Source organism: Nansenia antarctica, assembly GCF_963989245.1.
Source record: "Nansenia antarctica genome assembly, chromosome: 17".
Classification (NCBI taxonomy): domain Eukaryota; kingdom Metazoa; phylum Chordata; class Actinopteri; order Argentiniformes; family Microstomatidae; genus Nansenia; species Nansenia antarctica.
In genome coordinates, this window is record NC_137687.1 from 13,299,744 (window position 1) to 13,371,832 (window position 72,089).

At 42.4% G+C, this 72,089-nt stretch overlaps 3 protein-coding genes across 4 annotated transcripts; all 3 read left to right on the forward strand.

Annotated features, from left to right (window-relative positions):
* Positions 1 to 15,807: 15,807 nt before the first annotated feature.
* On the forward strand, positions 15,808 to 24,512 carry anxa13 (annexin A13; the record flags this gene model as incomplete). 2 transcript variants are annotated; one of them, XM_080547210.1, is made up of 11 exons in its annotated part: positions 15,808 to 15,904; positions 17,549 to 17,624; positions 17,816 to 17,910; positions 18,524 to 18,694; positions 20,125 to 20,158; positions 20,837 to 20,916; positions 21,486 to 21,554; positions 21,912 to 22,013; positions 22,900 to 22,975; positions 23,357 to 23,469; positions 24,393 to 24,512. In XM_080547210.1, the coding sequence occupies exons 1-11, from the start codon at positions 15,890 to 15,892 to the stop codon at positions 24,510 to 24,512; spliced, it is 951 nt and encodes a 316-aa protein (XP_080403336.1). In that variant the 5' UTR covers positions 15,808 to 15,889. The 2 variants fall into 2 exon arrangements, with proteins under 2 accessions (XP_080403336.1, XP_080403337.1); XM_080547211.1 differs by having other exon boundaries at positions 18,527 to 18,694.
* A 5,470-nt stretch (positions 24,513 to 29,982) lies between these two features.
* On the forward strand, positions 29,983 to 33,568 carry LOC308172864 (coiled-coil domain-containing protein 106; the record flags this gene model as incomplete). Its single annotated transcript, XM_080547810.1, has 4 exons — positions 29,983 to 30,193; positions 31,222 to 31,431; positions 31,888 to 32,103; positions 33,189 to 33,568. 4 exons carry the CDS (start codon positions 29,983 to 29,985, stop codon positions 33,566 to 33,568), a joined length of 1,017 nt encoding a protein of 338 aa, XP_080403936.1.
* Positions 33,569 to 41,936: 8,368 nt separating this feature from the next.
* Positions 41,937 to 52,490, forward strand: LOC308172390 (mycolipanoate synthase-like; the record flags this gene model as incomplete). Its single annotated transcript, XM_080547302.1, has 6 exons — positions 41,937 to 41,994; positions 45,425 to 45,578; positions 45,750 to 45,910; positions 46,170 to 46,376; positions 46,565 to 46,746; positions 46,920 to 52,490. 6 exons carry the CDS (start codon positions 41,937 to 41,939, stop codon positions 52,488 to 52,490), a joined length of 6,333 nt encoding a protein of 2,110 aa, XP_080403428.1.
* Between the last annotated feature and the right edge of the window lie 19,599 nt (positions 52,491 to 72,089).

Sequence of the window (72,089 nt, forward strand, 5' to 3'; positions counted from 1 at the left end):
TGTGCCCACATGCATGCGCAAACCGCGGAGGCGCGCTCGTGTTTCAAAACTTGCATGAAGTCTAAACTTAAGAACTTTTCAAACCACTTCTTAGCGCTAGGAGCAAAGTCAGATCGCATAATAGCAGGGGCGCCTAGTGCACTTCATTAACATATGAACACTCCCACAATGAGCAATATATGCACGGGAGTTTTACGTCTTATGTGTGGGCGCCTATCGACACCTGCATAATAGCAGTAGCGCGTATGAAGCGCATAATAAGGGTGGCGGTAGGTCTTAACCTGGCGGTGCGTCTTAATTAAGACTTAAGACGGCAAGTTAAGAAGTGCATAATAGGGCCCACAGTCTTCCTGTCCTACAATGCAATCATTGATTTGTTTGAATCAATCCTGTTCTGCTTTTTGTATGTATTCTCCTGAGACACCTGCTTTCCTCTACAGTATACTGTGTCTCCTAAGATTTCTACTTCCCCCTTGTTCTGTTTCTCCCCCCCCAAAGAAGAAAAAAAATAGCACTATGACTGCCAATGGCCCCTGGCCTGAGCTAGATTACTCTTCCTGCTACGACTGGTGAATTGATGATTCACTTAATTAGTCAAATGTATTGATTGTAAGTTGCTTTGGAATAAGGCGTCTGCTAAATGCCAAAAAGTAAATGTAAATGTTAATTGAGATCATGTTGGCACTGAAGTTCCTCAAATGAACTTGTTGAACTCACTAAGTGTGTGTTATGTGTGTTATCTAGTATGAATGTGTGTTATGCAGTATGATGTATGTTGTATGATATGTCATACAATACAAAATCATACGATATGATATGACATATGACATGCAAACCAGTTTCAACTGAAACCACTTGTGTTTGAAGCCTAATAGCCCTCAATTTGCCCTTTCTTTCTTCTATTATCACAACGACTGCCAATGGCCCCGGGCCTGAGCTAGATTACTCTTCCTGCTAGACTGGTGAATTGATGATTCACTTGTTTAGTGAAATGTATTGATTGGAATAAGGCTGCTAAATGCCCAAAAAAATGTACATGTAATGTAAATGTAATGCTCAGGCAAGCCAAATAATCATACAGTATAGCACCAAGATAGTATTTGTTCCAGAGTAGTATGAGAACTATAAAATAAAATAAAAACTATCAGTACAGCATATGAGGCAATTAGCTCAACATGCTTTCTCCAATTAGATTGTGAATAGTGTCGGGTCATGCATTTCCTCAGGCGGACCTGAAAGGCCTTCCTTCACATTGAATGGTTCTATTTCCCAGATGAGCTTCCCCTCTCTATGAATAGCTGCTGGCCCCGGTGACACTTTCCCCCCAATTAAAACAGCCCTCCTGCCCCGCGGAGAGGAGACCGTTAGGAGACATTCCTCTGCGTGCGCCTGTCAGAAAATACTCATGGTGTCATAAAGTGTGTGTGTGTGTGTGTGTGTGTGTGTGTGTGTGTGTGTGTGTGTGTGTGTGTGTGTGTGTGTGTGTGTGTGTGTGTGCGTGCGTGTGTGTGTGTGCGTGCGCGTGTGTGTGTGTGTGTGCGTGCGTGCGTGCGAGAGAGATGACTGTTGCCCTCTCTACAACCACTCTATATCAACACATTAAATTCACAATCAGATTTGTTGCTCTTAATTGTTCCCAGTGATTAACGACAAATGAATGTCTTGTCTTCTGGCTCTATTTCCATCCGATATGAATAAACGGCTATGGTAACATTTCTTCGCTTTGTTTTTCCACACAGCTCAAACTCGCATAAACTCGTGGCAAACGATGTTGTTGTTATCGTTTCAACCCCTAATTCCGTTTAACGGGTTTGCTTGAACAGGGTTGCCAAATGGGATTGACCATTTCCAGCCTAACCACAGTCTAAAAACCGTTAAATCCACCCAAAACCAGCCCATCTGGCAACCCTGCAGAAGAACCCGGTGGTGGCGCACTGCCTCCTGGTGGATTGATTGATTGATTGAAAACTTTATTAGAAGATTTGCAGAAGTAGGTACATGAAAGTACATATTACATACAAGGTCAACTAACAGGATAAAAACCCAAGAAAGCCACTGGCTTATTTCAATTGGGGTCCTTGGACAGACCTGGCAACTGTAGTAGTGGCGGGAGCATGAATGAAAAGCACTGTTCGTTCGTTGCCATGACATCCCGTGAGCTTAGAATGATACGGTTCTATCTCCGTTTAGAATGATAAGGTTCTATCTCCGTTTAGGGCAGTTCAGAGATATTGAGCGTCAAAGTTTTTACATTCCATTATGTTCTGTGAGATGGAACCTTTGTATTTGTATTAATTACTAACTCAAACATTTCAACATTAAAAAAAATAACACCACACAGGCATTAATAAACACCTAATGGATCAGATTATGTAAAAAGCTAAATTTTGACCAAAAATGGAGATAGAACCTTATAATTCTAACGTCACGGACTGTAGCGGCGGAAGCATGAATGAAAAGCACCGCTGTTCGTTCGTTGCCATGACATCCGTCGTTTATGACATCCGTCGTTTATGACACCACATATTGATGCCGTTGATTAATTTTAATCGCGCTGAAGTCGTGACGGCGCTCACCTCCCTCTCTGATCTGTTCTCCTGAATCCCTCCTCTTCCTCTTGGTTGGTTTGTAATATTCTGCGTAGGTAAGTGGATATTGAGACGCAGAAATCAATGTCAACAATCCGATCTTCATTACGAAGAATTCATACAAATTGTATCGATTATTATGATGATTGTAGGAAGCCTGAACGCCGGATTAGATCAGACCAAACCATCCTCTACCCCGTTGATGACCAACACACCGTTTATTTATCTATGCAGTTAGCCACGCCCACATAGAACAATTAATTTGTCCATCCATCCATCACCCAAATATAATAGTGTACACAGGCTGCCTCTTTTCCTGTTCAAGCAAAACCTTTAGACGGAGTTTAGAGATGTGTCTTTAGAATAAGCCACCTTGAGTTTAAAATAACTACAATCAGAATCATTCCTCACTCAGCACAGAGTAGGTTGCCAGGTGGGCTGGTCTCACTCAGGACAGAGTAGGTTGCCAGGTGGGCTGGTTTTTGGTGGATTTAGCTGTTTCTCGACTGTGGTTAGGCTGGAAATTGTCTAACAACACAGACATCTTCTTTCAGGGGAAATTGTGGAGAGTCCTGACAGTGCCCAGTCATCTTTAAATGAATGTGCAATAAGACTATGTGCAATATGACAACCCTTGTGTACATAAGGTTCAGAGATAGGAAATGTTAGGATATTTATAGCATAGCATAGAGTACAGCACATTGTTTTATTTGTATAGTATAGTAGTATAGTATAGTGGATAGTGTATATAGCCTTTATTTATGTAAACCAGCTCTTTTCCCTCCTTGTTTTTAGTATTATTATTTTTTTCCTAGCACCAGGGGAGCCCCCCCTCCTAAATGTCGTTGTTTGGTACCTGTACTGTATTAATGACAATAAAGACCATTCATTCATTCATTCATCTTTCAGCCCTCCACAAGAGATGCAGCGCCTGTCTGGATCAGCAGTGGTGTGTACCTGAGATGTGTTCAACTTCAACCTACTGGAGGGCCTAAGTCTGTTTATGTTGCAGAAACTTGCTTGTCGATAGGAAACGATCGGAGCCAGTCATTCTGCCCAGCCGCTTGCCCTCAGATGGATTGTAGTAGTGCCGACCGCTGGGGAAACATGTTAAGCCCCACTGACAGACTGTATAAAAAGGCTTTTCCTGGTCAAGTCAGCAGGTCAAACTCCCTAGACATAACCTGCCACTTTCAGTCACGCTGCAGTGCTGCATGCTCCTGGAACAAACTCCCTGAAGAAACCCGGGCCCAAACCCGGCTGCAAATATTTAAATCTAAAGCTAAAAACGTTCATGTTTTTGCAGCAGTTATGATTAAACACAAACACTTCTATCAATGTCTTTTATTCATGACCTATTGTCTTATTACATGTTTTATCTATTTACTTCTTATATTTGCTTTTATTCATTGTAAAAAAAAAAAAAAATCTTCTTACTATTCTCCTCTTGCTGTATTTTTAAATAATGTATGTAAAGCACTTTGAATTGCCCCTGTTGTATGAAATGTGCAAAACAAATAAACCTGCCTTGCCACTGTCCGGTACCTATAGGGCAGGCGGAGCGTGGAGGTCAGGAGGGTCGTAGAGGAGGTGTTTTGTCCTGATGATGAAAGAGTGAACGGCAGGGTGACTCGCATCCCCAACAGGAGCTCTCCTCACCACCTCAGGTGCAGGTGAGTGACATCACCTCATTTATTTTTTATTTTTTTAAACAAAATTGTATTGATTACGGTTCAACATAGACAATAATTAGACATTTTCCCCATCATATCAGTAACACAGAAAGAAAGAGAAAAATCGTAATATTGGCCCTTCAGCAATAGCCGAGTTAATTCTCCAGACATGACCTCCTATTGATTTGTGTGTTATCACGTTCGTTAGCATGGTTAGCATTGTAACCAACCAAGCTCACTGTTTCAGTACTGTGACCTTCGATGAAGATTACGATGATGAGGATGGAGAGGGGAGGCCTGAAAACACAGAAGGTGAACAGTTGTTTCAGGAAATACTAGACCTTACAGGACAGAACATACACTTATGACAACTGGTTTGACACACTCCACAAACCCTGACAGGACGGTGATTAATATGATGTTTCATTAGAGTTAACATGATAATATTAAGTACATAGAATGTACATGGAATAAGGCGTAGACCTGCTAAATGCCAAAAATGTATCTGCATGGTTTGCATGGCATTTGTCAAAGCGTGAGTGTGTCTTTCATAAGGGGTGAGTGTACCACAGACGCCGGCTGACAGACGGAAGGACAAGGCCCAGAGACTGGTGAGTCACCGACCGACCGAAGCTCCAAGTCTGAATCAAGGCCAAACACACATTCAGTATCTCTAAATACAACAGACTTTTTGGTCTTTACACAATATTCCCTCATCCCGTTGTGGAATTTGAGAATTGTATAGCTAAGCCTCGAAGCATCAACTGTTAGCTTCCACAATTTCCACAACATTCGTGGTTTGTTTCAATGACAACAATGTTGTTTCTTGTTGGTGAAGTTAGGGTTGATTGATTGATTGAAAACTTTATTTGAAGATTTGCAGAAGTAGGTACATGAAAGTACATATTACATACAAGGTCAACTAACAGGATAAAAACCCAAGAAAGCCACTGGCTTATTTCAATTGGGGTCCTTGATTCTCAATTCATCGTTACATGTAAGACAGACAAAAAAAACTAGTACTATCTACAAGATAATACAGACAAATAACTAGTACTATCTACAAGATAAACATACATCCATCATGGGAAGAACAATACAACAAAGCATAAGGTATGTACAGCGGGTAGGACAGGTGGGGACATACACCACAGGTGGGGGCGGGGGACAAAACACAAAGTATGTTTAGTGGGTAGTTCGGGTCTTTTAATCTGATTTTTGATTTAGAGGGTCCAGTTGCGGATTGCAGCCTCCTGTAAATGTTTTTTGAGAGTGGTTTTGAAGGTGGGCAGTGTTTTGCACTCCTTTAAGATTATAGGAAGGGCGTTCCACATTTTTACTGCATAGTTTGCAAACGAGTTTAACCCCTTGTTTGTGGTGCAAAGCAGTTGAACGTGGTTCGTGGAGCTTCCTCTGGTATTGTATGTGTGGACGTTGTTCACTTTTTGGAAGTATGTTGACAGGTACTTGGGTGTCTTTGTGGTGTAGCGTATCTTGAAGACCAGGCCCAGTGCAAGCTGCTGCACTCTGTCAACTACTCTTAGCCAATCAAGGCTCAAAAAATGAGCAGCGGTTAGATGTGTCCTAGGGTTGAGGCCTAGCAGAAGCCTAACCAGTTTATTTTGGGCTGTCTGGAGTCTTGTTTTTTGGGCCTTTGTGGTTCTATAGTACCATGATGTTACGGCATAGTCGAAGTGACATTGAATGAGAGCTCCTGATAGGGTCCTCAGTGTGTTTTTACTGACAAGTGAGGATATCCTGTACAAGAATCTAGTTCTATGGTTCACTTTTTTGATTACTTTTGCTGCCATTTTATCTCCGGAAAGATTTGCCTCTAAGATGGAGCCCAGGTATGTAATATCCTCGTTACCCACTTTTATTTTGAAATGTACAGCCTTTCTGAGTTTAGATGGGGATCTGTATAGGATGGTTTCAGTTTTACCTAGGTGTATTGATAGTTTATTGTCAGCTAGCCAGATGCAGATTCTACTCAGTTCAGTGCTTAGCGCTTTTTCCACCTGCAATATGTCCCTGTCAGAGACCAGCAGAGCCGAGTCATCCGCGAACAGGAACAAATTGCAATCACATGCTGATGACATGTCATTCACATATATTAGGAACAGTAAAGGTCCCAATATGCTTCCTTGTGGAACGCCGCAGGTCACTGGGAGGGGGGGGGGACAGTGTTCCGTTCACACTAACCACCTGTTCCCTCCCCTCTAAGTAGGATTGCATCCAGCTCACCGATGTTCTATCGAACCCAATTGCTTTCAGTTTATCTAACAATATGTGGTGATCTACTGTGTCGAAGGCCTTCTGGAGGTCCAGCATGACCATGCCGCAGTACTTGCCCGAGTCCACCTCATGGTTGATGTGGTCGTTCAAATAGAGAAGGCATGTGTCAGTGGAATGGGATGTTCTGAATCCTGATTGAAATTCATACATCAGATTTTTTTCGGTAAGGTACCTATCAACCTGTTCATAAACTATTTTTTCCATAAGTTTCGAGATGGAATTAAGAATAGAAACAGGTCGGTAGTTGCCTGGGTCTAATTTGCTTCCTTTTTTATACAGTGGGGTTACCCTTGTTATTTTAAAGTCAAGGGGGACGTGTCCCTGTTTGATGGAGAGGTTTATTATGTGGGTGATGATTGGGGTAATGGAGGCAGCTGAGTCTTTTAGAAATCTGGCTGGAATATTGTCATGGCCCGTGGCCTTTTCTGAGTGTAGAGCGCCCAGTTTTTTAAACACCTCATCGTTTGACACCATGGAGAGTTTAAAATCATCTTTGCGTACACCCAGTTTATTGTAGAACGCACGGATGTGCTCTACACCATAACGCCCTGAGTGGGGTGGTAGATTGTTAACTAATTTAGTGGCTATGGTTGTAAAGAAAGTGTTTAAGCACTTAGCCACATCCAGCTTGTCTGTAAAGAGAGAATCTCCAGATTTTATGCTGATGTTTGTAGACCTGGTTTTGAGTTTTTGACTGCAACCTAGTTGGCTATTAAGTAGCTTCCAAAGGTCACGTGGTTTGTTTAAGTTTTCTTCGATTTTGTTATCGAGGTATTTTTTCTTAGCAGATTTTGGCATGGTAATTACCTGATTGCATAGTTTGTTGCATTGTTTTTTAATTTTCTCAAAGTGGGTTTTGAGATCTTCGTTTAAGTGTTTCACTCATTTTGATTTGCATTTTTGAACTTCAGAGCATTTTAGGTCTCTGACTTTCATAGCATTTAGAATGTCCGAATTCATCCATGGTTCCGATCGGGCTTTAACCCTGGTGGTTCTCATGGGGGCTATACTGTCAATAATATTTAGGAATTTGGTTTTGAAACCTAGCCATGCCTCCTCAACCTGTGTGCTTTTTAGTTCATCTAACCAGTCTTGATTCTCCAGTTTATGGTTTAAGGCCTCACTAGAATAGGATTTAAGGGATCTAGTGGTTACAGTTTTATGACCGCCAGGCTTGGGTTTATGCTTTTTACGAGTGCAAAAGATCATGTAATGATCACTTAGCCCACATACAATAACCCCACTCTTGGAGATTTTGGACTCATCCAATGTTAGAATGAGATCTATGGTGGTTTGAGTAGAAATACACACCCTAGTGGGTTTGGTAATTTGTTGGCGGAGACCGTGTAATTCAGAAAACCTAGTGAAGGATTTGAAGCCGGATGCTTCATTTCTGAGCATGTCCGTGTTCCAATCCCCAATAAGAACCTTTCCACACAGTCAACGTCATCCAAGCACCCCTCAAGAATATCATAGAAATCATTCTGATCAGGAGGTCTGTAGATAGTACCAACCAGCACCGGTTTTGCTTTGTTAAAGATAATTTCAACCCAAACAGATTCTAATTTGTCACGATTCAGGTCATGCCGGGTGTTAAAGATAATATCGTTGTGAATGTACATGCAGACACCACCCCCATACCTGTTCCTGTCGTTTCTGATGACTGAATAGTTTACTATTTCAATCTCTGGGTCTTTGATTGATTCATCAAACTTGGTCTCAGAGAAGCTCAAAATGTGAACCTTGCTGTCATGGAACATTTCTCTGATTTGGTCCAGTTTAGGCACAAGACTGTTCACATTAAGGTGAACAATATGCAGGCCCTTACTGCTGTGTCCAAAAAGAGTGTTCATGTCCTTGACTTGGAAATAGTCTCCATTCAGGTCATCGTCAAGTTGAGGATTGGGGGATGGGGGGGGTCGCCCATTGTTCAGTTATGCTAACTGTTTTTGTAACTGAGTCATTTTGGAGTGTGTTATACAGTAACAATGAGCAATGATGTTCATCTATCTCTCTCTGCCTCCAGCCTCCATCTCTGCCACTGAGAGACGGATACGAGGCAGCTTTCCTCAGGGACAGGGACAGAAGTGAGATCATTCAGGAATTACTATACTCCTTTATTACATTTACATTACATTTGCATTTTGGGCATTTAGCAGACGCCTTATTCCAAAGCGTCTTACAATCGCTACATTTGACTAAGCAAGTGAATCATCAATCCACCAGTCGTAGCAGGAAGAGTAATCCAGCTCAGGCCAGGGGCCATTGGCAGTTGTCTTTTTATTTATTTTTTACACTGGGGAGACAGTACAAGGGGGGCAGTAGAAGTCTTAGGAGGCATAGTATAGGGGAAAAGCAGGTGTCTCAGGAGACGCAGTGCTGGGGGGTAGTAGATATCACAAAATATTATAAAATATTACAAATGGAGGTATTCACTATCATGCATCACATTGATGATATCGCCTTTTATAAGGTCTGTATTTAAAACGTACATAATGACCTCAGGGATTATAAAGATGGATTCCTGACTCCTGGCTTGTGTCATTTAATCAGTCTCATCAACAGTGACACCGTTATTATACACAGTATCATAGCTCATGATACAATATTCTAACCATGTCTGCATACTACCTGTCCTTTTGTACAGTGATAAATGCTGATGCGTCAAGATGGAGATATCCTATATGATGTCCTATATGAACCTCCTGGTTTGTGTCATGGTTTAATCCTCCTCCTGTGTTCGCAGTGCGAGGGCTCTGCAGGCTATCAGGAGCCCCCTCGCTGTCCTCCTCCCCTACGGAAAGCCTGGGGGACATACTTTACCGGAAGACCAAGCATGTGCTGGATCACGCCGTCACAGACATGAAAGGGAGAGCCCCTGGTGAGTCTGTTTGATTAGCAGAGATGTAAATGAACCAGGCTTGGATATCACAGGAAACATAATGGATAGTATACTATTCTATATAGCAAATTTACTATAAGCTAGGCCTAGAGCCCTGTTTTATTATCAATTTACACGGTAAAGACATAGAAACTTTTTTTTTCCTTTCCATGATTTTTGCTCTTATTTCTGTTTTTCTTTTCTTGATGTTTTCTGAGTGTCTTTTTTCAGTTTTTGTAAAACATGTTGTGCTATCCCACCATTTTGCCCCATGGATATGATTCTGTTTGTGGTTTCTTTTATCGTTCCCTCCGTGCACCGTTTCATGTCTAAATAAACTAAACTAAACTAAACTAACCTAAAAAACGTGTTCCTGGAGTGAAAAGGTATGCACTGTTGTACAATGTTGTTATTTTCTCACAGTGACTGACTAACATCTAATTATCTCATATCTGATTAGTTTAAGAATGTTATATTCCTGTTTAGTCTGATTCTAGAGTCTTTGTTGTGTTTTAGTCTGATTCTAGAGTCTTTGTTTAGTCTGACTCTAGAGTCTTTGTTGTGTTTTAGTCTGATTCTAGAGTCTTTGTTTAGTCTGACTCTAGAGTCTTTGTTGTGACGTTTTCAGGCCGGAGTGATTCCAACGCTAGCTTCAGACCCTGGCCTCCTGTGTGGAAGGTGTCAGATCGATCCACATCCAGGAACATCCAGGTGAGTAAGGGATGACTGCACAAGCAACACAGAGCCGCACACACACACACACACACACACACACACACACACACACAGTAATAAAGTAATTCTGAACACTAGATGGCAGTGTTGATCTATATTTGACTCCAACCAACATGACAAGCTCATGTATGAAAGGGATTGGACCTGTTCCGCTCTTAAGACAGTGATGAAAATGTCGTTGTTGAAGTCATCAACCTCTACTTCTCAACAGGACGCTGCCATGAATACCCCACCAGTAAGCAGGAAGTCATCTGACATCATCAGAGAGGTAGTAACTATAAAGATATTTCATGATAATCAGTACATATAGTTTCAATTCTTTGACATTCCCAAACAGGATATATAGGCCTTTGCTCACACTGGATGAGCACTGATGAGAAACCGTTCAGCTGCATCACAGTGTAATATACATACAACAAGAATAGAACTGTCTGTTAAAGGAAGCCTGGTAAGACATGTAAGGCCTTAATACTCGCGCCTCCTCACCTCTCTGATCGTCTTCATTTTGATCAATATTTTGGGTACGGTCTTCTCTGCTGTCCTCCTCGTTTAAGTTGCGCTCGGGTTCAAATCGAAAAGGCTGGACAAAAAGAAAACATAGCTAGCTAATTGCGACCTGCGACCGGTCCGGTAGGCTAAAAGCAACCAGCAACCCTATGACGTCACTACTGCGACTGCAGTAATATTGGGACATATGGGTGAAAATACGGATTAAGGATTTTTAACATAATGAACATATTTCACGTCTTTCTACCAACATATTTTAGTAGGAGATGGCAGTTAGAGCCTATTAAGGCCTACATGTCTTAATAGCCAGGGTTCCCTTTAAAGCAAACCACATATAGGCTACATCAATCCACTACTCATCTTCTGTCGTAGACTGAATACCCATCTCTTCAGGTCACCTTAACTGCTCCTCCTGAGACATCTACTACCCCCCAGCACTGCGTCTCCTGAGACACCTGCTTCTCCCCTATACTGTGTCTCCTAAGACTTCTACTGCCCCCCCTTGTACTGTTTCTCTGTTTCTCCAATGTCTATATAATGTATTTCTTTTTTAAAACAAATGTATTTTAATTGTATTTCCTTCTATCACGGAGACTGCCAATGGCCCCTGGCCTGAGCTAGATTACTCTTTCTGCTGCAACTGGTGAACCGATGATTCACTTGCTTAGTCAAATGTATAGATTGTAAGTCGGCTTTGGAATAAGGCGTCTGCTAAATGCCCAAAATGTTCATGTAAATCAATCCACGCTCTCTGTCCGTGTCTGTCTGTGTCTGTGTTTCCTAGGAGAAGAAGAGGCTCTATCACCAGGACCTGAGCCAGCAGGTGGAGGAGAGGAGGTGTCAGAAGGAGAGGGAGAGGAGGTGGAACGCCACGGCCGAGCAAACAGTGAATGATTGCAGCACACTGGAATAATGGCTAACTATTACACGACTAACCTCCTCATAATGCTGACCCACAAGAACTCGCCACCACCAGTTCCATTTCAGAAACAATGCGCTTTAAAAAAAAAATCAGAATAACCCTGGCGGCAACCCTATGAATCTAAAACCCAATCTGTCAAAACACTAAACACAGCATGGTCCTCTGTCGCTTAGTCAGTAGAGCAGGGCGCTAACAGCGCTTAGGTTGTGGCTTCGATTCCCGTTGGGACCATATATACTGGATATACCCGTTTGGACGTATATACCCGGACATTGCTACTGTTAATTGTTCCCTGTGCCTGTTCGTTAACTCTGTGTTCTATGTGCTCATGTTATCTGTTGCTTGTTGTTTCTGTGTTTTTCTGTTTTTCCCATATTGTCAAGCGTCTTTGAGCCCCGGAAAAGCGCTATATAAATACAATGAATTATTATTATTATTATTATTATTATTATTATTAGTAGTAGTAGTAGTAATAGTATTATTATTAGTAGTAGCAGTAGTAGTAGTAGTAGTAGTAGTAGTATTATTATTATTATTATTATTATTATTATTATTATTATTATTATTATTATTATTATTATTATGATTATTATTATTATTATTATTATTATACTGACTGTCATGTTGTCATGGTAACGTTGCAGCACACCGAGACCATGAGGTTCCGTACCTGGGGGAAGCCGGGGGGCGGGGCTCCAAACTACCACCTGGACTCTGTGAGGAGGTCAAAGTTCAGCTCCAATGGGATCACACCTCAGGAGCAGGTAGAACCGTGCACTATGTTTACATTCTTGTGTTTAGGTTTACAAACACTGTATATAAGTTACTAGTTCATATGTTTATAAAAGTACATAGTTACATGCTAACACCCCCCTGTGAATAGGCCATATAGTGTATATATGTATATACGTTTACATAATTCTCAGATTCCTACCGATTACTTATCCCCCTATTTCTATCCCCCCTATTTATGTCTATTTATGTCTCATTCTTGTGTTTTATTATCTTAGGACAGTGTTTTGATTGTTAGAACCTAGGGTTTGCATTTCAATTTTGTTGTACCCGTACAATGACAATAAAGATCATTCATTCATTCATTCATTCATATGATACATTAATCGATAACTCGTCTACAAACAGCAAGGCATCCACAATGATTATGTCATGGGCTCCAAAGTCGACAGGATATGGTACAACATTTCAACCCACATAGATTACTATATTAGTTTATGATACTGATAATGCTCACCTGATACATAATACAGGCTATCGGGCTACATGGGCTGCCAGACTATAATAATAATAATAATAATAATAATAACTTACATTTATATAGCACCTTTCACATAGCTATCAGGAGGCAGACTTCCCTTTTAGCTCCTGTATGACCACCTTAATGAGCTCCTTTTAGATCCTGAGTTAAAATGCCACTGACACTAACATTCCTCCTCTACCGCCTACCGCCCTATAGTGTGTATGCATAACTGTGTGTTGTACAGGATTCTAGCTCATTTTAGTAACCTAACACTTTGATAATACTTGGCCGCCCCAGCGTGGTTGCCTTTAGTCCAAACAAACTCTTGTTTGAGATCACAACAATACGTCTGGATCCCTGGATCATAATTCACGTTAGTTCACGTTAGAGCCAGTCGCCCCATTGAAGGCCTGTGGATGAATGGTGTCTTTGTCTCTCCTCCCCCAGCTCCGCTGCACAGGGTTCAACGGGACCCCGTTTCATCTGCGTGTGAAGTGAAGGCCCGTCAGACGACCCCCCCCCCCGGCCCGGAACACGGATCAGTGCATTAAACTAGAGTGGGGTGCAGCTAAGGCTAAACAGTAAACTCTCTCTCTCTGCTGACTTTGTCCTTAGATAAGTTGTAGATTAAGTATTCTTTTAGCCGGATGGGAGCGCTCTCTCTTTTGGCACTCTTGTGCCTTAGTTGATAACAGTCATTTACTGTGTCACACAACGCCAGACACAGACTCAGACACAGACAGATCCAGACAGAAATAGAAACACAGACACTGACACACACACACACACACACACACACACCCACACACACGAGAGCATTGCGTATTGTTGAAAATGAATCACGGCATTCATAAGGAATCACAACAATGGCTCATTAAGGATACAACAAAGTCAAAAGTCACTTTATTGTCCCATCACTGGGAGATTTGTATTGGGCCTTACACCCCACAGCAGCCAACAAAGAACAACAGACAATACAGCATGTTAAAACACAGACAGAAGGCACAGACAGAACAACACAGCCTCAGGACACAGAAATAGCTCCTGGCTGTGAAAGATTTGAACAATATTTTGTATCACAATATATTATATCCACTGTGTTTAGATTAGATTCATTACAGAAGGTACAAATTAGATCACAGGTGAACATGAGATAAGAGTCTCACAAATAGAGGGGCTGTTTCCAAGACTGATCCAGAGACAATCAATCAATCATCAATCAAAATATCAATGTGTTCAGATACCAGCGGCAGGATGGTCTGATAGGGAATGTTAACAGCTGTGAGATGGGTGCTGATATGCTTCTGTCTGGTTGGATTTGAGGGGCTATTTTACATTGAATGGTTGGAATGACACAACACAGACAAAAGACATCTTTACCTGAACTATTCTCAGAGATCAATATCCTCCACCATAATCAATATCAATCTATCAGCTGGTTGTTGAGTGATCAAGGGATCCAAGCCCCAAAGCCTGTCAGGTCATCTTGTTATCTTTTTGAACTAGCTAGGTGTCAGCTAATTGAATTATTCCAACTGAATAAGTTCCAGTTGAATAAAAACACACTCCTAGAGACAGACTCTTAGATAAAAAGAACTCCTATACAGGTAACTTTAGTTAATGTCTAACATACTGACTACAGTACCTTGTTGGAAGAGTTTAACGTCATTACGACACCATAGAGAATGAGTGACCCTGTCTAATTGCACTTCTTTGTTGAGGCGTTTATTCTAATGGAGACTGTTTGGTCTGTTATGCGTGTACGTTTGGTTTTGTCAGCCATATGGGGATCATTTCAGCGGGCAACAGCGTTATTATCCTCCAGTGCATGGGTAATTACCACGAGGACAATTAGAAAGTACAGTGAAAGAGCTGTGATTAAAGTGCAGCCTGCCAGATGTTGGTAATTGCCACTTTGAAGCACCCTGCCTCATCTACATGAAAGCTGCCTTTGACATATCCAATCTTCTCTTTGTGAAGTGTCACATACAGTCTGAACTGATCTTAATGTTGTTTGTGTAGGCAGCAGTAATCAGCAGTGTCAGTATTAACTAGTATGTACTTTTTTGTTTTGCAAGTTTGACTTAAAACTTTGTGCATACTTTACTGTGACTGCTTTACTTGGACTTGTTACAGTGATAATGAAGGGTCTGTTACTCCATTTGTATTGAACTATAGATGTATCTATATATACTATCAATACATACAACATTATACATAATTCCCTATGTCATGCTTTATTAACAACCTGATTATTAAGAATATAACCCTTTGTCAAATTACTGTAACATGGATTGATAAACCAACTATTAATATGCAGGCAGGTATATTCATATATACCTAGTATGGTGGATCTATAATGATATAAAATAATAATTGCTCTATACTTGTTTTACTATGTGTATGCACACACTATGCATATTTTCCCAAATGCAACTGTACACAAGTGGTCACACTAAAACATTTAGCAGACGCCTTTGTCAAAGCGACTTACACGCGCATTTGTCTAAAGTAAGTGAATCATCTATACGCCAGTCATCAGAAGAAAAACAAATCTATTCTGGGATGTGAATCTGCTGAGAGGTGATTCCTTCATCAGGAACCTCTGAAGAGTGCGAAAGAGGAAGGGGGGTGGGGTTATATATGGGAGAATATGGAGAGATTGAACAATTATGAAACACAGAACAATTATGAAACAGTGAGACACCAATCATTTCCCCCCTGCTAAGACCATGGTGGTTTTATCGATGAACACCAATATAATGTTATGTCATAATGACATTGTCATTTCTGTTAATTTCTCTATACCTCCCCCCTCCTCTCTCTCTCCCTCCCCCCTCCTCTCTCTCTCCCTCCCCCGTGTGTGTAATGGTTCACTCGACTCAATCCCGTTAACTTCTATGCGCACTCGCAGTGACGTCACCCTGGTGTCTCTAGCAGGGCCTTGTCTTATTAAAGCACCAAGTCAAAGGACCGGAGTCTCTCCAGCAATCCCAGGGCTTTACAACACAGCGGAACACAAACATCTGAAAAATGGGCAACTTCCAAGTGGGTAACGATCTATCATTTTACGCACACAAAGTTTACGCTGTTTTTTATTTTGATTATTTTTTACCCTTTAAAAAAAAAAAAAGATAACTAGCTGGGCTGTGAATTCCACGTTGAGGCGCATCCGTCTAGATTCTAGAAACTTCAATGACGTTTTTTTAGGAGGATGTGATTTAAGCCACAGAACCGAATCAGAGTAATTTTAAAACGACTGATGACGTTACTATGATCAAACATACGTTTTACACGCTGATGCCAATCGATCAATGTAAACGAATGCGTAGTTGTCAGAATGCAAACATCGTCAAAATGGATCTTTTTAGGCAATCTTGAATTCTGTTTTGGCCTATATTTATTTCGGACTTTTAACCTTTTGATGTTTGATGTTTACAGTGCATTATTGATAAATCTTTCTCGCAAACAACGTCACGTAAAGGGAAATGGCCACTCCCTCTCCTCTCCTCTGCGGAATTCGTCACAATCCGTTAGATGAATGAATGTACACAATGAATGAACGGGTGAGGTGGCACGGATGGGTGGAGGCTGTCCCAACACATGTCTCATCATGGGCCCCCCCCTCTGGCCCCCCCCCCCTCTGCCCCCCCCCCCCCCCTCTGCCCCCCCTCCTCTGGCCCCCCCCCCCCTCTGGGCCCCCCCCTCTGCGCCCCCACTTTGTTTGGTTAAAACAGCAGCTGCTGAATTCCAGTGTGTTCACTTCGGTGTCATATAGTTACGTTCTCCTCACGTCATTACGTAGGCCTGATCATTGTGACTATTTGATATAGGCTACCAAGCTATCCAGATATCCAATAACGTTTGCCTCATAGTATACTTGCTTAAGACATATTTTGTCCAAATGGAGATCTGCCTAACTCTACTCTCCTAACACTGCTGAGTCACTGGGCATTATTGCCTGCTATGCCATCAGCCTGTCAGAATGCTTGTTACATTCCAAAATCACTATCTGCCCAAGTCATCTCTGACATAGGCATGTTTGACATTACATACAAAGATGGCTCGACTGACCACAATTATTATATGTTTTATAAGAATCCAATGACTTCGATAGGAAGAGATGGCTAATGTAAAGCCATCTCTTCCTATCGGTTATGAATATATAGGAGTCGTGTTGTAGAGAATCAATGCAACATTATCTTTACATCCTGAAAGGCTTACTGTTTCCCTCCTGAGCCTACTGTACTTAGTAGTGTAAGTACTACCTAGTAACAATGAGTGGTTTCTGGTACTTACCGTACTTGGTACTAATAATTAAACAACAACACAACCAAGTTATTCATAGATTATTACTAGTACACATTAGCATTCAACCTTGTCATTTTGAAGTATATACAGTATATATTCATTTATTGACAGATAAACAACAACTACACTTTTTTTACACATGTATTTTACTTCTCAGCACTAAACTATGAAGATAGATATGGGTCAAAAAGCGTGAGGTTGTAGATTCATTTTGTGAACGTGTAAAATCAATATTTACACTTGTGTCTTGAAAGTTGCACTTGCAGATTTGATTAGAGAACTTGTACAATAAATATTTGCACTTGTATCTTGAAAGTTGATGTACCTGTTACTGTTAGCTCTTGAGAGCATGCCATAACAACCGCTTTCCTGTCCGTCCAGCCCACCATCGTACCCTACGAGGAGTTCGATGTCATGGCTGATATCAAGGCCATACGCAAAGCCTGCAAAGGGCTGGGTGAGTTATTTATAGTTACAATCATTGATCATTGTTGCATTCCAGGAATACTTCAGCTCAAACAATTCGATATTGTTTAGAAGTGTGTCGGGTTACCAAACAACTGTGCACATGCTAGGCTATTTAAAGGTACAGAATTGCGCCTGATACTATAAGGTTGTTTGTTGTTGTTGTTGTTTTTTGAATCACAGGCACGGATGAACAAGCGATCATTGACATACTGGCTAACCGTTGTGCATACCAGAGGATGGAAATCAAGCAAGCCTATGAGGATAAGTATGACGATGTGAGTGTCTGTCACATTATGCTGTCACTCAACTGAACCCGAATATCTGCCTGCTATGGTATTGAGATTTTGGTGATTGTGTAGTTTTTTGCTTTTTGATGTCATTGTATTTGTACATTTCGTGACGTTAGAATTATAAGGTTCTATCTCCATTTTTGTCAAAATGTTGTTTTTTACATAATCTGATCCATTAGGTGTTTATTAATGCCTGTGTGGTGTTATTCTTAAAATGTTGACATTTTTGAGTTAGTAATTCTTAAAATACAAAGGTTCCATCTCACAAAACATAATGGAATGTAAACACTTTGAAGCTCAATATCTCTGAACTACCCTAAACGGAGATAGAACCTTATAATTCTAAGCTCACGATTTGTTAGTCAATAGTCCCCATGATAACAGGTAGTAGTCTCACATATTTACGCTACCAGCTAATTTGAAGCAACCACACTCATAATGAATCAGCTGTCTCTCTCTCTCTCTCTCTCTCTCTCTCTCTCTCTCTCTCTCTCTCTCTCTCTCTCTCTCTCTCTCTCTCTCTCTCTCTCTCTCTCTCTCTCCCCCCCCTCTCTCTCTCTCTCCCTTCCTCCCTCCCATTTCTCCGTTCTCCCATTAGCAGTTGGTGGATGTGCTGAAGAGTGAGCTAGCAGGGTCGTTTGAGAACGGCATCCTGGCTCTGCTGGACCCTCCTCACATCTACGCCGTTAAGGAGCTGAGGAGAGCCATGAAGGGGGCCGGCACTGACGAGGACGTTCTGGTGGAGATCCTGTGCACTGCCAGTAACGCCGTGAGTCTCAGTCTGATCAGAAACAAGACACGGGAGGATGTGGATTTGTTTGAAATAGTTGCAGTACCTGACCAAAGATGTGGAGGATAGTCGTGATCTTAAGTGCGTTGTCATCTGTGGATAGATCAGGTGTGCAGCAAACACAAAGCGACAAGGATATTCAAAACGCGGGTCGTAATCATCACACAGGTTTATTAAACAGAAGGGAACTGCATACGGAATGTCTGGCAAGTCTTCTGGCATCTGAGATCAGCATTAGACAATCACACAACGGCCAAGGATGGTTTAAACACTCATTGTATCACGGTTGTTCCATCGTACAGTGTGATATACATGTAACAGAGGTGGTTCAGTGAACCACACCCGACCTGGAGACCCAGACCAGTGGCCGGTTGCATAAACGTAGATTAAGACTGGTCTTAACCAGTTTAACCAGATTAAGACTGACTGGTCTTAATCAAGCCTTATTAAGACTGACTTATTTTGAGGTTAGAAAGTTAGCCACCTTCCCCCCCGGCTAAGCTTGATTTAAGAACAGTGTTGCTATGGGAACGAGTCAGCCGTAAGTGTCAGTTGGAAAAGAGCTTTTTTAACTTTTAAGTAACTTTAACTTTTTTCCCCCCAACTGCTAAGCAGTTGGCCTATACTTTTCTCCACATTATATTCCTCCAATGTACATGAATTTTCAGCAGAAGCAAATCGAGCTGATCTCTCAAATCTTCCGCTGCTGGGTGGAGCTAGGTGTAGCTAGGTGTAGCTGGGTGTAGCTGGGTGTAGCTAGGTGTAGCTAGGTGTAGCTGGGTGTAGCTAGTTGTAGCTGGGTGTAGCTGGGTGTAGCTAGGTGTAGCTAGGTAACCTTAACACAGTGTGGCGCAGGGATGACCCGGGGTTTTAACCAGTTGGACACATGTGGGTTAGGGTGATGAAGTGAAGATATAATACTAATAATACTAATAATACTAATAATACTAATAATACTACTACTAATACTAATACTAATACTACTACTACTACTACTACTACTACTACTACTACTACTACTACTACTACTACTACTACTACTACTACTACTACTACTACTACTACTACTACTACTACTACTACTACTACTACTAATAATAATAATAATAATAATAATAATAAAAATACATTTTATTTTATTTTATTACTTTACAAACTGAAAAGATCCAGTAGTAAGAATGAAAAGAAAGTATAGGGGTCAAATACATTTTAGATGACTAAATCTAAATCTAAGTGTTTTTGTAGGACAATCTACTCTGTATACTGCAAGTATATCTATATTTCGGGCGGAGAAGCGGCGATCAAGCAAAGCCAGCGTCCTCTCTCAACCGGCATTTTAGATATCATGCTTTGAGAAAATGTGTTATTACTGTAATCAAAAACATTTTTTCTCCATTATTTTCCAACAGGACATTCAGATGTACAAAGAATGCTACTTTGGAGGTAAGCACCCATGCATCCTCTCCCTGTAATTAAACCCTCTCCCAACCAATGATGTATAATAACAGAGCTGTGTAGCTCTGTTACATGATCATTTATTACTGAGTATTTCCGTTGGTTGTAAGACCAAGAGGAACCCTTTAGCACATATGACCTGCATTGACCAGTAGGGCAAGAGTTCATAGTTCATATTCATGCCAATGTCCATATAGCCTTCAGTGTGGCAGCGCCCACCCCCTGGAACTCTCTCCCCACAGTGATCCGCAAAGCCCCCACCCTGGACACCTTCAAATCAGTGTGTTTTGATAGTTAATCATCGATCTGTTGCGGTGATTTTCAAAGGGAGATTCCAAGCCAACGCCGACCTTCCGCTACTTGCCTTAGTGTCTCTCTATCAGGCGGCTGTGTCTCAGGAGGTAGAGCCGCCGTCTAATGATCACAAGGTCGGCAGATCGGCGGTTCGAACCTCGACTGGCCATGTGTCGAGGTGTCCTTGGGCAAGACACTGTACCCCAAATTGCTCCCAATGAGCGGGCCGGCGCCTTGCATGGTAGCTTGCCTACCTCGCCATTGGTGTGTGAATGTGTGTGTGAATGGGTGAACGATAGGCCGTTGTGAAGTCAGTCCATTTACTATTTGACCATTTTATTTACCATCTCTGTCCCTCTGTCACTTCTTCAGTGCACGACCGGGACCTGGAGTCAGATATTGAAGGGGACACGAGTGGGGATGTGAGGAGGCTGCTCACGGCTCTTCTGCAGGTAAGTGGCCTCAACGTTTTTTTTTCCTCCTGACGTCCTCAGTTGGACTCTGTAACACAATACTCCTGTCTTCTGTCTTTGGTCTGAAACTAAGCTCACTCTGGCTGGCCTCACTCTCACTTCAAGTAGTCACACACATACACACACACACACACACACACACACACACACACACACACAGACACACACACACACACACACACACACTCACTGAGTGGCTGGCTGCCAGGCTGCCTTTCATTAGTAAAATGGAGGCCAGATACAGTTGCCTGGACCAGACAGAAAGGCTACACTATCAGAGCAAAAGTCACTAGAAGCTAATTTTTTTCCCTCTCTCTCTCTCTCTCTCTCTCTCTCTCTCTCTCTCTCTCTCTCTCTCTCTCTCTCTCTCTCTCTCTCTCTCTCTCTCTCTCTCTGTCTCTCTCTCTCTCTCTCTCTCTGTCTCTCTCTCTCTCCCTCTCTCCCTCTCTCTCTCTCTCACTCTCTCTCTCTCTCTCTCACTCTCTCTCTCTGTCTCACTCTCTCTCACTCTCTCTCACTCTCTCTCTCTTTCTCTCTCTCTCTTCCAGGGCATCAGAGATGAGACTTATATTGTGGACGAGGAACTCGCCGAAGTCGATGCCACCGAACTGTTTGAAGTAATAATAATAATAATAATAAGTATGCTATTGAAAGTACATTATGCATGGACTATAATAGTATCAAGAAGTGCATTATAAATAACCTGATCCATCTACAGGTGCATCTCAAAAAATGTGAATATCGTGGAAAAGTTCATTAATTATTAAACGTAATTGAATACAAATTTAAGTGACACTTTTATATATTCTAGATTCATTACACATGAAGTGAATATATGAAAGTTTCACTTTTTGAATTACATTTCGGAAAATAATGAACTTTTCCAAGACATAATTTTTTTGAGAGGCACCTGTAAATGGTTATGAACATACATGGTTAAACATACATGGTTAAACATACATGGTTGAACGCAGGCTGGAGCGGGATGTTTTGGAACAGACGAGTCGACCTTCAGCTTCATCCTGGCCAACAGGAACTACCTGCAGCTCCAGGCCACCTTCAAGATCTACGAGCAGGTGAGTCTGATCATATAACTGTGTGTACTGGCTGAAATCGCTCATCACGTCGTTATAGATGTGATATGTGAGAAAAATGTCTTTAATGCAATAATCATGATGCAATGTTTACTCAAGACTGTATGAACGACAAGAATGGTATGTGATTAAAGCTGGAAGCAGATGTTTTTAATGAGGAAGGGCGGCTCTACTCCCTTCTGTGCAAGGTCAAAGTGAACCCACTCTGTTAATATGCTACATAATCCATGTAAACAGGGTGATTATGCTGTATATTAAAGACCTATATTTAGCGCCTGTCTATTGCGTTTGTGTAGTGAGCTGATAACATTGGATCCACAGGTAAGCCAGAGGTCTGATACCTGATATCTTCTACCTCATACCTCAGGACCTTATGTTTAGTGATGAGCTTCCCCTCTCTTCCTGCCCCTGCCTCCCTCTCTCCCTCTCTCCCTGTCCCTCTCCCCCTCTCTCTCTCTCCCTCTCTCCCTCTCTCCCTGCCCCTCCCTCCCTCTCTCCCTGTCCCTCTCTCCCTCTCTCCCTGCCCCTCCCTCCCTCTCTCCCTGTCCCTCTCTCTCTCTCTCTCCCTGCCTCTCCCTGTCCCTCTCTCCCTCTCTCTCTCTCTCTCCCTCTCTCCCTGTCCCTCTCTCCCTCTCTCCCTGCCCCTCTCTCCCTGCCCCTCCCTCCCTCTCTCCCTGCCCCTCCCTCCCTCTCTCCCTGTCCCTCTCTCCCTCTCTCTCTCTCTCTCTCCCTCTCTCCCTGTCCCTCTCTCCCTCTCTCCCTGTCCCTCTCTCCCTCTCTCCCTGTCCCTCTCTCCCTCTCTCCCTGCCCCTCTCTCCCTGTCCCTCTCTCCCTCTCTCCCTCTCTCCCTCCCTCACTCCCTCCTCAGCTCTCTGGGACTGAGATCCTGGATGCCATTGAGAACGAGGTATCTGGGACACTGAAGGACTGCTACGTTGCTCTGGGTGTGTATGACCACAGACAGACGGACAGACACGCACGCACAGACGCACACACACCACACACATGTTTTTTTTTCAACAATATGTTTATTGAGTTTTTGAAAAAGATAAAACAAATCTTGAAAATAATTATTATTTAACATTAACATATTAGATATATTCTATATATTATTTAATTATTAACATATTATATACACATACAAAATAAAACAGAGAAAAAACAAAAAGAAAAGGGTACATTGCAACAGATACAGTACGTTAAATATATCCAACTCCTACACTACTCCTGGTCAATTCACGACAACTGCTCAAATGGCTTATTACAGAGTCTATAATTGTTAACGTTGGACTTTTTACTTACTTTCCACTTCTTTGTGTTCACAGTGCGGGTGGCTAAGAACCCCCAGCTGTACTTCGCCAGGGCCCTGAACAAGGCCATGAAGGGCGCAGGCACAGACGAGGGCACCCTCATCCGCATCCTCGTGTGCCGCTCCGAGGTAGGCTAACATCAGGACCCGCACTCACACACAGAGCTCTGGCTCAATTCATCATATTAAAAGAAGTAGAAGCCGCACACTCAAGTTCCAGACGCAACAAAATGTGGTTTAATAGGACAACGGTTTCGGCCGTAGCCTTTGTCGAGTCTTAAATACTAAGGCTACGGCTGAAACCGTTACTTGTTGCGCCTGGAATTTGAGAGTGCGGCTTCTAAGTTCTTTTAATAGTGTTTGTTCCGTTGCCAGCATCTTGCTAACATTTTCTGTGGTGTGCGCTCTCTTCTTTTTCTATCAATTCATCATAAACACAAAACTAGTTTGTAACGTAAACATACACTCTTACATATTCTGTAACTAATAGTTTGTGAATGCAGCCTAGTGTCTGTACTTGATTATTACACAGTCGTAACATCTTTATAGACCACACAAGATGACAGGAAATACATAAAGACATGTCGTTAGCCTCATAGCATAATTGCCTACGTCATGTTTTGGCCAAATTGAGATATCTGCCTAACTCTACTCTCCTAACACTGCTGATTCACTGTGCATTATGTGCCTATGCCATCGGCCTATCAGAATGCTTGTTACATTCCAAAATCACTATCTGCCCAAGTCATCTCTTTGACATAGGCATTTTTGACACTACATACGGCTACATACGGCTCGGCTGACCACAAGTGAAGCATGACTTAGGCAGTTATGCTATGAGGCTGATGATTTACTTATTTAAATGACATTTAGCGGACGCTTTTATCCTAAGCGACTTACAAGAACAAGTACATTTTGTCTGAAGTAAGTGAACCATCTATACATCAGTCATCATTAGCAACAATCTATGCTAGGGACCAGGTGCCATTGGCAGTCACGATGGTAGAAGCAGGATGGATTACAGCGTACAAAAGACTCGTTTGTTTCCACAGATCGACCTGGAGACGATTAAAGACATGTACCTGGAAAAGTACGACGTTTCCCTGAAGGAGGCTCTGAAGTCTGAGTGTGGTGGAGACTTCAAACGTCTCCTTCTCGCTATCTGCCATTGAGAGAGGGAGGGAGGGAGGGAGAGAGAGAGAGAGAGAACAAGAGAGAGATAGATAGATGAGAGGGAAAGAGAGAGAGAGGGACAGCATAGTACCTAGAGTAAAGTGGACCGAGGGTGCTGCAGCTTACTCCCTCTGACAAACTAACACGGCTTACAATCGGTCCCACTGTCCTCAAACATGTGACGTTCACTGATGGAAGGCAGCGGGGGGGGGGGACTGGAGAGATGTCAAATCCAACGGCTTCTGTTTTTCTGACTTGGCAATTTATCCATGACTTAGCTTATTCTAGCTACTTGAACCACTGCCATCATCTATGCGCTCTCTGTAATCGACTGTCTAAAAGGCACTTTGTAGGCTGTTATCAATCATAAGGTAATTACTAGGCTATTGCTTGTATCTTCGCCAGCTAAGTTGTCAACAGAAACAACACACCTTGTGTTTCTGATGGGTTATTGATCTGTTGTTTTGGGGGGCTTGGACCAGTCACATACCAGTACCTAACCAGCGACCCACGTTACCAGTGGAACATTACAATACGGTGGCTCTGGTCCTTGGAGTTTCTCTGCAGCTTTACTCAGTAAAAATAGACTTCGGTATGAATTTCGCAACATTCTCTGACTGTCCTGGGACTGGCTAAATCAGTTTAGTGTGAGATCAGGTGGTTTAGGGCTTGGCAGGCAGGGAGGTTAGCCAGCGTACAAAGGGGCATTTGTAGGGCACTGAGGAAGAATGTACTGGTAGTTAGAGTACAGCACTGTACGGACGTATACAATTATGTGTTTCCATACACGGATAAGACGTTCTATGTAACATGATGTTTGCTCTCGTACTGCGTGATGGCAGCGATGTAGTGATGCACATCAGTTACTTTCGGCCAGCCATTTAGAATACAGTAAGATGGTGAATACAGTAAAAATGCTGAAATCATTTGTGTCATTTGAAATGGATTTGATGATCTCTCCAGAGCCAGTTTCTTCCCACTCCAAGCTCCGGTCTAGGCATTGCTATTTATATGAGTGAGTGTTAGTTATTATGCAATCTGTCCATCTTGCTTAAAGTTACATTTTTTAAGAGGAGGAGAACGGTGAAGGTGAATGAAAAGTTTGTTTTTGAAGAGAGTTGTTTGTGTTTGTTTTTGAAGGGAGATGAAGAAAAAAAAAGGTATTCCGCTAATATATAACATTGTCATCTTGTCATATAAATAGTATTACAAACAAAAAGAGCGAATCCTGCTATAGTATCTGAACAAAGTTGTTCGCTATGTTTCATGTTTCTCTCCTATAGTCGCTATAGTGAAACCTAACCCAGTAATCCTAACCCTAATTCTGCTAGCGTCTCTTCCAAGTGATATGGTATGTTTTGTATTGCTAGCTAGACTAACACAGATTATATATTGCAAAATATTAACTTTACCTAGTATTATCTGTCCCTACGTGTGATTACAGCATGTGCAGAGACAGACATGTCAGAAGACATCTGAGAGAATTCTTCAGAGGTTTAGAGTAAAGTCCTGAAGTGTAAAAGTATGATCTGATATTGTTATACTAACAACAGACAGCAGACTGCTGTATGTCCCCATAATGGCAGCTGTGTTTTTAACATCTTAACATGTAAAAGTGTTATTTTAGAAAGTCCTGTAATCCTCTCCTAACTTGATGTAGTTCACCCTTGTATGGCTACTGACGTGACCTCCGTGCAGGTGTGACCTGTGAGACCATCCTGCCTTGTGTGTCACATCACCTGTGGACCAATGTTCGCCTCAGTAAAGCCAAAGAATTTGTCCTTTGTCACAAATTTAAATGAATGAAAATAACTAAATAAATAAATGGAATGTTCAACAATATTGTTTTGTATTGGTATCCCTTTGTCATCATAGGCTCTGACTAGACAACTCTCACATGTCAGCACTGAATATTATTACCATAAGAGTAATGGAAATACAGTGAATTATTGTAATACTGCAATTACCTGGGGAAAAGGTAAGCGTCAAGCCCTGCAGTAAGGTGTTTTTTAACAACCCCGTCCCGCCCCTTCTGCTGCCAACTACAAAGAGAGAGCGACCTCATGCGCTGTGTGAGAGGTACCTTCTAATTCCTTGTAATAGACTTGATATAGACGCATGTTGCGTTGCCGACCACTATATTAAATGACATAGGACGTGCGTCTCTCTGTGCCAAGACTACAAGCAAGCGGTTAAAGGGTGTGAACGTGGAGAAAACCTGCAGGTTGGTGTCAAGCTTCTTCCACGCGTTTATTTATTGAGATCATGGGACTCCTTTTATTCTGGTGTGTAGTTAGGTTAGCAGCCATTTGCATCCATCTTGAAACGGCTAATTATTTATGGGAAAGAATTGCAACATGCTATTTGGCATAGCGGAATTAATATTCCCTCTAAATATCAAACATGCTGCCGCGTTTTATACCGTTGCCCGTTTGCACTTAGCGGTTCTATTCTTGTATTAATTATTAAAGGAGATATAAATGTGTCATAATAATATCTGGGTGCGTTTATTTAATTGTCCGTCTGTTGCATATTCATTTGGAATGTTGACTTGTGGTTTTATTTCTCAGTGGTGGAATCTAGTGGACCTAGTAGTGTGTCAGCCACAAGTGTACGGGTTGACCAGACATCCCATCATATCTCCATGAAGTCAAGTGATGCGTTATGTGTAAGGGTGGAGGGGGGGGGGGGGGGGGGGGGGCTCACAACATAGGGGGGGGGGGGGGGCGCCCCCGTTAAAGTTTCAGTAGGCGACATTTCAACTTTTTACAAGCTTTCTAATGGTTGTAGCCTAATAACTATGTTTAATCAGTAGCGATCAGACAATTAGATCATTAGATCCCTTTAATTCACATTTCATTTATGAACCCTAGAAGCGCTTTCTTTCTTTTTCCTACCCGACACTTCGTCAAATAAACATGTTGTTGTATCTTTGATCGCCAGTGACGTCGTTGTAATAAATAATAATAATAATAATAATAATAATAATAATAATAATAATAAAACGCGAGACGCGCAGCGGGGACATGACAAACAGGTCCCAATTCCCAGGGTTGCCAGATGGGTTGACATTACAGCCTAACCATAGTCTAAAAACCGCTAAATCCACCAAAAAACCAGCCCATCTGGCAACCCTGCCCAGACGTGGAAGTGTGGCCTTCTGTGGACCGATAGGGAAGGTTCCCATTCGGGTGGCGGGACATCACATTAGGGACTTATAAGGTCACCATTAGGGAATGTCACAAACACGTCCCCTATTGGTCGGCTGGAGGACGTGACAGATTGGGTAACCATTTGTGACAGGTGACGTCACAAATCACAACATGAATCGCACTTTTGATTTGGTCAACTTTAAAACCGAATTACAAATATTTTAATTGAAAAGATGTATCAATATGTCAGGAGTGGTACCTAGAAGACAAGTTAATCAAGCTGGGCAGAGACAGTAGATTACTGCCCTTTGAGCATCTGCCCGGCCCTGACATCTTGCAAAGGTCTGTTATAATATATTGTAAGTGATACATTAAAAAAAACAATCTTATGACAAAATGACACCCTCACGACTACATTTGGGGAAGACCACCAACTGCACTTTCCTATAAACTGGCCTGAGTACTGGTATCTAGTGTTTTAGTTCACACTGTAACAATTGGTTTGATTGACTTTAATTAACAAGTTTCAGTGCTTTCTGCATAGTTGTGTAATATCAGTGTGGTATACTTTTGTTCTATTAGGCCTACATACATACTGAGGGTTTCTTAATCCTCACAGTGTGATAAACATTTTTATTATTGAACCTCGTTCATGTTAATCGCCCTGTATACAAATATATTTATATATATTCTTATATAATAAGAAAAACTTTTATTTGTATAGCACTTTTTTCACTCTCTATTACTGTACAATATGTGCGTCCAGAAACATAGAGTATTCACCTCCATTAGGCTCATCATGTATGTAGTGAAGTTTTAAAATAATGTACATGATACATCGCCTACAGTATATCAATAATGGGATAATGTAACAATATACTATAGACACACGTGAGGTTAAATTGAGTGAGGACATCAGTGCCAACACACCCCATCCCGGGACCTGTGGTCCTCAGACATCGGTCTGCTCTCCACCCCCCGCACCAACCTACGGACCTTCGGGGACAGAGCCTTCAGTGTAGCAGCACCCACCCTCTGGAACTCTCTCCCCATAGTGATCCGCAACACCCCTACCCTGGACACCTTTAAATGGTCTTTGGCCCCTAGTTTAGTTTAGTCGCTGTCACTGTCTCTTTGTTTTATTGTATTATTATTGTCATTATTATTATTATTATAATTATTATAAATTGTATTATTATTATTATTATCATTATTATTATTATTATTATTATTATTATTATTATTATTATTATTATTATTATTATTATTATTATGAATGCAGTCTCAGGACATCCCAATGTGGACGAGGAGGGGACCAAAGTCCACAAACCGGTCCTAGGGTTGTCATAGGGACGTCATCTTACCACCCTCCTGAGGACCGTGGCTAACCAGCAGAGAATGTCCTCAGGACATCACTTTGTTTGAGTTACTGGCTAAGCCATGCATGCACAGCACTGCTACATAAACATACCAACACATTGTGCAACGGTGCAGAATATCGTTAACCTAAACTCTCCCTTACTCCCCCACTGTCACAAGTTGAGATGAAACATGGGGAAATGAGATTGAGAAATGAGATTTCCCCATGTGGCAAGAAGAATCGTTCTAATAGTCATATCTAGTCATCCCATTGTGCAGATGACAGTTATGCAGCATTGTGATACTGAACACGCCCTTTGCTATAATTTAATTTTTAATAATTTTGCCATTTAGCAGACGCTTTTAATCCAAAGCGATTTACAATTACGAATTACAGGGACATTCCCCCTGGAGTAACTGAGGGCTAAGTGCCTTACTCAAGGGCACACTAGTAGTGGTGTGGTTTCAGGCGGGATTTGAACTCACAACCTTCCGATCACAAGTCCAACTCACTATCCACTAGACCACCACTACCCACTTTGCTCTCCCCCCCATGACCTCCCCCCTCCAGTTAACACTAGCAGGCCTTTTTTACCTACTAAAAGAGCCGCCTCGGGCTAACCCTAACCCTGACCCTAACCCTTTTTCCAATGCTAAGCGGCTATTTACACACAACGGCCACTAGTTGTAAATTAGCCTATTTCCTACACAGAAAAACGGCAAAATAGCTTTATACTAGCTTGCTTGATTATATTATCCTGATGTGATTTAGAAAATGTAAGGATACTGGGTGGTAGAACACACATATCTAGGAAAAGTCATGAAAGGAGGGTCCTGAAATGTGGTCGAGTGCAAAGATATAAAAACGTTTTTACTCACAGGCTGATTCCTCACAGCTGATGAAGTGTTAATTCTACGACCTTTGACCTCCCGACCCCAGGTGTAGTACAGTAGAGAGATGACCTCGCTGTGGCAGCAGGAGTCCTCAGCGTACTCGCCCTGCGTGGAGATCGACTCCAGCAGCATGCGGAGGAAGCCCCGGGTCGGCTCCCAGCAGCACTGGCTCAAGCAGGAGCACGACGACCCGGAAGTCATTAAGTGGGAGACCATCACCTCCGGAGCCGCCAGTGACGTGGAGCAGGACAACACCCCCAGCAGTGCTGTGTCCAGTAAGAACCACTTAGTCAATAAGTTATAAGTCAATGGTAAATGGACTGACTCAACAAATGGTAAATGGTAACAGACTGACTTATGTAACGCCTTATTCCAAGGCGCTTTACGACGGCCTCTCATTCACCCATTCACACACACACATTCACACACCGATGGCGGCAAGCTACCATGCCAATTTGGGGTTCAGTGTCTTGCTCAAGGACACTTCGACCTATGGCCTGCCTGGGTTCGAACCACAGATCTGCCGACCTTGCGATCATTAGACGCCGGCTCTACCTCCTGAGACACAGCCGCCCATAAGTCAATGTTCAGGTCTATAACTGATTTGATGGGACTTTGTGGTGGCTTGTGTGAGCATTACATGTATACGTAGGTGCCCTAATTGTATTACATTATAGTCATTGTAGAATGTCCTGTATCAGGTGCAAATATGAAAACATATTTTCAGATATGAATTTGAGACGGATTTGTAACTGCAAGAACATCACAGTAGTAGTGTCCTCTATGTTACTGCTATGTCAAGTCAAGTCATGTTTATTTACATAGCACATTTCCAATGACAAAACAGCCGACCAAAGTGCTTAACAAGTGATAAAACACTAGTCAAAGAAAACAACCAATAAAAAGACACTGAAACCAAAACAAGGTGTAATACAGAACAGAACAGGTGCAGAAATAGAAGTGCAGTTGTCGGGAGGCAGGCTCACCTCTGGTCAAAGGCCAGGGAGAAGAGAATATGTCCTATCATGAGCTTAGAATTATACGGCTCTATCTCTGTTTAGGGCAGTTCAGAGATATTGAGCGTCAAAGTTTTCACATTCCATTATGTTTTGTGAGATGGAACCTTTGTATTTTATGAATTACTAACTAAAAAATGTCACACAGGCATTAATAAACACCTAATGGATCAGATTATGTAAAAAACTAAATTTTGACAAAAATAGGACCTTATAATTCTAACATCACGCTATGTGTATCCCCAGGAGCACGTCCACTAACGTCCAGTGTGTTCTCCTCCCTCCAGCGGCCTCCCAGCAGGAGGGCCTGCCGCCCAGGGTTCTGCTGACCATCACCAAGCTGCAGTGCATGCTGGACAGTAAGCAGGAGCGCATCGCCGCCCTGGAGAGGCAGGTGGAGGACCTGCAGCAGGACCGCAAGTTCCTCCGGTCGCAGATCGAGAACCTGACCAGCGCACGCTCCCTCCCCACTTTCACGGCCAACGCAGCGGCAGACAGTAAGTGTTGGCGATAGCACTTTGATAGTTTTGGAGTGGCACCGTGCACTAGTGTCCAGTAGGGGGCAATGAGCAGGAACAACAGGTCATAGTTGACTGTTGTTCCTGCTGATTGCCCCCCCCCCCCCCCCCACACACACACACACACACATACACACACACGCGCACTCACAGACATACAACCCCCCCCCCCTCCCCCGTTCTATGTTGACCCTGAGTATTTCTGTTTATATGTTTGTTTTTATTCTTGCTGGGGCCTCTTGGCCAGATCATCATTGTAAATGAGAATTTGTTCTCAATTGATTTTATCTGGTTAAATAAAAGTAAAATAAATAAAAAAGTAGTTGTCCAAAAATTTGAAACTCACCTGTTTGTTCCTGTTCCCACACAGCTCCTAAACCTGTTTGTTCCTGTTTCCACACAGCTCCTAAACCTGTTTGTTACTGTTCCACACAGCTCCTAAAGCAGCCAAGGTCGCCCACTCAGCCCACTCAGAGCCCAAACCCAGGAAGAGAGAGCGGGCGTCCTCCTGCTCCTCCTACAGCAGCAACAGCGGGTCGGAGGTGTCCGTCTCCACGGTGATGTCCGGAGCCTCCAGCGACCACAAGAAGAGGAGACACCACAAGGAGCGGAGGAGAGGGAAGAAGGGGAAAGACTACAGTAGGAAGAGAGGTATGTAACGCTGTTGTCTAACGACTGCTGTTATCAATACTGATGCACTGCAATAGCACACATCTAATCAAATACAGTTTTATTTGTATAGCGCATTTCTCACAAAATGTGAGCAATAGCACAAGGCGTTGATGCACAGCAAAACCAACTCTGATTTTAACAATTGAACTAACTAGTTCATTATGGACATGAAATTTGTCCTTTGTGTTTTCAAAGTTTGATTTTAAAAGGTTATGAGTACTTGGAGTATCAAGAACGTGTCAAAGTTTAGCCTTTCTAATCAATAATTCTCTATGACAGAATCTAGTTTTATGAGAAGATATTTCACTCATAATTTTGGCCCAAAGGAAACCCCAAATAAGGCCGAAAACAAGCCAGAATATTTTGGTTGAATTCAGTACAGCTTCCCCTTAATTGATGCAATTTTCTTGCTGGAAAATCGTTTTCTGGATGGATTTTTCTGGGTCCATACTGACTACATGCAAGACTTGAATTTCCCCAAAGCAAAACAAATTGCAAGTGATTTCTTTACTTTCTTGACACTTCATCCACCCTCTCCTCCCCTCTCATCCACCCTCTCATCCCCTCTCACCCCCTCTCATCCCCCTCTCCTCCCCTCTCATCCACCCTCTCATTCCCCTCTCCTCCCCTCTCCTCCAATCTCATCCTCCTCTCCTCCCCTCTCCTCCAATCTCATCCCCCTCCCTCTCCCTCCTTCCCTCTCATCCCCCTCTCATCCCCCTCTCCTCCCTCTCATCCCCTCTCATCCCCCTCTCCTCCCCTCTCCTCTCCCCTCTCACCCCCCTCTCCTCCCCTCTCATCCACCCTCTCATCCCCTCTCCTCCCCTCTCATCCCCTCTCCTCCCCTCTCATCCACCCTCTCATCCCCCTCCTCCCCTCTCATCCCCTCTCCTCACCTCTCTCTCCCCCTCTCCTCCCCTCTCCTCTCCTCCCATCTCCTCCCCTCTCCACCCCTCTCATCCCATCCCCTCTCCTCCCCTCTCATCCCCCTCCTCCTCCCCTCTCCTCTCCTCTCCTCCCCCCCTCTCATCTCCTCCCCTCTCCTCTCCCTCCCCTCCCCCCAGCCACGGGGGTGCAGTATGTGATCCACCGCTACAAGCAGGTCCTCTCCGCCTTCAACAAGAAGAAGAGCATGAGTGGCGCCTTCCGCCACTACGGCATCGACCGCAACACCATCGCCAACACGGCCTCCATCGCCGAGCTCCACCTGGCGGCCAAGGAGACCCTCCCGCTGGTGGGGGTGTTCCGACCGCGAGAGGAGACGCTGGTCAGCTACGCCCAGAAGTGCGCCCTGGTCATCGAGAGCGACGTGGCGCTGAGCAGGAAGATAGAACAGATGAAGGCCACGGGGGAGCTCCTGCCCATCACGGTTAAGAAGGCCCGGGTGCTGCACTCTGCCCACCAGCAGCTAGGGGACGCCACTGAGACTCTGTTACTGGGCTGAGGTAACTGGAGGGGTTGGATTTGAGGACAATTGTTGTTTAGTCACGTTTTTTTTGGGCTCGGGCGAGTTTGTTTTATGGTTGATTGTGCCCAGTTGAACTGATGTGATATCCAAATATGTATTCAATTTACTCAACATACAGTGGGGGAAATAAGTATTGAACACATCAACATTTTGTCCAGTAAATGTGTTTCCAATGAGCCTATTCAAGTGAAGTTTGCACCAGACTTTGGTATTAACTCAAACAATCCAGACTACTTAAATAATTCTGAAAATATAGTATATATACTACATTTCTCACATACTCAAATATCGCATACTATACAGTGTGAACGCTCTCGCATACTCAAATCTAGGTCATATCTAGTATGAGTAGTATGCTAGTATGCTATTCCGAACACAGCCATAGTGTGAAGTAAAGGCTAGATCCAAACAGGTTCTTCTATGACTTTGAGTCGAGTTCCCGGCAGATATGGGTCACCCATTGAATGAATGAATGAATGAATGAATGAAAGTCACACACTTACAGTAGTCATTGCAATTCACTATGAATGTGTTGGAATGTCTTCAGGGCATTCATTGTTGGTAATAATTGTAAAATCTCTCTCTGAATATGTTGTTACACAGGAATGAAAGGGCATGCTGCCTACGGGTGGTCACAATTCCTTGAAAGCTGTGATTGTCTGGGTTTGTATGTTTGCTTGGGTTTGTTAATCTCATAACGGGCTGATTTATTGATCAGATCAAAACTAGCCTGAACAGACACTGTAGCAGCAGACATAGCCTACTGTAGCATTGTACAGTAGATTTTTTTCTTCCCTGCCAATGGTTTTACCTTGTTTAGAATTGAACTGATGATTGTATGAGTGAATAGCTACACGTTTTCACGAGGACCACGGTGTAAAATAGTTGTTTCAAGTGGTACACACTCGCTGCCACATCACAGGGTGGACATGAGGGATGTAGTGATACAACATGGCCACTAGATGGTGGTGCTCACACCTGATAGGATATTGACTATAATGTAAATGATCTTGAATCTGAAGTCAGATTTAGTTTTGCTTTGTTTGTTCTTTACAGTTCTTTGTTATTTAATCAAGACATCATTCACTGTCCAACCCACGTGTTTATGTATGGTTGGAAAACCAGACGTACGCAATTTGAATAATATGCAGTTATAACTGTCAATGACATTTCTAGGGTATGTTTTTTATGCTGTGTTTGGTTAATGTTCAGGAATTGTACTATGTTTAGTGTTAAACTGTCATGGTTTTGAGGTGGTTGAAAATCTTCCCGTATGAAATAAGATGACCCTTCAAGACCCCCATAAGCATGGACGCCCCCGATTCGTTCACAACTTGAGTTTCACGCTATCAAGCGATCAAACAAGTCATCAAATAAAAAAGCCAGTTCATGACAGAATAGCGCTGCTCTGTAGGCTAGCAACCCTGCTCCTACCCTGCCAGTCTGATAGAGGAACGGTAACAACTTCACAGCTTTATTTAGTTACATTTCGGATGTCATATGCCATCAAATCAGCCCTAAATGTGGGGAAATGCGACATGGAAATATGTCAAAATGCACATGCACAAATCAGCCCTAAAACATTGTTGTAACGTTAGATAGATAGCTAGCTAGAGGCATCTGCATAATAGCGATTATTTTTGCAATGCTTGTTATAAAGAAAAGGTCTATAATACATTGAAATTACATTAAACTAAGATAATATGATGGTTATCATAATTTAAAAAATCTTTATTAACAAAGAAAATAATTACATTTGTGGTTTTCTCTTCCTGCTTGTAATACCTGTTTCCACTATCGATGATTATCGATGATGAGTTTGGTCCTTAAAACTGGCCCTACCCCTACATGAAAACAAGGGACACCTCTACCCCCTACACGTGAATGCGCAAAATGGAGGAGTAGGGCTCAAATGGAGGGCCAAGGGGTGAAATGGGATTGGGCCTTAGTGATTCATGGCTTGTAAACAAACGTACGTTTTGGACGTGTTCAAAAGCAAGGACTGTGTGATCATCTAGTTATGTGTAGTTATGTGTTTTTAGCATGTTGATGTTCTATCAGCATGTTGTGATATGCTAAACATGCATCGTTAGCTGCTAGCTAGCGACCAACGCGATGGTTGCAAACGCGTGTTTCTCCAATTCTCAGTTTGAGGTGTACCAACATTCAAATAAGCATATCTTCTTCAACTATGTTCAATTGTTTTCAATGTGTGACGCATACTTTGAAAGCTTACAATCTGCACTTTTATAATCTGTAAAAAAAATAAAAAATGACCTTGCCCTACTTGGGGACTTTTTCACCAGACGCCGTCACATTAGCTACATACTAGCTAGCCCTGTATAAGCTACTATTGCTTTTGAACTTCTATATTGTAGTTCCACCTTTTGGGTATAGCCAATGCACTATGGTGAATTCTTATATATAAACCTGTTTATATGAGGGTTTGGGGTTATTACATTTTGTGCACTTTTCTCACTAACTTAAGATTCTTCAAAAAAAAAAAATTAAAGCAAATTGTTTCAATAAAGCATTTTGCAGAACTACCAAGCTCTTATGCCAGTATTATTATTATTATTATTATTATTATTATTATTATTATTATTATTATTATTATTATTATTATTATTATATTTCTCCTGAATGTTGTAGCAGCCATTTGGATTGCTGTCTGTTTTATATCTTCAAATACTACACTTCATATTTTGGTTTATGTGATTTAAATGCTTTTAAATCATTCTACCATCCTACCATCCTGTATGTACAACCTGTGTTCTATTTAGTGTTTTTTCTTTATAGATTATTATAGATTTTGCTGATATGATAATGATAAAGTATGTGGCTTCAAGCCTTTCTCAAGCTTCTCGGACGCAATTCTCAGTCTGGAAAGCCATATTTTGTGTCCTCTGTCCTCTGACCAGGAGAATCAGCAGTTGCCTAGACAGATGGGATTGTTTGGTAAGACATCCTTGGGCGATGGTTAGTGGCAGTGCAGAGTGTTGCCATTGCCTCCCCTGCTGTTTGGTTTTCATGTGGAGTGACAAATGACCAGTGCAGAGCCATTACAGGGCCCTACGAGGGCTGTTTGTCTCTGCTCTGCCTCTCACTGTCTGTCACTCTCTTATTCACACTCCGCCTTGCCCTATCCTTCACTCTCACGTCCCTCTCTGTTTCTCTGTTTCTCTGTCTCTCTCTCTCTCTCTCTCTCTCTCTCTCTCTCTCTCTCTCTCTCTCTCTCTCTCTCTCTCTCTCTATCCTTCACTCTCACGTCCGTATCTCTCTCTCTGTCTCCCTGTCCTGTGCTTGAGTGTTCGCCTCAGCCTCGGTCTCTCAGTGGTTTTGTCTTTGTTTGTATTTAGGCTCCTGTGTCCCTTGTTCTCTCATGCCCCCCCCCCCTTTCTCTAATTTCTATCTTTCTCTAGCTCCCATATTCTCTCTTGTGCCTCCCCCTCCTCTATCGCTCTCTCTCTCTCGCTCTGTCTCTCTCTCTCTCTCTCTCTCTCTCTGTCTCTCTCTCTCTTTCCCTCCCCCTCTCTCTCTCTCCCTCCCCCTCTCCCTCTCCCTCTCCCTCTCTCTCTTTCCCTCCCCCTCTCCCTCTCTCTCTCCCTCTCTCTCTCTCCCTCCCCCTCTCCCTCCCCCCCTCACTCTCTCCCTCTCTCCCCCCTCTCTCTCTCTCCCCCTCTCTCTCTCTTTCCCTCCCCCTTTCCCTCTCCCCCCTCTCTCTGTCTCCCTCTCTCTCTCTCCCTCTCTCTCTAGGAGACATGTGGCAGCTGGAAGGCCAGTAGGAGGTAGTGTTGCGTTGCCGTTGTCAGCAAGGCGTCTCAGTCATGCCGATGGAGATGAGAGAAGGAGAGCGTGAGAGGAGGAGAGAAGGAGAGAAGGAGAGCGTGAGCTCCCCCACACAGTGACCTGAGGGGACAGGTGCACGTTGCTCATCTCAGGGGCCCGGGGGTAAGAGGAAAGAGGGTGGGCATACCACTCTGTCGCCAGCTCTCATCTCTCCTTACCTCCTCAGGGACGCAAATGTCACACTCGACTCTCCCTCTCTCCTTCTGACAAATATGGGCTGTTTTCTCGACGGTGCTTTGTGCTACGTAATATGAGTCTATTCAGGACGGAAAACCATTTTCCATCATCTTATTTTCAAGACTGATATATATGTAACTGTCCACTACGCCACTGTATTATTAGATTTCTTAGTATTTCCAATTGCCGCTCAATTGACCAGAAAAAGACAACAAACAACCTCGTCCACCTGCCGGTCCTTTAGTGTGGCAGCTGTGTGTGTCAGGCGGTAGTAATGGAGTGAGGGGGCAATGGAGGGGATCGGCGCTGAAGATGGAGATAGGATGTGGTCCTAATCGAGCCTGAAGCCCCCCCCCCCCCATCCTCCTCTCTCTGGCTCACTGGTCTGGGTGCAGCTGGGGCTGTTCTGAGGATCCAAATTGTGTGGCAGGCAGCAGGTGTAATGGCTCTCTCTAGTGGCTAATGGGTGTGCGTCATTTATATCCCTCCCCCTCCTCCTCCTCCTCTTGGAGTACAGTTGTGTTACAGACGCCCTATGGGGTGCCGGAATAACGGTACTGGGCTCGAGGAGCCAGTCAGCCTAGTCTGCCTGGCGCCCTCCTCTGGGACTGCCGGCCACGGGGTCGGGCGGCGGATCCAATGCAATAGGCAGGGGATAATTGGATGCTAAGTTGGGTTAAATTGGCTACCAAATTGGGTGAAAAAGGGATAAAATCTGAAAAACAAATGTATAAAAAAAAAATAAAAATAGTTAAATAGACAGTTATCCATGTCTGAATTTTCAAAATCGGTTAAAACATAGGGTTTGATTCATTTTCACTGCATATCCCAGAGAATGTCAGAAACACAATGTGTGTGTCCAATGAAACACTACCACCGTAAATAATGTAAATAGGTATCTGCACCATGCTGATCTCTGTACATAATGTTTACACAGTTCTCATTTATTTGAAAACTGCTTATTTTTGAAAACTGCAATGTCCACGAGTTATCTTTATTTACCTGTATACTATACACACAGCTCTGTTTAATAACGTCTTTATTCTAGTCGTAAATTACACTCTTTTTTGTTTGTTTTTATCTTCACACTCGCTTTGCCGATGTAAACGTGTGTTTGTACATTGTGTGTGTGTGTGTGTGTGTGTGTGTGTGTGTGTGTGTGTGTGTGTGTGTGTGTGTGTGTGTGTGTGTGTGTGTGTATCGGGGGGGTTATCAGAGTGACAGCTCTGTGAAAGAAGCTGTTCTGTAGCCTGCTGGTACAGGACCTGAGGATCCTGTACTTCCTGAGTCTCTTAGACGGTAGGGGATCAACACAATTGGAGTGTAGTTTTCATGCAATTATTTAGCATGTAAGATGTTTGAACAGAGAAGGTAGTTAGAATGAAAAAAGGTGGTGGTGAACATGCTATATTACCTGTTAAACTTTGTTCTAGCCTTGTAGACCATTATTGTTTAAACCACACAGGTTTTTCAGTGCACTGGTGTGTAGATAAAGAAGATCATCATTAATAAACAATGCCTGTCTATATTCACATTAAGTTGTGAAAAAGAACTTTGAAGATCTTGCAATGTGCAAAACTGCTCTCAGTGAAATCACTCCCCAATGCCTTTTCTGTGTTTCGTGGGAACTTTATTATAAACATAAAATGAACTATTCATGCTGTCAGGTTCCAGGAACTAAATTACATTTAATACCCACAAGATAAGAGTAGAGTGCCATAAACGATGTCCTTGCTTTGATATGATCCCCATAAGGAAATAGTGTACATCAAAGTGTATTTCTATGGTACCAAAAAGAGCAACGTGTTAATATAACAAACTCTCAGACATACCTTTACAGTATATTCTCTTCTCTTGTTATTGGTCTCAGCTGATATCAGCTGATATCTGACTACTAATCTATCACAATGGTGGTTTGTGTCGCCCCTTGTGATGTTTATGACATACACTGTCGGCACACAAAGATCATGAGAAATAAACTCGTTCACTTTTCACACTATAAGAAAGGAAACTTTATTATAAACAGTCATAAAAGGTGTCATGCTGTCACATTCCAGGAACTAAATTACATTTCATACCCACAAGATAAGAGAGTGCCATAATCGATGTGCTTGCTTTGATATGTTCCCCATAAGGAAATAGTGTATTTCAAAGACAGTGTATTTCTATGGAATCAAAAATAGCAACAACATGTGAATGAGTTCATAGAACAAACCCTAAAGTCACAAAACTCATAAATGGGTATATAAAGTAGCCTAATATCACAAATTAACTTCTGTTGATCACAAGGTACTCTCCTAAAAAGTTGATGAAAATAATATATATATAATATACACTACCGTTCAAAAGTTTTGGGGTCACCCAAAGACATTTCGTGTTTTCCCTTAAAAACTCACACTTTTATTTATCAAATGAGTTGCAAAATGAATAGAAATTATAGTCAAGACATTGACAAGGTTAGAAATAATAATTTTGATTTGAAATAATAATTTTGATTTGAAATAATAATTTTGTCTTTCAAACTTTGCTTTCATCAAAGAATGCTCCCTTTGCAGCAATTACAGCATTGCAGACCTTTGGCATTCTAGCTGTTAATTTGTTGAGGTAATCTGAAGAAATGTCACCCCACGCTTCCTGAAGCACCTCCCACAAGTTGGATTGGCTTGATGGGCACTTCTTGCGTACCATACGGTCAAGCTGCTCCCACAACAGCTCAATGAGGTTGAGATCTGGTGACTCCGCTGGGCACTCCATTACAGACAGAATACCAGCTGCCTGCTTCTTCCCTAAATAGTTCTTGCATAATTTGGAGGTGTGCTTTGGGTCATTGTCCTGTTGTAGGAGGAAATTGGCTCCAATCAAGCGCTGTCTACAGGGTATGGCATGGCTTTACAAAATTGAGTGATAGCCTTCCTTATTCAAAATCTCTTTTACCTTGTACACATCTCCCACTTTACCAGCACCAAAGCAGCCCCAGACCATCACATTACCTCCACCATGCTTGACAGATGGCGTCAGGCACTCTTCCAGCATCCTTTCACTTGTTCTGCGTTTCAGAAATGTTCTTCAGTGTGATCCAAACACCTCAAACTTCGATTCGTAAATTCCATAACACTTTTTTCCAATTTTCCTCTGTCCAATGTCTGTGTTCTTTTGCCCATATTAATCTTTTCCTTTTATTGGCCAGTCTCGGATATGGCTTTTTCTTTGCCACTCTGCCTAGAAGGCCAGCATCCCGGAATCGCCTCTTCACTGTAGACGTTGACACTGGCGTTTTGAGGGTACCATTTAATGAAGCTGCCAGATCAGACCTGTGAAGCGTCTGTTTCTCAAACTAGAGACTCTAATGTACTTGTCTTCTTGCTCAGTTGTGCACCGGGGCCTCCCACTTCTCTTTCTACTCTGGTTAGAGCCTGTTGGTGCTGTTCTCTGAAGGGAGTAGTACACACCGTTGTAGGAAATGTTCAGTTTCTTGGCAATTTCTCACATGGAATAACCTTCATTTCTAAGAACAAGAATAGACTGTCGAGTTTCATATGAAAGTTTTCTTTTTCTGGCCATTTTGAGAGTATAATCGAACCCACAAATGTGATGCTCCAGATACTCAACTAGCTCAAAGGAAGGCCAGTTTTATAGCTTCTCTAACCAGCAAAACCGTTTTCAGCTGTGCTAACGTAATTGCACAAGGGTTTTCAAGGTTTTTCTAATCATCCATTAGCTTTATAACGCGATTAACAAACACAATGTACCATTAGAACACTGGAGTGATGGTTGCTGGAAATGGGCCTCTATACACCTTATGTAGATATTCCATTAAAAACCAGAAGTTTGCAGCTAAAATAGTCATTTACCACATTGACAATGTATAGAGTGTATTTCTAATTAATTTAATGTTATCTTCATTGAAAAAAACTGTGCTTTTCTTTCAAAAATAAGGAAATTTCTAAGTGACCCGAAACTTTTGAACGGTAGTGTATATATAATAAAATAAACCTGACCTTGGTTTGGAACATTTATTGGTCTTGCATCACTTTCTGTACCACCACTTTCACGTATCAGAAAATCTAATCAATCTAATCCAATCTGCCGGCAAAAAAGTTCAATGTTCAAAGTGAAGTGAAGTGAAGTGACACTTTATTTTATTTATATAGCGCCTTTCGTACACGGATGCAACTCAAAGCGCTCACGGATGCAAGTCAAAGGGGCTATAGACAAGTTTAGCATCCAGCCTGGTACTGTACTTCAATCTACGTTCACTTAAGACTTTTACTTGAAGTGAAGATATTTCAGTGTGCATCTGGTGTGACAAACAGCCAGGATGGAGGATGAGGAGGGAGACATTGCAGTTGTTGGCATTGGCTGCAGTTTTCCTGGAGGTTTGACAGTTTACGTTCTTTGTGATCATGTTTGCTCAAATGATACATTTGTAGTCTGTGTTTTAAATTCTAAAACGTCATTTGAGACACATGTAATGCCAAGAAGACCTACTCTAAAGATGTCTGAGAACAAAAAGGGTTGCATCACTAGAAAATGTGAGGCTGCTCAGTTCATGTTTATTGGTAATGAGCATACATTTTATTGTTATAGAATGTAGCCTATTAACTTAAAAGACAATTACATACAGTATGCATGTTTATGATGCATGAAATGTACAGTTGTAACCCTCTCCTGGGGTACTATTTAATTAAGATATAACAGGATTCTGAGTCTCAGCTGTTGATGGTGACCTGACTCTTCTTGTTTACAATCATATCAGATACGTGTAGAATTGTAATTGTGTGTCCCCATAAACCAAGTAAGCATATAAACCCATATACAAACAAAATACAAAGGACAGCAATTTAGAAGGAATAGCAAAAATATGTTTCTTTTATATATATATATACTGTATATATATTGTGTGCTATACTATGTGTATGGATTTGTTGTATGTGTGCTATGTGTATGTGTTTATATGTAAGTTTGTATGTGTGTGTGTGTGTGTGTGTGTGTGTGTGTGTGTGTGTGTGTGTGTGTGTAACAATCAGGTGGAAACAGGTTGTATCAAAAATAACAATCAGGTTGAAAAAAACACAAACCTTACTTAAACATTCAATGAAAAATACTTTTTAAAAAGTTCAAAGTTCAAGTCCAGAGTTCTAGGTTAGGTCGCTGATACGGTAAATCCCAGTGACTCACCATACCAGGCAGGATGGAGGTGGAGCAGAGGCGGTAGCGACGATGTGATGGTCCTGTTGGGTTGACTCAGTCCTTCTGGCGGCAATGTGGATAACAACCCTCGGAGTTCAGACTTAGGGTACAAATAATAATATAATAATAATAATAATAATAATAATAATAATAATAATAATAATAATAAATAACTTTATTTGTATAGCACTTTACATCAAAGTGCTTTACAATAGGTAAGCAACAGTTTAAAACAATTTAAAACAACTATTTCAATTTAAAAACACACATAATTTCACAGCACAAATACACAGGCTATGACATATAGACAACAGAAAACAGGTGGGTCTTTAACTTAGTTTTGAACACTTTCACTGAGCATGCCTGTCTGATGTCCAATGGAAGACGGTTCCAGAGAGTTGGTGCACGGAAGGAAAACGCACGCTCACTGATTGTCTTTTTCCTGACTCTAGGAACAATCAACAGGGCAGAGCCTTGTGAGCGCAGAGCCCTTGAGGGCACATATGGGTCAAGAAGGTCCTTTAAATAGGAAGGCACAGTGCCATTTATAGCTTTATATGCTAGTAGCAACAACTTGAAGTCTTCTCTAACATGGACAGGGTGCCAATGAAGGGAAGCCAGTACTCGTGAGATATGGTCGTATTTCTTTGACCCAGTCAAAATGCGAGCTGCAGCATTTTGGACCATCTGTATGCCATGGAAACTCTTTTTTGGCAATCCCGATAAAAGGACATTGCAATAATCTAGTCTGGATGTCACAAAAGAATGGATCAGAACCTCAGCATCTTCAAAAGAAAGGATTGATCTAATCCTTCTTCTGAGGTGAAAGAATGCTATTTTTATCACCCCCTTTATGTGGGAATCAAATGTGAGGTTCTGATCAAAAATGACATCGAGATTTTTAACCCTGTCCCTGCACTGGATGACACAATCATCTAAGGTCAAGACAAGACTATCACTTGGATGATTTAGTCTAGCTGGACCGAATTTTATAATTTCAGTCTTGTCTGAATTTAATAGCAGAACGTTTGCTGATAACCAGCCCTTCACAGCAGCCAGACAGGTCTTTAACGTAACTAAATCTGAGACATTTCCTGCTGTTATAGGCATATATAGTTGTAAATCTTCAGCATAACAATGAAAAGCAAGACCAAAAGAACGCAAGATCTGACCCAGTGGTGCCAAGTACAGTGAGAACAACAGAGGGCCCAGAACGGACCCCTGTGGGACTCCATACTTGACTGCCCGGGATGCAGACAATACATTATTGTGTAGAACACATTGGGATCTATTTAACAGGTATGACTCTAGCCACTGGAATACTTGGCCTGAGATGCCAAACAGGTTCCTGAGCCTATCCAGTAATATGTGATGATCTACTGTGTCAAAAGCAGCGCTCAGGTCCAACAATAAAAGAACAGATGTTGAGCCTGAGTCGACCGTCAATAGCAAGTCATTTACCACCTTAGTGAGTGCTGTTTCAGTAGAGTGGTTGGTGCGGAATGCCGACTGTAGTGGCTCAAACAGATTATTAGAAGACAGAAAATCTACACGCTGTTTTGAGACCACTTTGTCAAAAACTTTAGACAAAAAAGCAAAATTTGAGACAGGTCTATAACTTGCCAGTGAGAGTGGATCCAGACCCAGTTTCTTTAATAGGGGTTTAACCACTGCAGATTTAAAACAGGCTGGGAAAATTCCATTTAAGAGAGATAGATTGAGGATAGATAAGACATAGGCTCCTAGAGTTGACCAAAGATCCTTAATAACCCAGTCACTGCTTGCTGACCATCCTATCCGGTAGCTTAAGCAGAACACCCCCGGTTTGATTGTACACTGTACACTCTTATCATAAATGAAAAATAACAAACCGGCTAACCCTGAATTTAAACTGAACCCAAAACCAGAGTTGCTAAAACGTCAACCAATAATCCCAATAATGTGTATACGTCGTCGTTTAAAATTAGATTTGTCCGCATGTTCTCCAAACACAGCCCCTCTGCCACAGGTGTGTGTGTTTACCTGTCATTCATTCATTCACCTGTCACTCCCCCCTGCACTTCCTCAAACTCTCAACATATGACTTCTAAAGTGATCTGATTGGCTTAGAGCACATCACTCAAACAAAACAAGACCAGTTCCACAGTATTTTCTCAAAAATACAAAATAATGAAGTCACTAACAAAAGAAAATACACTCTTTTGATTTCTGTTTACATACACATTTTTTTTCAGATCTCTACACAGTGTACTGGCTGGAATAGAAATGCTTGCCAATAGAATGTTACAGAGAATATATCATTCTATATTGGAAATTAATACCTGAACTCAGTGATTATCACATCTTGCCAACTATGAAACCTGAGCTAACTTGCATTTAAAACCATTAACATCTCTGATCTCTGACCTGCTATAGGGAGGCTTCCTAAACAAGCTGCACATACCTAATTTCTTAGCTGTAAATAGCTATGATTCACAGAAAATATATATTTTGGTTAGAATATTCAGTACATTGGTCTTGGTTTTACGGTTCTATGTTGGCTAACTGTTCATGTAAAAACAGATAATTCAGATTGGTATTCTATGCTGATAAATGCTGAAATTATTGAATTTTCAGGTGAGGGGCTTGACAATTTCTGGGATGTTCTTCTGGAAGGGAAGAACTGCACAGTGCCAATTCCAGATGAGAGGTTCAACAGTGCATACTGGTTTGACGCTGACAACAGCAAACCTGGGAAAACTCACACTATCAAAGCTGCTCTCATGGATGGGTCAGTGGGAAGTTACCTACAATGTCATACTGTGTGGCCATCATTGTTAATATTGATGTTGATGTAAAATAGTGAATATATTGAAAGGATTGTCACTAAGAAATACCATGCTTACCCTATTTGTTGTTATATCAAATAAAAAAAATTCTTCTTATTTATTTTCATTATTAGCTTCAATGAACTGGACCACAGACTGTTTGGTATTACGGAGGCTGAGGCAGACCAGATGGACCCCCAGCAGAAGGTGTTGCTGCATTGCACCTACAGGGCACTAGAGGATTCTGGGATGCCAATGGAGAAGGCCAGCGGCACGAGGACTGGAGTATTCTTGGGTAATTTTACTTATCATTGTTTTCTTTTATGTTTACAAGCAAAACTGTCATGACACTGTATGTATGTTTCACTATTAATCCTCTTTGTAACGTTACGTTTGTCTTATTATGTTGTTAAATTCTTATTTTTATTTCTATTTTTATTTGATTACTATCCTTCTTTTTCTGTATTTCTTTTAATGCTGTATGTAAAGCACTTTGAATTGCCCCTATTGTATGAAATGTGCTACAGATAAACTTGCCTTGCCTTGCCTTACAGGACTGATGAACAGGGACTACGAGTTAACAACAGTTCAGAAAAACCCAGGCTATGTCAACCATTGGACAGGCACTGGTAAAGCCATGAGTATTGCAGCCAACCGCATATCCTACACCTTCAACCTCACCGGGCCCTCACTTGCCATCGACAGTGCCTGTTCCTCATCGCTTGTGGCTCTGCACTTTGCCTGTCAAGCCATAAAACAAGGTGAGACTGCAATATCAATATTGGGTAGAATTGGCATCAGGAAATGGTTGTCTCACAAATCCTATTACATCTTCCTATGTTATTAAAGTATATTCCTGAAATTGCATGCATAAACTGTGCAGGCATATTTCATGCCAAAATGAAATCATGGAATTCAATTATGTGTGCTAACTTGTTCTTTTTATTAGGTGACTGTGAGATGGCTCTTTGTGGGGGTGTGAGTTGTATCATAGAGCCACGAGTCTTTGTTGCTCTCAGCAAAGCAAAGATGGTCTCGCCTGAAGGCACCAGCAAACCTTTCTCCAGCAGAGCAGATGGCTACGGCAGAGGAGAGGGCTGTGGGGTTGTCCTGCTGAAGCCACTGAAACAAGTAAGATCTCAAATGTTAGCAGGCCTTGTATATTATTGATCTATCAGTTGTCAAAGAACATCTAGACATCTGAACATTACATGTAGGCTATATGACAAATTGTCAGTGTAGCCAAAGAGAGCAGCAACTCTCAAAACGACAGGCTACTGAAGTGTTACTTATATATTTTACAGGCCTTGAGAGACCGTGACCATGTATGGGGCACAATAAGTAGAACTGCAGTCAACCAAGATGGCCGCACAGTCACTCCAATCACCAAGCCATCCATGGTCCAACAGGAGGAGCTGCTGCGCAGAACCTATTCCAAGTCTGACATAGCCAATGTCCAGTACATAGAGGCCCATGGGACTGGAACTCCAGTCGGGGATCCAATAGAAGCAGGGAGCATCTCCAAAGTCATTGCCAAAGTTAGACCTCCTGGTTCAGAAACACTCCGCATCGGTTCTGTGAAAGGCAACATCGGACACACAGAGTCTGCAGCTGGAGTGGCAGGGCTAATCAAGGTACTCTTAATGATGAAGCATCAAACTATTGTACCCTCACTGTTCTACTCTGAGGACAGTGCCAGTATAGATGCTAAAGCTCTAAATGTGAAAGTTCCCACTAAATCAGAAAAGTGGAGAAATGAGGGCTTTGTCAAACGGGTTGCAGGAATCAATAACTTTGGTTTTGGAGGAACAAACGCCCACACCATTATTAAAGAGTATGACCAGTCACATGCCAAAACAGCTAGTGTTGATAGGGCATATGAGTACTTTCTCCTTTCAGCAGCTTCTGAAAAATCCCTTACAATGATGGTAGAAGACACTGCTAAACAGATAAATGCAGACAAAACAATGCACCTCCAAAGTCTGGCATATACGTCAGCATGCAGGAGAAGCCACTTAAAACACAAATACAAGAAGGCTTTCTTTACTTCATCTCTTGCTGATCTGCAAAATCAGCTAAAATCTGCTCTGAACAAAAAGATTACACCCTCCAAGTTAGATCAAAGGTTAGTGTTTGCTTTCTGTGGGAATGGAGTGACCTACCAAGGCATGTGCAAGCAGCTTCTGAAACATGAACCTGTGTTCAGAGAGAAGATTAGGGAGATTGAGGTTGTTTTCCAGATGTACCAAAAAATGGGCATCATAGAGAGACTGGAAAATGAGAGTGGCGACTTTTCAAAACCAGATGTTGTCCAGCCCCTCCTCTTTGCCATTCAGGTTGGCATTGCCAGTCTCTTGAAGCACTGGGGCATCAAACCTGATGCTATCATTGGTCACTCTGTTGGAGAGGTTGCAGCCGCCCACTGCTCTGGCCTTCTATCCCTTGAGGACGCAGTGAAGGTGATCTACTTCCGTAGTTCTCTGCAGACTAAGGTCACAGGAGGGAAAATGCTTGTGGTCAGTAACATGGCCGTGTCAGACGTTTTGAAAGTCCTCCCTGTGTATTCTGGGAAGGTTTGCTTGGCTGCCTACAACAGCCCGCAGTCCTGCACCCTCTCGGGTGACGCAGATGCTATTGACAGTCTCCATCAAAGGTTAAGCAGCTCAGGCGAGAGTAAGAATCTGTTCCTCCATGTGCTGGAGGTCCCTGCTGCTTACCACAGCCATATGATGGACCCCATCCTCTCTCAACTAGAGGACAGTATTGGCTCTTTAATGGTGAACGATGTTGAGACAGAATTATTCTCAACAGTGACAGGGAGGGAGGTAGAACACCCTGATTTTACCAGTGGGATGTACTGGGCAAGGAACATTCGTGAGCCAGTTGCATTTGAGCAGGCAGTGAGATCAGCTGCCAAAGAGAAGAAGAATATGGTCTTTGTTGAGATTGGCCCTAGAAGGGCTCTACAAAGGAACATCCTAGAGACTCTAGGAAATGACACCACGGTTCTATCCTCAGTGCTGCCAGATAAAGATCATGAGACAATGCAGACAGTTGTGTCCAAATTGTTTGAGTTGGGGTTTCAGGTAGACTGGGACCAGTTCTACAGAGGGTGTGAGACTTCACCAACATCTTTTCCAAAGTATCAGTTTGATTGTGTGAAGAAAGAAGTCATCTTTGAGGCAGCCCAGAAAGGTACATTGAGCAGTCATCCTGTGCTAGCTCAGACAAGCAATGATGGAAAGACCTTCAGCTGTGACCTGTCCTCAGACTCAGTGTCATACTTGCGTGACCATAAAAACAATGATGTTGCCATCGTCCCCGGTGCCCTTTATGCTGAGTTGGGGTTGGCTGCCTTTATGGCAAGTGCCAAACCAAAAGTTCCACTCAGCACACTGCAACTCAGTGTCAAATTTCAGAGTCCATTTGTCATCACTCCAAATGCTCCTGAGATGAGTGTCAAACTTGACCCAGCTGAAAATGAGACAAAGTTTACGATACGATCCCCAACATCAACGTATGCATCAGGAAACATAACATGCCAGCAAGGGAGGTTGGCTGAGGAAAAGTTAATCTCCTTAGACTCCGTTTACAAGCGATGCACATCAACAATGAGTACTGAGGAATTATATAATTACCTCAGTAAAAGAGGTTTTCAGTATGGTTCTGTTTTCAGAAATGAGGGAGATGTGCATTATGGGGAGGAGTTAATGGAAGCCATTTCTGTTGTCACGGTCCCTGAGGAACTTCTGTCTCAGTTGCATGATTTCTGCATTCACCCTGTAGTGCTAGATTACTTACTGCAACTGACCCCTGTCACTATTATAAATGCATTCATGGCCAGGCCTGGCTTTCCTGTAGAAATTGGCAGTTTGATTGTCCACGAACCCTTGCAGTCGGACATGGTTCTTTACTTGAGAGCTACCAATGTTGTAGCTGACCATTGTGAAGTGTCTGGCTGCTTCACAGACAAAGCAGGTCGGGTCTTGGTTGAGCTAAAGCATGTGATAGTCAAATACCTTGGGAGCCAATCTAGTGTTGTTGAAGAATATTTCTTCCACAATGACTTCAATGTTGTCTCTGATGACTCCCAGTCCACTTATACTCCCAAAGCCTTGGTCTTTGCTGACCAGCTGGGAGTATCCAAAGCCCTACAAAAACATTTGAGCTCCAAATCTAAATACATCTCTCACACACATGCCAAGGATCTCTTGAGCAGTGGATTTAAATCATTGCTGTCCAAATGTAACATCTCAAAACTCTACAAGTTTGAAGAGATCTTATTTTTGTGGAGTTTCGAAAATGTTACCTCCTACAAAACAGAGGACATCCTAGAGAACATGGCAAGCTGCTGTGAGATGTTCCGGCAAATAGTCCTGGAACTAAAGGCCATGAAATTTCTAAATTCAATCAGAGCAATAACCTACCGGTCAGCAGAGACCACAGTGGATCAAATCAGCCCAGGCTTTGTCCTGTCAGGCATGACAAGAGCATGTGCTGCAGAGATGGCAGATCTCTCCTTTCAGCTGATTGATATCAGCTCTGTCTCTGCAGAGGACATCGGGGCACTCTCTCAGGTCCTCACCTCATTCCCCTGCAGAAAACACCCAGAGTTGGTGGTGAAAGATGGGCAGATTTTGAAGCCTTATATAGCGCATACTCACACTGACAGCATTGACAGCTCAAAGGGAAGGAAGGGGACTTCTTTGAAGTCTGAGCAGTTCATCCTTCAAACCGCTGACCCCTACAGAATCACAAGTCTGTCTGCCATTCCCTGTGATATTGAAGAAAAGTACATCCGGGAGAAATCAGTTGAGATTCAACTGAGTAAGATCTGTGTTCATTCCCCAGATTTCTGTCCTGTCAGTGTCTCTGGTCTGAACTTTGGTCAGACAATGTACTGGAACAAGCACACATCTCAGAACCACAAACTTCTGGCTCTTGACTTCAGTGGCATTGTTTCAGCTGTAGGAAAGGATGTAAGCAAACTGAAAGTGGGAGATGAAGTTGTGTCTTGTTATCCCGTAGCTGCCACTTCTATGGTGGTGATTCCAGAGGCAGCATGCTACAATACAAAGAGGATCCCGTATCTGAAAGAGGCACCCTGTGTTTCCTACTATGTACTGGCATGGGAGATCTTGCATCGTGTATTACCCAAAGTCAAACAACAGAGAAGGATGGGTATCATCTCTTCTGTTCCTGACTCGTGCTTGATGAAAGTCTTAACCCAAACTTCAAACAAGACTGGATGGAATACCATTGTTCTGCCACAGTTGAGTGATCAGTTTCAGAATGTGAATAAATGTGATGCCTTTGTCCTTTTGCCACCATTTGACAAATCTCAGCTTGCAAAAGCTTGCAGTGTTTCAGGTGTGGAACACATTGTTGCTGTATGTGAAAACCAATGCCAATCCTCTATCTCACAAAATGTTTTCAGGGGTGGCAATGACAATGTTCGCATTCAGATTGTGCAGATGTCAAGCATATTGGAAAAAGGATCAATTAGAGCAGAGAGGCCACACATTTACAGGTGGCTCAAGTCAATGCGTTTGGACAAGAAGTCTTTAGATTTCGAAACTACCACCTTTCAGAGAGTGACATCCGGAAGCATTGACTTCCTGCCTGTAGAGGAGCCTGAATCTTACTTCAGCTCAAAGACCCTGCCTGTAGTGGTGCTGGGTAATAATGCCGCCAAAGGCACATTGTCAGACATTCCATTGCTGACTAAACGAAACCAGCTTTTCCAAAAGAACTCTGTGTACATTGTCACAGGTGGCCTAACTGGGCTGGGCTTTGAAACAGTGAAGTTCATTGCACAGCGAGGGGGGGGACACATTGTCATTCTTTCCAGAAGTAGCCCCTCACCAGACTTACAGCAGGAGATGAACAACATCAAGAGTCAGTCTGGCTGCACCGTTGTGAGCTTGCAGTGTGATGTTTCAGTCTCAGCACAGGTGGTGAAGACCATTGCTGCAATTGGGGAATGTTTCCCCTCTTGTCCAATCAAAGGCGTGTTCCACAGTGCAGTGGTCCTACATGATGGGCTGATTGAAACCCTTGATAAATCTCTCTATGAGAAAGTCCTGAAACCCAAAGTCAATGGGGCTGTAAATCTGCACCATGCCACAAAGCACTGCGAGCTGGATTACTTTGTGTGCTACTCTTCTATTGCTGCCTTCATCGGCAATGCATCACAAACAAACTATGGTGCAGCCAACTCATTCTTGGATTCATTCTGTCAGTATCGACAAAACATTGGACTTGCAGGGCAGTCCATCAACTGGGGAGCTTTGAATCTTGGTCTCCTGATGAATAAAGACCATTTACAAAGATTTCTGGCAGCCCAGGGCATGATGGTCATGGAGGTCGAAGAAATCCATGAGAGCTTAGAACAATGCCTTCTGCTCAACAGGTCACAGCAGGTTGTTTGCAAGTTTAGCTTAAAAAATCTCAAGCATCATGTCCTCAAACAAAATGCCTCCCTGAAAATGCGTCTAGGTGCACTGGTAGAGGAGGGGCTAAAGGAGACAAAACTGACTGATGCCAGAGACGACCAGACTACTTTGGCCAAATCACCAAATGAATATGTCAGGACAGTGCTCAGGGAGACAGTTGGTGTTGAGAATGATGAGTTGAATGACAGTTCTTCTCTCTCTGCATTAGGCATTGACTCAATGCTAGCCATGACTTTGCAGAATGTCATCTTTCAAGACATGAGTGTGAATATTCCCCTGGTTAAATTGCTGGACCCCAACAGTACACTGGCTACCTTAGTGGCAATGCTGAAAGAGGGTGCAGACCAGAGGTTTGAGCATGCTGATGACTTCGCTTTGGATGAGAACAAAGAAGTAGATGGCTATTTAACAGTATTTTAGAGATTTAGATTCAGTCTAAATGATTAAATTATTGATTGCTCATAATTACAGTTAGCTCAGTATATTTTCATAATAGGGTTGATGTGGATTTAATTGATTCTTAGTAGATTTTGTAGTAATAATAAAAGCACAAAGATTTTAAATCAATTGGCTCAAATGAGGCCTTTTATTAAGCAAAGTTACATGGGCTCAGAGAGAGAAGCCTCCTGTGAGAGGGACACACATGTATAGAAGGCTGAGGTCACTACTCTTGGTTTACCAATCATATGAATCTGCGCAACAAGTTATTGGCACTGTCCACAGGAACAACGAATTGTTAGCTACGCCACTGTTATTGGCACATCTCTTACAGGAAGGGAAAGGCCTTCCTTTACTGCTCAATTCCCCAGAATGTAGAGAGACGTCGAAATGGACACAAGTTATACACTCATTATTCTCAACCATGTCAACGACCTCAGGTCTCTTAATGGACCATACAGCAAATGATTTTCTCCTACAGGGTGTTAACCAATACAGAAGGCTATTATTTGTTTGAAATATAAGAAATACATATTACTTCAAGACAATTATTTGAGAAAAACAATGCAATGTAATATGATCTTGACAAGATTGTTAACTAAGTGGTTAATGAAAAGTGTTATTACGATATTTGTATGATAATATTACTTATGAAATGCCTTATGTCACAGAGCAGAAACACATATAGACCACTCATCAATGTTCCTTATTTTCATTTATTAAGGCACAAATTAGATCATTATGGGCCGGTTTCACAGACAAGGCTTAAGCCTAGTCCTGGACTAAATCACACTTTCAATGTAAAATCTCCATTGAAGATGTTTTTTAGTCTAGGACTAGGCTTAAGCCTTGTCTGTGAAACCGGCCCTATATCAATTAAGTCATTTTCATGAAACACATGTTCAATTATATTGACAATTCTTATTGGTATGTCTTGATTATACATTGGTTTAAACTCTCGTCCATCCTGAGGTAGATGCTCAATGTTAGATCATGTTGATATGGTTCATGATGCTCCTTTCATCTCATGTTATACCTGTTTATAATATTGTTGTGTTCAGTAATATTTGTATTGTGCACATAATCATTGTAGTGTGCCTAGAGTAAGACATATGACAATGAAAGGTATGGCAGTACTTGTGACAAAATATTGATTATTAGATTATTATGGAATGCTAAAGGTGCTTAGAGTGCTTAAAATTAAGAGAGATCGTTCACATCTTAAATAAACTGAAAGATTGCTTACAAAGTCTTGGCCATCAAGCAACCATTATGTATATATGTTGTCTGTACTTTTAACTGTTCAAGTCATTGTTCTATAATGTGCATTATTTAACTGTTTTAATAGGTTACCATGTATGTATTTACTACCACTCTATACCATTTGTATTTGAAAAATCACAAGCTTTAATAATGCATTAAAATGTAATTGTGTGTACAATTTAACCATGCATATTGTATACATGAACATATTTGGATACCATTAAATTGTTGAAAATACAGTGATTGAGTTGCATTTGTATAAGCTATTCTGATTTACAATTGATAATTTATATTTTAATTGATTAATTACAATACATGCTATACAGGCAAGATCCCAAGATGGCCGCGCGCTTAGACGCTGCAGCTGGGGGGGCTACCACACTGGTGTTTCATTGTGTTTTTAAGTACATTTGTATGTTCACTTTTTCTTTTTTTTTTTACTTATAGGGAACAGTTTTGTATGTAAACCAGCTCCTTACCTTCTTGTGATTTTATTCTTTTTCTAAAAGTGTTTTTTTTCCCCCTTTCCTAACACCAGGGGAGTCACCCCTCCTAAATTTCGTTGTTTGGTACCTGTACTGTAGCAATGACAATAAAGTCCATTCATTCATTCATTCATATATACTTTGGAAAATGTGAGTCTTTGCAAGCATTGAGTCAATACTCTCTACACAGACACATATATATGTACACATCTAGCTCTATTTTGAAGTTAAAATCTACATATTCTCAGTAACAGACTGTGATGATGATGTTATTACTTATAATGCAGTGTAATACTGCACAGTTCACACAAAAACTGTTCAGACTTGATAGTTACTCTGTAATTTAGTGTATTAAAGTATTTCTGCACATAAGACGATAAGCCACTCAACACAGTTGGAACTCTCTACTTTATGTCACAGCATGTTAACATAGCACCACAACACATTAACATAGCACCACAACATGTTAACATAGCACCACCACAACATGTTAACAACATGTTAACATAGCACCACAACATGTTAACATAGCACCACAACATGTTAACAACATGTTAACATAGCACCACAACACATTAACAACATGTTAACATAGCACCACAACACATTAACAACATGTTAACATAGCACCACAAGAAGAAGCATAACAAAATTGAAGAAAAAAGTATATTACACTTTGCAGTAAAAATCTTACAAAAAAACAAATGTATGTATAGTACTGTAGTTACTATACTAAATGTAATTACAGGTACACACATCTGTTATATCTAAACTGTGTCGTTTGCAGCATGAAAATATTTCATCAACTAGTCACATTATTATGTACAACAATAATTCCACGGTAAGGGGAGGTTCAGCCCGATTATTATGGGTGTATTAAAGGGATCATTAAGGGTAAGCCGATAAGCTCAGTTTACACTCTCTGGAACAGATCATATTTCAGTTAGGAAGTATCTGTGTGGTTAGTATGTTCACGTCACATCAATGTTAGACTTTTGCTTTTTTGTTTAGTTTTTTTGTCTTTTAGCGTTTTTTACGTAAATAGGTAACATTTTAAAAACTATTGTTTTTAAATGTGAGATGTTAAAACATCCCTTTTCAACCCATCTGCAATCATGTAGAAACATGACATGTTGAACATCAAATGACAACCTATCTATCTATCACCACGATTGCCAATGGCCAGCTAGATTACTCTTCCTGCTATGACTGGTGGATTGATGATTCACTTGCTTAGTCAAATGTGTCGATTTGTAAGTCGTTTTGGAATAAGGCGTCTGCTAAATGCCAAAAATGTAAATGTAAATGTAACAACCTTAAGGCAACATTGAAAAATAACCATTACATGAGAATGTTGAACAAACTGTTAACACTACAACAGCCGCCTTGGGGGTCAAATAGACCCCCTTTTTAGAATGTAAATCTGCTATTTACACACAGAGATCACTAGAGGGCGCTTCTTTTTTTAGCCTGTCTCCTACACAGAAAAACTGCAAAACAGCTTTATACTAGTTATTTTGAAAATGTAAGGATACTGGGTGGTAGAACGCACATACTGTATCTAGGAAAAGTCATGAAAGGAGGGTCCTGAAATTTGATCGAGTGCAAAGATAGAATTTCTTTTTTACTCACAGGGGTCACCGTGACCCCTCATGGCCCTTCTAGTGTTAATCAACATATGACTAACCAACAAGCATCAAATAACAATGTCAAGCTATAGAGCTCCAGCGTTTGCATTTTGACATTTAAAATGAATATCAAAACCAATAATCTTACAACCATTGAACAACATCATCTTGGTTTTTGACTGTTGCACGACTGTGACACAATATAAAAGCCTTTTCTAATGCATGCAGTTTCAGGATGGCCTTCCGACCCTTCACTAGGGAAGTGAAAAACCCCTACTGGTATTTATGATTCAATTATTATCGTAAAGCCGTATGGTATTGATTGTTTTTCCCTGTGAGAGTGAAACCCAATCCTTCATGGGGTCTTTAATGAAAATAACCAATCAATGTGGCTCTGCTGGTGGTATTCTGACTTTTGCTGTATATATATATATATATATATATATAGCTAATCAGCAACAGACTCCCATGACTTTCATAGGAGATGATCCTCATTATTGTATCGATTCCTGAAGGTCATAAGCCGTCACAAACCTCCTTTTAACCCATGAGATGGAAAACCATGAGATGGAAAAGAGAGAGGCTTTTAGCTCCTTCCGACATTGTATCTCGGTGGTTGAGAATGTGAAGAAAAACGTGTAGTGTTTTTTGCGGAAATGTGTGTGTTTATGTTACATGAAACAATACCTCCAATTTAGGAAACAACGTTTACTGGATAACATTAAATATTCTTAGACTAAATGACCTTCAAATTTTGACTGCATAGGTCGTCTACTTTCTACTGTGGAAGGTGATAATCTGTTGTACAATAATCAGAGAGTGTCTTATAAATGAGTTGCTTACAGCGTCAACTTTTGACCCCAATGATGCATAATGTTGAACTGAACTGACATGTGTTCTTTCAGCTCCGTGTCCATCACTTGTATCCATGTGGAAGAACAAGTACCACCCTTGACATATATAGGTCTATAGTCATTTGGAGACTATTTTGGGTGCTATTGTGGCATGCACAACTGTTTATAACATCTGAGGCCGTATTTCCCCTGTGGATTTACCTGCCCAGGGACAGCTGCTGATGTCATTTAGCTACCCAGCTACTTCAGGGAGAGTCAATGACTGTCCATTGTCCCTTTTAAATAAACGAATAAATAAAACATTTAATAAATGTCACCATGAAAGATAATATATGTAAATGTTGAATGTTTCATACATCACTTGGCATTTCAGCAATAAAGCTAATCTAAATCACAATAACTCTCACGTCCCTATTCTATTCAGCATAATGACTCTCTATTCTGATCTTCCTTCAAACATGAATGGACGTTTGGTTGTGAGTGAAATGTTAGTCAGTGGCACCTCTCTCTCTCTCCATCTTCTATTCGCCACCCGTCGGTGACAACTCTCTATTGTGAAATCTTAAAATAACCTTCGTGGGTAAAAGTGGGTCAGAGCACAAATGCGACGCCGATTCAATACAAATGGACCGCAGTGATGCATTCTGGGTACTTACCCCCTCGGTGATGCTGATGCTGGTGATGCTGAGTCTGCGCACGGCCCTTCTGTGATGACATCACCGGTCAGGAGAACAACCGAAGCCTATTTATGTGAGTTTAAAGAAGGGCCGCTTCCAGCCCTGGAAATCTAGTAACCGTCCTTATCAGCTTTCTTCAGAGTCAGGGGTTGAAACATCCCGGTCGACCTTTTTTAATTCATGCCCCGTTCTCTGATCCTCCCCTGAGCTGCTGCTCTGAGCACACCACCCTGGGGTAACTGCAGGGTTACTGCTAACAGTACATCTTATTTTTGTGGTGCAGTGTTAGCGCGTGACTCTAGAGGGCGCTGTTGGACCCAGAAGAATAGACAGAGTTTATTTATATATATATGCAGACATACCTGGATGCACAGCCCTGCCACAGCCTATTAGGTTCAGTCTGCAGGGTTTTATAGGGAAGACATTTGTGTCTATGCGTTAAGACCATACATTATTAGGCTCAGGGAGTATAGGTCTTCTGGTGTGAGCTTAATGACAATGTGTGTGTGTATGAAGGCAACCGTATACCATACACACACACACATGAATATGCAAACACATGCATGTATGTATAGACACATATTTTGCTCACACAGATGCACCGTTGCTAAATCCAGAAAAGGCCCCTTAAATCGCGTACACACACACGTACACACTCACACACACACACACACACACACACACACACACACACACACACACACACACACACATACACATGGCTAACCATCCGAATCCCCACTCCAGCACACACACCAGCATAATATTAATAAATAATCAAATAAAATACAGCATCACGTATAGGATTTATTTGGCTAATTGAAACAGATGCTAGGTTTGTAGCCGCTGAATCTTGCCTCAATGACAGTTTTCTGGCGGCAACATTCGATCAACAAGTCCAGAGGTATTGACTTGGCGGCTGTGTTCTCCATCTGGCTGTCACTGATAAGAACTTCCAAGGGGCTTCTGGGTAATAGCCTCGCCGGCTTAAAAGCGGGGCGCATAATGTATTCTGGTAGGAGAAGGAGGCATGGGGAGTATGAGCTGGCTCTAGCTCTGTCTTTCTTTCTCTCTCTCTCTTTCTCTCTCCCTCTCTCTCTCTCACCCTCCCTCCATCTCTCTCTCTCCCCCTCCCTCTCTCTCTCTCTCTCCCTCCCTCTCTCTCTCCCTCTCTCTCTCTCTCTCTCCATCCCTCTCTCCATCCCTCTCTCTCCCTCTCTCTCTCCCTCTCTCTCTCCCTCTCTCTCTCTCTCCCTCCCTCCCTCCCTCTCACTCCCTCTCTCTCTCTCTCCCTCCCTCTCCCTCTCTCTCCCTCTCTCTCTCTCTGTCCCTCCCTCTCTCTCTCTCTGTCCCTCCCTCTCTCTCTCTCTCACTCTCCCTCCATCCCTCTCTCTCTCTCTCCCTCCCTCTCTCTCTCTCCCTCTCTCTCCCTCTCTCTCTCCCTCTCTCTCCCTCTCTCTCTCTCCCTCTCTCCCTCTCTCTCCCTCCCTCTCTCTCTCTCTCTCCCTCTCTCTCTCTCTCCATCCCTCCCTCCTTCTCTCTCTCTCTCTCTCTCTCTCTCTCTCTCTCTCTCTCTCTCTCTCTCTCTCTCTCTCCCTACCTCCCTCTCTCTCTGAGTTCAGTCAGGCACAGGCAGCAATTTCAACACATAGCTGCAGGGAGGGCCAGCCTCACTGCCAGAGTCATGGTTCGCTCTGGGAGCGATTCTATTTTCGGGGGGACGACGACAAAAAAACAAAATGTCTGCTCTCAGAGATAACCTGCTGTTAGGCACGTCCACTCAGGGCTCAAGCCAGCTGTGCATACATCGGAATGTTCCGTTTGTCAGTTGTGACACGGTCAAAATTCATTCCGGTGGTGCTCTAAAAATAAACCTCATCATAGAAATGGGTAGGTGATTATTATATCATTATTTGAAATCGATAACAGATGTGTTTTGCAGATTTATGACACCTTACGCTATGTCTGCCGCTATGAAGCCACTACGCTTGTTTAAAATTGAGTATTTGTTTTTCGTTATAAGGCCTTGTTGACCTGCCCTGTCTCCATGGACTAGGGACATGTAAAGACTGTCACCTTTATTTTCAGGGTCATTGTGTCGCCTCAGGGGAGAAAAGATTGGATACAGATGATAAATGTACCCATACTGTAATCATAACAATAATAATAGAATAACTTTTATTTGTATAGCACTTTTATCTGCAAACGTTGCAGCTCAAAGTGCTTTAAAGTGCACTATGTTTTTAAGTGCTGTATGTTTTGGAAAAAGGGTATACTTTGGTATATCATGCCCTGAGTATGTTAGAATACTATCCTAGAATTCATCATGTAGTGGGGTGTTACGTTCAGGTCGCTAGGGTGAAAGAAGTAACGAATGACCGATGTTATGGGTCAAATTAAAGGTAAGCCGTCACATGGGGACTAACAAAGAAAGCAAGAGTGAGTCAGAGAGGAGTCGTCATGAGAGAGGAGGGGTTGTGAAGGGGGGAGGACAGAGAGAAGGGGGGAGGACAGAGAGAGTGTTAGTCCTTACACACTGGACCCTACTGAGAGAGAGAGAGAGAGAGAGAGAGAGAGAGAGGGAGACAGGGGGCGAGAGAGAGAGAGACAGGGAGGGAGAGAGGGAGGGAGACAGAGAGAAGGGGGAGGACAGAGAGAAGGGGGAGGACAGAGAGAGTGCAATCCTCAGCAGTAGGAGACAGAGAGAGAAGGCGATGGTATGTACGTAACACATTACGCACAAGTGGGATGGAAAGGGACCCAAAGAAAAAAGCAACACCCCCGTTCTCTCCTCCATCCATCCTGTTGGCTACTCGCAGAATGACGTAGGGACAAACTGACGTCTTACCGATAAAAAAGGAGTGGGATGGAATGGACAGAAAAAATCAAAGAAAAAAGCAGCACCCCCGTTCCCCCCCCTCCATCCTGTTGGCTACTCGTAGGGACGTAGGGACTAACAGACGTCTTACGGATAAAATAACAAAAAAGGAAAACGAGGGCACTTAATGCGGAAAGACATTTTTGGAGCCGCACCCTCTCTTTCTCACCCCGCCCCTCACCCCTCCCCCCTCGGCTTGTTCCCATGAGACGACACATAATACTAATGTGATATTTCACACAGGCTTTGGGAGTTTAGTTTAATCCTATGAGGGTTGACGAGCCCCCCCCTGCCTGGTGTCTTAAACCCCCCCTGTCACCCTTTACCCCTGTCATCCCCTGAAGGACCCCCAGGCACCCTCTCTCATCCAGGGTTGGTGTGGTGTGTGTCGGGGTGGTGTGTGTCGGGGTGGTGTGTGTTGGTGTGGTGTGTGTTGGTGTGGTGTGGTGTGGTGTGTGTTTGTGTTGGTGTGGTGTGGTGTGGTGTGGTGTGTGTTTGTGTTGGTGTTGGTGTGTGTTGGTGTTGGTGTGTGTTGGTGTGGTGTGTGTTGGTGTGTGTTGGGGTGGTGTGGTGTGTGTGTGTTGGTGTGGTGAGTGTTGGTGTGTGTTGGGGTGGTGTGGTGTGTGTTGGTGTGTGTTGGTATGGTGTGTGTTGGTGTGTCTTTGTAGCTGTTGGTGTGGTGGGTGTTGGTGGGTGTTGGTGTGTGTTGGTGTGGTGTGTGTTGGAGTGTGTTGGGGTGGTGTGGTGTGTGTTGGTGTGTGTTGGGGTGGTGTGGTGTGGTGTGTGTTTGTGTTGGTGTGTGTTGGTGTGTTGCTGTTGGTGTGTGTGGGTGTGGTGTGTGTTGGTGTGTGTTGGTATGGTGTGTGTTGGTGTGTGTTGGTGTGTGTTGGTGTGGTGTGTGTTGGTGTGGTGTGTGTTGGTATGGTGTGTGTCGGTGTGTGTTGGTGTGTGTTGTTGTCTATAGGTGTTTGTTGCATGAGATCACTGTGGCTCACATTGTGCCCTCTGGGCCAATTAGAGAGGGGATGACAAAAAGAACCAAAAAAAGGAGATGAAAAAAAAGGTTCTAGCCATTAGTAGCCAATCAAAGCTGTCATATTACCACCCAACACAGAGAGATGGGAGGTTCGTCCGTAACCAAGGGAAACAGTGGGGGGCTGTGTCTGGTGATACGGTTGCTGTCCTGGCAACACAGTAAGCTCAGTGTGAGGAGGAGCGTGTGTTTTGGGGTACAGCGGAGAAGGTTCCAGACTTGTTCCAGTGTCATAATCCTGTTGTCTCTCAGTCGCACCACCAAATAAGCCAGCAACCAATCATAGACCTGGGGGGGGGGGGAGGGGGGTTACCGTTGCTTTTGTTTTAGGGCTTCGTTTGGACAGGTGTTACGGACTATAGGGGATGTGTTTAGTTTGTCAGCCTCTTTCCTTGTGTTGTGTGTTGTGGTCAAAAAACTATACCCTTACCCAGGCCTGCCAAGACTTCCTTCCTTCCTTCCTGCTAGCCTCACTTCCTGCCATCTAAACAATTTCCCTGACACAGTTCAGACCACTGGGTACTCGGGGGGGAACCATCATACAACAATCATATTCTAATAGTTGAATGCAATCATTCATATATCACATACAAGCGTTCAATAATATTCATTTGGCTCCTACACAAGGTTTTTGGTGCTTTCTTACCTACTCTGACCTCCATTACGATAACAGACGCTAATTACACAGTGCTGGGTTCCCCAATAAGCCTCGATGATTCTATCTGCTCCTCCCACAGACCGGCCTCCTGAAGCGTGTTATTATATGCATGTTCTTCTCTGTTATGAAACCTGCATTCACAAATCAATTCGTTTTTTTAATTGGCATGATATTAGGATGGATAACTGTAAATGGGGTGGCTGTGTCTCAGGAGGTAGAGTCGGCGTCTAATGATCGCAAGGTCGGCAGATCGGAGGTTCGAACCCCGGCTAGCCACGTGTCGGTCGAAGTGTCCTTGGGCAAAACACTGAAGCCCAAATTGCTCCCAATGAGCGGGTCGGCCGGCGCCTTGCATGGTAGCTTGCCGCCAATGGTGTGTGAATGTGTGTGTGAATGAGAGGCCGTTGTAAAGCGCTTTGGAATAAGGAGCTATATAAGTCAGTTTATTATTTCATTTCATGTATACCGTATTTGTCTTCCTTCATTCTACTTCTTCTTCTGACAATAACGTCTAGTTGGCCAATTGCAGCATGGCTGCACGGCTCTTAAAATGCTCAGTTCTGTATTCATGACTTATGAATATAAATGTCCTACGTAGAAATGAGCAATGTTGTTCTGGGTTCAAACATGGGCAAAATATAATGATCTCTCTCTCTCTCTCTCTCTGTCTCTCTGTCTCTGCATCACTCTCGCTCTCTCTCCCCCCCTCTCTCTCTCTCTTTCTCTCTCTCTCTCTCTCCCCCCCCCCTCTCTCTCTCTCTCTCTCTCACGCACACACGCAGAAAGCAAAAGAAAGTGCTCGAATTATTATGCAGCTATGGAGGGCAAACTGTCCTCCGTGATGAGTCATTTAATTCCTCTGTTTGAGGGCCACTAACCATCACTTCAACCTCTAATTGTGTTTATGTGGGATGGAGGAGGAGTGGGCAGGGAAGATAGAAAGCTTGCTTTCTCTAGCCAGAGTCCACATTATGTTCCCTGTGTTTAATATCGCTGTTACTGGCTGTGTCATCTTACTGGCTTGTGTCATCCGCATCGGATCTGTTTCTGCCAAATAGCTTTGCATTCTTAGGGCCTGTTATGGAAATATTGAAGTATCTAAATAGAAAATAGAAAAAAGGTAGCCTGGTTTCTTCAAATTGTATAGAAAAAGGTATTTAATTGTCTTTTGCAAAAGGAGAACAGTTTACAAGCATGTCAGACGAGGTCTGTCAGTGAAAGCCTTCTCAAGAAAAGTCCAGACGGAGAGGAAGCAGGGATTTTTATAGACAGGTAATCAGTCCCGCCCTCAGGTAAGGTCCAAGCCAATCACAGGCATTTCCTGTATGAGGAGGGGCTAGCTGTGATGCAAAATATGAAGAGGTTATGGGCCACTTTCCCTTAGGGACACAAAGATGGAAGAGGGACATAAAGGCCACGAACTGGTCTGGTCTGGTTTTAGAGAACTGGGCCTGGGAAACACAAAGGCTCAGTCTCTCTAGGTGCAGGTCAAGAGAAAAGAGAGCAATTAGGTCTTTGTGATCATTGAAATGTGTCTGTTGTCTAGCCAATGTCAAGCTTCTAGTAGAGAAACTGTTTTTCATTGTAGGAGGGGTTGAGGTCGTTTAAGTATGCCCAGAGAGTCTGACTCAGTGATTTTTACAAGAGTAGCAATGGCAAAATAACAAAATGTCTTATCAAACTAATAATTTTCCCTTACAGGCCCACATAACAGACAGTGGTCGAATTAATATGCAACATTTGAATCAATTCATTCATCCCCCTTGATTGTTGTCACTAGTTTCAGCAGCAAAACATGTTTGTTTCAGATAGTACATATCTGAACGCCTCCTTCAGATATCGTCCTATAGTTAATTGCTTGTCATTGTGTCCACACAAATCAAAGTGACATTTAGAGAGCTAAAGAGGGAAGAAAAATGTTTTAATAATGACAAACCATTGTCTCGTGTGAAATTAAAGGTTCTGTCAATATGGAGATTTAATAGCGAATTAAATGTGAACATCAAAGGGCTATAAATACATTCAATCATGACTGAATGGTATCAAACAAACCACATCAAAGGTTCAGTAACATGAAACACGCCAACCGGTTCTATAGATTGTCAAAATGGTCACAGGGGTTATTTTAAGTGGTTATGATTATCTCAGTCAAACTGGCGTTTCTCATCGAATAACATCTATTATCGTTGCAGCTGTAAAACTATGATGTTCAATGTTTATTCCTATGCTTCTAAGCTATAAAAAAAAAAGCTATCAAAAAAATGTGCATGCTAAAACAACTAAATATGGCATCTTCCTAGCTGGCTGTGTACATTGAAGGTCAAATGGAAGAGCATAGGACACCTTTTTATAACTGGCCAGGGACTATGGATGAAATTGATTCTTCTGGCTAAATCGGGTGTATTTACATGTAAAAAATATTCATTAATATAATAATAATAATAATAACTTTTTATTTGTATAGCGCTTTTCCTGCAAACGTTGCAGCTCAAAGTGCTCCAATCATTATATAATCATAATTTAATTATTTAGTCATTTAAAGGCAAAGGCTGTTCAGAAGGATCTTGAAATCTATGCAAATATGCATTGTCCCTTTACAAATACACATAAAATAAACATAATAAATAAATAAACATGTAGTATGTTGGGTGCTTACAAAGCACAGTTTGTGAACCCACATGCATTCCATTATACTCATCAAGAACATGCTATATTTATACGCATAATTACATTGAATTACGTTGAATTGAATATTAATAGCTGTGAAATTATCAAGTGAAACGGATGAGGAAACGGATGAACTAGGAGGTAAATCCCCACCCCCCCTTTACCCACCCTACAGTATTTACCCTGTCTTTACCAAAACATTGGTCCTAACACACGGTACAAAGCCACACTCGTGACACGGCAATACAATCATTATGACAATCTTTTCCTAGTATAATGCCCTGATACTCTCTCTCTCTAGAACTCCTCACATCCTTCATACATGTCTGGTCCCTCACACAGATGGGTGAGTCACGGCCCACTGGGTTTCCACAATGGCGGCTAGGCGGGCGGGCGGCGAAGCAATGAAGCAGTCAGTCAGCCGCTCACACTCACATGTCTACGGCCACAATGGCCTTATCACCTCATCTAAAGAAAAAATAACGCACATCCTCCTGTCGTCGGTGCTGAGCTAAAACTGACAGTGCAGTAATATTAATACAAAATAAGGTAGCCCGCACTCACTTTTTCGTTGCTCCAATATTTTATTTAACAAGCAACAAGTCAAAAAGACGTTTCGACCGTAAGGTCTTCTTCAGTATAACAGGAAACAGAAAACAATGTCTTTTTTATACAAATGTGACATTGACAATGTTATCACCTCATCACCATTATCACCATATCACATCATCACCTCATCACCAGACTCATTCAATCAACTGTCAGAGACAGTGCAGATGAGGTCCATCTTCCACCACTCCAGTCAAACACCAACCCCAGTATAGCACAACCTCACATACTTGAACATTATGTGCTGCGGTTGCATCCCTAACGTAAACTGGCAGTGCATTCCACAATCTGGGTGCATAAAATGAGAATGCAGCCTCACCAAATCTCAATAGACCACTCATCTGACATGATTAGTACCGTAGGTTTGATGTGCACAACCTGCCACCCTCCTCCAACCCTGTGAAGGTTAGGGATTACGATTATGAGGAAGGAACCATGCCAGAACAAGACCAGTTCCTCTCAGCTCTGTGAGGACATTGTTCAGGGGCCTGAGGTGTTGTTGTGGGTGGAATGTTATAGTTTGAAGGTTTGTCTGATATAATACATTTCTCTTTCTCTCTCTCTCTCTTCTCTCTCTCTCTCTCTCTCTCTCTCTCTCTCTCTCTCTCTCTCTCTCTCTCTTTCTCTCTCTCTCTCTCTTACTCTCGCGTGCGCACACTCGCTATCTCTCACTCTTTCTCTCTCCCTTTCTCTCTCTCTCCCTCTCTCTCTCCCTCTCTCTCTCACTCTCTCTCTCTCCCTCTCTCTCCCTCTCCCTCCCCCCCCCCCCCTCTCTCTCTCTCTCTCTCTCTCTCTCTCTCTCTCTCTCTCTCTCTCTCTCTCTCTCTCTCTTCTTACTCTTGAGAGTTTTTGATCGCAATTTGAAAAGCTGCAGAGTGATGAGAATCACCAAGGCTGCCGTAGGCTTGTCAGTGGGAGTGTTGGTCAGCCCATGCTGTTATAATCACAAACAAGGTTTTATTCTGTGAGAAAATGAAAAAGCTTTTTAAACATTTCCATGTGTAACACAGACTTAGTTCAGGCTGCCATTCTCATTTTCTTGCAGGTCACTCTCCTCTTCCTAAGAGTGTGCAGTTGACAGTGCTTTCACGCCTATAATTCTTTTGCCACATCAGGGTTGAAATTGTTACTTTTAAACTATTGCATTTATTTGCTTTGTTTAGGTTTCAAATCTCTAGCGAGACCTAACTTGTAAACTAAAGCCATGTGGTTCGTTCCCAAACATGACGAGTCGCCATCTTGTCATTTCTATTATTATTATTATTATTATTATTATTATTATTATTACGTAGTGTCCCCAGCACTACCTTAATTAGGCCCCTACACTTTATTTTTATTTTTATTATTACTCGATCTTTTCAGTTTGTAAAGCGTCTTTGAGTGTCTAGAAAAACGCTATACAAGACTAATTTATTATTATTATTATTATTATTATTATTATTATATTATATTATAACAACACAGTGTTTGAAGAGACAGACCATTATGAGCGCTAGTGTCCTGGCTGCTGGCAGTAAATAACCTGCTGCTTCACAGCATTCATCATAGATGAGCTGCCAACAGATACTGTATGTTCATCTGCCCATACAGCAACACTCCACCCCATGTCTGCCCCTGACTCATTGCTAGTTAGCTACTCTTCTCTCTTCTAACAATAACATATGTGACAGTCTGATCATTTGGTCCGCATGTCGGCAACCAATCAATCTGTTCAGACTTTTCTTTTGAAACACAGAACAATGTTGTTGAGAATCACAACACAAACTAGTCAAGCCAAAACACTGCAACGCAATGGATTGGGTGAGTAATCCCCCACTGCTACCTAGTTAACTAGAACACTAAACTTTACATTGTTAGCAGGCTCGTGTCATTGATTTTCAACAAGGCGGAAATGTATTCACATTTTTCAAAAGAAAAGTCTGATCGTTACATCAGATCCCGACATGAGGACCTAAGCATTAGAATGTGTCACATATTGTCTGCAGCAACCCATAATACATGACGTGATAGATGTGAGAGCACCCGGGAAGTTTATAGGTAAGCTAATAGACCTGGGAGTATTGGGTTGACAGTAGACCTTGGGAGTATTGGGTTGACAGTAGACCTTGGGAGTATTGGGTTGACAGTAGACGTTGGGAGTATTGGGTTGACAGTAGACCTTGGGAGTATTGGGTTGACAGTAGACCTTGGGAGTATTGGGTTGACAGTAGACCTTGGGAGTATTGGGTTGGAGTATTGGGTTGACAGTGGCACTTGAATCAAGTTGTAATGATGTGCTCCCTGATCAGGAAGGGTAAAAGTATAGATACACACACACACACACACACACACACACACACATACACACACACACACACACACACACACACACACACACACACACAGAAACACAATGCGTGTCAATCAATGTCTCAATGGATCGATCAACCTTTACATGGCTGCTTGTCCTTCAGCCCAGCGTGTCACACACCCGGTTGACTCTGGTCAACTGCTGCACATAAACCACGGCCTTAGGCTGAGCCTATATTTATCTCTGTGTTCCTATAGGACAATAACCCACACTTCTAGGAGATGAATAACACAATAACAATGTTTCTCACCAACATAAAAATAGAAAAGGATAGTGTACAAAAAGAAATAAATTGACACGATAAAGAAAGGCTTCTATTAAAATGTATAATTTATATATTTATAATGTGTTTATTATAACATAATGTTAATGTAAAAGCAACATCCACGGTGCTGATTCCTATGATATAGGGATGAACCACGGTCACTTTCAACTGACATGTTTTGTCTAACACCTTCACGGTGTAGAAAACTCTATTTTGAGAATCATATTATTATCAGCGCGGTGGACTGATATTGAATAGGGACCGAACAACCATACTACTGTAATATAACTCCCCGTCCTTCAAGAGCAACATTTATATAATAATAATGATTTGTATAGCACTTTATATAATATAGCAGCTCAAAGTGCAATGTTATGTAAGTTATTTAAAAAAAAAATCTTTTGTTATGCTATTTCATTCCATATGGCATATAATGGCGTATTATCAAAATGACAGCCAGCTAAGTGTTGTGTGTGTTGTGTGTGTGTGTGTGTGTGTGTGTGTGTGTGTGTGTGTGTGTGTGTGTGTGTGTGTGTGTGTGTGTGTGTGTGTGTGTGTGTGTGTGTGTGTGTGTGTGTGGGCTACAGGAGACCAGGCAGAGGTGTAGTTCTCTCCCACCAAAGGCACTTCATCCTCGATGGGATAATTGTGCTAAAACCCGCAACAAGTTGTGAATCACGAAACATTACACACTAACCTACCTTCCTACAGTACCGTCTGAAGTTGGAAGACAGCCGCATCAACTTCTGGTAAGATATGCTCAAATACTCAGTGTTTTTTTATCAACTACTGTACTTCTACTTATCAAATATGTGCTTTCATAGCTTTGTGCTTTTGTTTTCTGACTCATCCTTTGATTGTGTCTCATGAAGTTGTTTTGCTTGAGCTGTCACAGTGAAAGGAGATTCATTTGGATATTCTGAATGTTTATGGAAAACAATACTGAATTCTGAGTAAATGCAGAGCCCCAGAGAGAGAGAGAGAGTGAGAGATAGCGAGAGTGTGTGCAAAAGTAAGAGAGAGAGAGAGAGAGAGAGAGAGAGAGAGAGATAGCACGCGCGTGCGTGCGTGTGCGTGCGTGCGTGCATGCGTGCGAGAGTAAGAGAGAGAGAGAGAGAGAGAGAGGGAGAGAGAGAGAGAGAAAGGGAGAGGGAGAGAGAGAGTAAGAGAGAAAGAGAGAGAGAGAGGGAGAGAGAGGGAGAGAGAGAGAAAGAGAGAGAGAGAGAGAGGGAGAGAGGGAGAGAGGGAGAGAGGGAGAGAGGGAGAGAGAGAGAGGGAGAGAGGGGGAGAGGGAGAGGGAGAGAGGGAGAGGGAGAGAGAGATAGAGAGGGAGAGAGAGAGAGAGAGAGGGAGAGAGAGAGAGAGAGAGAGAGAGAGAGAGAGAGAGAGAGAGAGAGAGGGAGATATGGGGGTAGTCATGGATCCCTGGCTATCATTTGCTGGTTGGGCTTTGAGCTCTTATGAATATATTACTTTCAATGCACAAATGATTGGATTTTACACAACTTTTGTAGATATTTTGATTTCATACCTCCTTTTTGAAAGCCTCTATCAAAATGTATGTGGTTATGCAAGACAGTGTGTGACTGGTTCTCTATCAAGTCTGTGTCATGCATATTCATGCTCTATCATAATTTCTCCTGCCATCAACGTTGACTTATCAAAACTTTTCTCTTCTCAGACATGTTGAAATTGAAATCAATCATAGAAGAAGACTACATTAACATCAAACACACGCTCCAGTGAATATGTATGCTATTGTTTAATTATTTGCCATCCGTCATGTTTGGGATGATCACTTTAACGACTCAACATGCCGTGACAGCGTGGGTGTGAGTCAGTGAGAGGTGTCTTCATTGTGCCAGATGTCTCTAGGTTACTGTAGCTGTCAGGGAATTAAGCCCATTTACCGCTTATGTAAGGTGTCACACAAGTTGTTATCCAAAGTGGTTTGATATTCTAGTGTGTTCTCATGATGCGTTTGTTATAAGCTTGTTACAGTGATGTCATTGCTTCTGATTGTGTAACCATGACAACGATCATTTGCGGATGTCGTTCTGCAATCTGCGATCTGCACCACCACATCTGCAACACTACTGGACTGTAATAATAATAATAACAATAATGCATTTTATTTGTATTGCACTTCTCATTCAAAAGAATCTCAGAGTGCTACAGAGAAAAAAACAAAACAAAAAAACAGCCTAAAACATAATAAGTTAAAAACAAAAACAGCCTAAAAACATAATAAGTTAAAAACAAAAACAGCCTAAATCACAAGAATTAACACAGGTTCAACAGTCAAAGGCCTTTTTGAATAAAAAGGTTTTTAGGCATGTCTTAAAAGAGTCCAGGCTCTGTACTGGACTGTCTCTGCTTTGCGTTGTTACATTCCAAAATCACTATCTGCCCAAGTCATCTCTTTGACATAGGCATTTTTGACACTACATACAAAGACGGCTCGGCTGACCACAAGTGAAGCATAACTGGGGCAATTATGCTATGAGGCTAACGAGTTATATGCACTGTTTTGTAGGGGCATGGTGAGCATCAGTTTTGTATGAAGTGTGACTGGCTGCCAGCTGGCTAGCTGACCCGTAATGCTGTTGGCTCTATTCTAGTTTTCATCCTCATTGCCAAACTTAATAAATACTGCACCCATGACTTCAAAACTCCTTTGCTAGTCATACAATCATGTAACTAAGAAATCCGCTTGAGAGAAAGAAAGTTCATCTTTCACATTGTATCTTCTGGATTGGTATGTTGTGGTCCTGCCAGACCAGCACTGGGGTTTCTTCAAAATGGACTGGACCTTATTCCAAAGCGCTTTACAAAGGCCTCTCATTCACCCATTCACAAGCTACCATGCAAGGCGCCGGCCCACTCATTGGGAGCAATTTGGGGTTCAGTGTCTTGCCCAAGGACACTTCGACATGTGGCCAGCCGGGGCTCGAACCGCCGATCTGCCAACCTTAGTACTGCAAGTCGAAGCACTCTATCACTACACGGTGACAACACCTGATGAAACAAAACCCAAACACGGACTCAAGACCAGCGAAGCCAGTTTGCTTGTTTCGACTCCGAAAGCGAGGCGAGGAGGTCATCCAAACAAACCATGTTTTATTTGCCGATCAATCAATCAATGTTTGGAATGCGGTATTTCTGCACCCCCCCACCCCTCCGAGACAACAAACATGCACCGCCCCCCCCTCCCAGGGAGAACAGAGCTCTGGGCTCTCTTTCAGATATCTTTGGAATAGCCCTCTTTGGCACCCCTGGAGCATCATTAAGTGCCTTGCTCAAGGGCACAACGGCAATGGTAGGCACCTTAGATATAATTCCAGCCAACCCCTCCAGTCACCAGCTCACATCTGGCTCCCTCCTGGAGAGTGGGGATTGAACTAGCCCCCTCCGTTGGCTGGCCGGCCTTTCTAACCTCTACGCTAGCTACCGCCCCCTATCCAGTCCACACAGCACGGTATAGGTGGACCGAGGCCAACACTAATCACATGCTCATTATGGCCACCTGTGTGTGTGTACCTCTCCGTTCCATGGGCCTCCATTCACCGCCCGAGAGCCATTTGTAAGACCAGTGGTGCAGGAAATGAGGCGGCAGGTTTTGCAGCTGTAACCCAAGCCAGGGGGATCTGGTTGAGGGAACACCACTTAAGGCCCGGACGTTGATCAAGCGCCTAAGGCTCCTCCTTAAAATGAAGTGTGTGGAGGTCAGGGGGGCGGAAGTGAAATGCCATTGTGATTCACAGTCGGTTCGTCACGGACAAAGACATCAATGATTTGGAATTCATTACTATTGATAGAGCTGGGTCTTCCTCCTAGCCTACTGATGGATGTGGTTCATTGGTCAGTGGAGGTTGAGATGTAGGCCCTAACTCCTCCTTTGTACTTTGTGAGGATTGAGATATATTTTTTTACCGTAGCCCAGTTGATGTTCTTTGCGGGGGAGATATTGAACAATAAGGCAGGAGGGCTGGGCCGTTGCTCTTCAGTGGACAAGAGCTTTGCTGTTTCCTAATTCCTACATTCTGAAACTCTAGTCCAGAGAATAGGGAAGGGCAGGAAGAGAATGAACGCCGTTCACCTATTCTTCATAATAAGGAAATGGAGAAGCAGTCATTAATATTTCAACTGTCTGAGGATCTTTCATACTGTCCAATCAAGCGGAACCGATGTCATCCATCAAACATGCACGCATA